This window comes from Cololabis saira, unplaced genomic scaffold (genome assembly GCF_033807715.1).
Source record: "Cololabis saira isolate AMF1-May2022 unplaced genomic scaffold, fColSai1.1 scf038, whole genome shotgun sequence".
Lineage (NCBI taxonomy): Eukaryota > Metazoa > Chordata > Actinopteri > Beloniformes > Belonidae > Cololabis > Cololabis saira.
In genome coordinates this window covers 169479-241567 of record NW_026906202.1, presented here as the reverse complement: position 1 = coordinate 241567, position 72089 = coordinate 169479, and positions in this window count along the sequence as shown.

The window sequence follows — 72089 nt, the reverse complement described above, 5'->3', positions numbered from 1 at the left end:
TCCTTTCTCCAATTTTCTAACGTTTTCAATAGCTTGCCTTAAAAAATCAGAAGTTAAATCAATGTTATGACAGAAATCCGCTTTTTGGCATTTTCTCAGCGAGAAACAATCATTTTGTACCTGAAACACTGTAAGTGGTATGGTGAGTCCAATAATGAAACGAGTCTCTCAAATCAACTACATAGTCTCCTTTCTCCAATGTTCTGACATTTTCAATAGCTTGCCTTGAAAAATCAGAAGGTAAATCAATGTTATGACAGAAATCCGCTTTTTGGCAGTTTCTCAGCGAGAAACAGTCATTTTGTACCTGAAACACTGTAAGTGGTTTGGTGAGTCCAATAATGAAATGAGTCTCTCATATCAACTACATAGACTCCTTTCTCCAATTTTCTAACGTTTTCAATAGCTTGCCTTAAAAAATCAGAAGTTAAATCAATGTTATGACAGAAATCCGCTTTTTGGCATTTTCTCAGCGAGAAACAGTCATTTTGTACCTGAAACACTGTAAGTGGTTTGGTGAGTCCAATAATGAAATGAGTCTCTCAAATCAACTACATAGACTCCTTTCTCCAATTTTCTGACGTTTTCAATAGCTTGCCTTAAAAAATCACAAGGTAAAACAATGTTATTACAGAAATCCGCTTTTTGGCATTTTCTCAGCGAGAAACAGTCATTTTGTACCTGAAACACTGTAAGTGGTTTGGTGAGTCCAATAATGAAATGAGTCTCTCAAATCAACTACATAGACACCTTTCTCCAATTTTCTAACGTTTTCAATAGCTTGCCTTAAAAAATCAGAAGGTAAATCAATGTTATGACAGAAATCCGCTTTTTGGCATTTTCTCAGCGAGAAACAGTCATTTTGTACCTGAAACACTGTAAGTGGTATGGTGAGTCCAATAATGAAATGAGTCCCTCAAATCAACTACATAGACACCTTTCTCCAATTTTCTGACGTTTTCAATAGGTTGCCTTAAAAATTCAGAAGGTAAAACAATGTTATTACAGAAATCGGCTTTTTGGCATTTTCTAGGCGAGAAACAGTCATTTTGTACCTGAAACACTGTAAGTAAGTGGTTTGGTGAGTCCAATAATGAAATGAGTCTCTCAAATCAACTACTTAGACTCCTTTCTCCAATTTTCTGACGTTTTCAATAGCTTGCCTTGAAAAATCAGAAGGTAAATCAATGTTATGACAGAAATCCGCTTTTTGGCATTTTCTCAGCGAGAAACAGTCATTTTGTACCTGAAACACTGTAAGTGGTTTGGTGAGTCCAATAATGAAATGAATCTCTCAAATCAACTACATAGACTAGTTTTTCCAATTTTCTAACGTTTTCAATAGCTTGCCTTGAAAAATCAGAAGGTAAATCAATGTTATGACAGAAATCCGCTTTTTGGCATTTTCTCAGCGAGAAACAGTCATTTTGTACCTGAAACACTGTAAGTGGTTTGGTGCGTCCAATAATGAAATGAGTCACTCAAATCAACTACATAGACTCCTTTCTCCAATTTTCTGACGTTTTCAATAGCTTGCCTTAAAAAATCACAAGGTAAATCAATGTTATGACAGAAATCCGCTTTTTGGCAGTTTCTCAGCGAGAAACAGTCATTTTGTACCTGAAACACTGTAAGTGGCTTGGTGAGTCAAATAATGAAATGAGTCTCTCATATCAACTACATAGACTCCTTTCTCCAATTTTCTAACGTTGTCAATAGCTTGCCTTGAAAAATCAGAAGGTAAATCAATGTTATGACAGAAATCCGCTTTTTGGCATTTTCTCAGCGAGAAACAGTCATTTTGTACCTGAAACACTGTAAGTGGTTTGGTGAGTCCAATAATGAAATGAGTCCCTCAAATCAACTACATAGACTCCTTTCTCCAATTTTCTGACGTTTTCAATAGGTTGCCTTAAAAATTCAGAAGGTAAAACAATGTTATTACAGAAATCCGCTTTTTGGCATTTTCTCAGCGAGAAACGGTCATTTTGTACCTGAAACACTGTAAGTGGTTTGGTGAGTCCAATAATGAAATGAGTCTCTCAAATCAACTACATAGACTCCTTTCTCCAATTTTCTGACGTTTTCAATAGCTTGCCTTGAAAAATCAGAAGGTAAATCAATGTTATGACAGAAATCCGCTTTTTGGCATTTTCTCAGCGAGAAACAATCATTTTGTACCTGAAACACTGTAAGTGGTATGGTGAGTCCAATAATGAAACGAGTCTCTCAAATCAACTACATAGTCTCCTTTCTCCAATGTTCTGACATTTTCAATAGCTTGCCTTGAAAAATCAGAAGGTAAATCAATGTTATGACAGAAATCCGCTTTTTGGCAGTTTCTCAGCGAGAAACAGTCATTTTGTACCTGAAACACTGTAAGTGGTTTGGTGAGTCCAATAATGAAATGAGTCTCTCATATCAACTACATAGACTCCTTTCTCCAATTTTCTAACGTTTTCAATAGCTTGCCTTAAAAAATCAGAAGTTAAATCAATGTTATGACAGAAATCCGCTTTTTGGCATTTTCTCAGCGAGAAACAGTCATTTTGTACCTGAAACACTGTAAGTGGTTTGGTGAGTCCAATAATGAAATGAGTCTCTCAAATCAACTACATAGACTCCTTTCTCCAATTTTCTGACGTTTTCAATAGCTTGCCTTAAAAAATCACAAGCTAAAACAATGTTATTACAGAAATCCGCTTTTTGGCATTTTCTCAGCGAGAAACAGTCATTTTGTACCTGAAACACTGTAAGTGGTTTGGTGAGTCCAATAATGAAATGAGTCTCTCAAATCAACTACATAGACACCTTTCTCCAATTTTCTAACGTTTTCAATAGCTTGCCTTAAAAAATCAGAAGGTAAATCAATGTTATGACAGAAATCCGCTTTTTGGCATTTTCTCAGCGAGAAACAGTCATTTTGTACCTGAAACACTGTAAGTGGTATGGTGAGTCCAATAATGAAATGAGTCCCTCAAATCAACTACATAGACACCTTTCTCCAATTTTCTGACGTTTTCAATAGGTTGCCTTAAAAATTCAGAAGGTAAAACAATGTTATTACAGAAATCGGCTTTTTGGCATTTTCTAGGCGAGAAACAGTCATTTTGTACCTGAAACACTGTAAGTAAGTGGTTTGGTGAGTCCAATAATGAAATGAGTCTCTCAAATCAACTACTTAGACTCCTTTCTCCAATTTTCTGACGTTTTCAATAGCTTGCCTTGAAAAATCAGAAGGTAAATCAATGTTATGACAGAAATCCGCTTTTTGGCATTTTCTCAGCGAGAAACAGTCATTTTGTACCTGAAACACTGTAAGTGGTTTGGTGAGTCCAATAATGAAATGAATCTCTCAAATCAACTACATAGACTAGTTTTTCCAATTTTCTAACGTTTTCAATAGCTTGCCTTGAAAAATCAGAAGGTAAATCAATGTTATGACAGAAATCCGCTTTTTGGCATTTTCTCAGCGAGAAACAGTCATTTTGTACCTGAAACACTGTAAGTGGTTTGGTGCGTCCAATAATGAAATGAGTCACTCAAATCAACTACATAGACTCCTTTCTCCAATTTTCTGACGTTTTCAATAGCTTGCCTTAAAAAATCACAAGGTAAATCAATGTTATGACAGAAATCCGCTTTTTGGCAGTTTCTCAGCGAGAAACAGTCATTTTGTACCTGAAACACTGTAAGTGGTTTGGTGAGTCAAATAATGAAATGAGTCTCTCATATCAACTACATAGACTCCTTTCTCCAATTTTCTAACGTTGTCAATAGCTTGCCTTGAAAAATCAGAAGGTAAATCAATGTTATGACAGAAATCCGCTTTTTGGCATTTTCTCAGCGAGAAACAGTCATTTTGTACCTGAAACACTGTAAGTGGTTTGGTGCGTCCAATAATGAAATGAGTCTCTCAAATCAACTACATAGACTCCTTTCTCCAATTTTCTGACGTTTTCAATAGCTTGCCTTAAAAAATCAGAAGGTAAATCAATGTTATGACAGAAATCCGCTTTTTGGCATTTTCTCAGCGAGAAACAGTCATTTTGTACCTGAAACACTGTAAGTGGTTTGGTGAGTCCAATAATGAAATGAGTCTCTCAAATCAACTACATAGACACCTTTCTCCAATTTTCTAACGTTTTCAATAGCTTGCCTTAAAAAATCAGAAGGTAAATCAATGTTATGACAGAAATCCGCTTTTTGGCATTTTCTCAGCGAGAAACAGTCATTTTGTACCTGAAACACTGTAAGTGGTATGGTGAGTCCAATAATGAAATGAGTCCCTCAAATCAACTACATAGACACCTTTCTCCAATTTTCTGACGTTTTCAATAGGTTGCCTTAAAAATTCAGAAGGTAAAACAATGTTATTACAGAAATCGGCTTTTTGGCATTTTCTAGGCGAGAAACAGTCATTTTGTACCTGAAACACTGTAAGTAAGTGGTTTGGTGAGTCCAATAATGAAATGAGTCTCTCAAATCAACTACTTAGACTCCTTTCTCCAATTTTCTGACGTTTTCAATAGCTTGCCGTGAAAAATCAGAAGGTAAATCAATGTTATGACAGAAATCCGCTTTTTGGCATTTTCTCAGCGAGAAACAGTCATTTTGTACCTGAAACACTGTAAGTGGTTTGGTGAGTCCAATAATGAAATGAATCTCTCAAATCAACTACATAGACTAGTTTTTCCAATTTTCTAACGTTTTCAATAGCTTGCCTTGAAAAATCAGAAGGTAAATCAATGTTATGACAGAAATCCGCTTTTTGGCATTTTCTCAGCGAGAAACAGTCATTTTGTACCTGAAACACTGTAAGTGGTTTGGTGCGTCCAATAATGAAATGAGTCTCTCAAATCAACTACATAGACTCCTTTCTCCAATTTTCTGACGTTTTCAATAGCTTGCCTTAAAAAATCACAAGGTAAATCAATGTTATGACAGAAATCCGCTTTTTGGCAGTTTCTCAGCGAGAAACAGTCATTTTGTACCTGAAACACTGTAAGTGGTTTGGTGAGTCAAATAATGAAATGAGTCTCTCATATCAACTACATAGACTCCTTTCTCCAATTTTCTAACGTTGTCAATAGCTTGCCTTGAAAAATCAGATGGTAAATCAATGTTATGACAGAAATCCGCTTTTTGGCATTTTCTCAGCGAGAAACAGTCATTTTGTACCTGAAACACTGTAAGTGGTTTGGTGCGTCCAATAATGAAATGAGTCTCTCAAATCAACTACATAGACTCATTTCTCCAATTTTCTGACGTTTTCAATAGCTTGCCTTAAAAAATCACAAGGTAAATCATTGTTATGACAGAAATCCGCTTTTTGGCAGTTTCTCAGCCAGAAACAGTCATTTTGTACCTGAAACACTGTAAGTGGTTTGGTGAGTCCAATAATGAAATGAGTCTCTCAAATCAACTACATAGACTCCTTTCTCCAATTTTCTGACGTTTTCAATAGCTTGCCTTAAAAAATCAGAAGGTAAAACAATGTTATTACAGAAATCCGCTTTTTGGCATTTTCTCAGCGAGAAACAGTCATTTTGTACCTGAAACACTGTAAGTGGTTTGGTGAGTCCAATAATGAAATGAGTCTCTCAAATCAACTACATAGACACCTTTCTCCAATTTTCTAACGTTTTCAATAGCTTGCCTTAAAAAATCAGAAGGTAAATCAATGTTATGACAGAAATCCGCTTTTTGGCATTTTCTCAGCGAGAAACAGTCATTTTGTACCTGAAACACTGTAAGTGGTATGGTGAGTCCAATAATGAAATGAGTCCCTCAAATCAACTACATAGACACCTTTCTCCAATTTTCTGACGTTTTCAATAGGTTGCCTTAAAAATTCAGAAGGTAAAACAATGTTATTACAGAAATCCGCTTTTTGGCATTTTCTAGGCGAGAAACAGTCATTTTGTACCTGAAACACTGTAAGTAAGTGGTTTGGTGAGTCCAATAATGAAACGAGTCTCTCAAATCAACTACTTAGACTCCTTTCTCCAATTTCCTGACGTTTTCAATAGCTTGCCTTGAAAAATCAGAAGGTAAATCAATGTTATTACAGAAATCCGCTTTTTGGCATTTTCTCAGCGAGAAACAGTCATTTTGTACCTGAAACACTGTAAGCGGTTTGGTGAGTCCAATAATGAAATGAGTCCCTCAAATCAACTACATAGACTCCTTTCTCCAATTTTCGGACGTTTTCAATAGCTTGCCTTAAAAAATCAGAAGGTAAAACAATGTTATTACAGAAATCCGCTTTTTGGCATTTTCTCAGCGAGAAACGGTCATTTTGTACCTGAAACACTGTAAGTGGTTTGGTGAGTCCAATAATGAAATGAGTCTCTCAAATCAACTACATGGACTCCTTTCTCCAATTTTCTGACGTTTTCCATAGCTTGCCTTAAAAAATCAGAAGGTAAATCAATGTTATGACAGAAATCCGCTTTTTGGCAGTTTCTCAGCGAGAAACAGTCATTTTGTACCTGAAACACTGTAAGTGGTTTGGTGAGTCGAATAATGAAATGAGTCTCTCAAATCAACTACATAGACTCCTTTCTCCAATTTTCTGACGTTTTCAATAGCTTGCCTTAAAAAATCAGAAGGTAGGATTCTTAATAGGACTAGCTGTTAATATCCCTAAAATATATCAGCACGATAACTCCTATCGGACATGACTGTTGGGTGGAGTTTGGACAGGATCGCGGGGCACCACCAAATCTACACGTCATCAGTTGTGTGCCTTGTCTTCATCAGGTGTTTCGGCCTCTTAACACAATACACCCTCTTCCAAGGTTGGCCTGCCACAGGCTGATCAGACCTGGGTGTGTGTCATATGGTGGCACCCCGTGGTCATCAAACAGCCCATGTTGCATCGCTCCGTTTCAGCCACAGCCAGTGACTGCTCCGTTCGGCTGCTTTGGCAAGTTATTTTATTGCCTTCCGCTGGGCCTGTCCTCTGATCCCAACTTCCTTCAGGAGCCGTGTGGTGGACCTGGCTACAAAGCCTCGGCAGCCAACCTCCACTGGCCACACCTTTACGTTCCATCCCCGCGCCTCAGCATCAGCTGCTCGGTTAGCATAACACAGCCTTTTTCTTTCGAATGCTTCGTCGATGTTATCCTCCCACGGGACAGTCAGCTCCACAATGAAGACACGCCGGCAGGACTTGGACCAGAGGACCAAATCTGGGCGCAGGTTGGTTGCTGCGATTTCTGGCGGGAAAGTGAGCCTCTGGCTGAGGTCCCAATCCCGGGCTGTGTCCAGTGGGCCTTAGTTTGGAGGTGATGGCTTGGTTCTCCGTTTCTCCCCTTGTCGGACGAATGTTGTCTTCCGTGGGAGGGTGGTCTGGGTTTTGAAAGGCATGGCGTTGATGGTGACCCTCTTGTCCTCAAGTTCGGCAGCCAAGCCCTTCAACACTTGGTTATGGCGCCAGGTGTATCTTCCTTGAGTCAGGCTGGTCTTGCAACCCACCAGGATGTGTTTGAGGGTTGCTGGGGCTGCACACTGCAGGCAGGCTGGGTCCTCTCCATACCAGAGATGTAGGTTGGTTGGAGAGGGCAGGACATCATAAGTGGCTCTGATGATGAAGCTGAGCCTATTAGCCTCCATGCTCCACATCTCATTCCACGTGATTTTCCTCCTCTCCACACCCTCCCACCTCATCCAGCGTCCTTGCTGGGCTTGGGAGACTGCCTTGGCACACCTGGCTGCCTCCTCCTGGTTGCGCACCTCCTCAACCACCATGTGTCGCCGTTCAGACGGAGTAGCCTTTTGCCAAGCGGGTGTTGTTGCTTCCAGGCCAAGACCCCCTCTGCCATGTTGGACTCGTCCCACTATATCCCGGTGTCTGAGGGTGGTCTTTGCCACTGCTACTGCTGCAGATGGTTTCCATTTCCTCCCTGTTGCCAGGTTTGGAGCCGCATCTCTGACGCATGGGTCCCGGGATTCTGTAAGAGTCATTTCCACCCTTGTTTTGGCACATTTGTACTCCTCCACCAGGCTTGAGATTGGAAGGGAGAGCGCTCCATTGCCATACAGGCCTATGCTGGAAAGGCATCTCGGCAGTCCAAGCCACTCCCTCACTTGGGCATTCACCAGTCTCTCAAGCCGATTGACATGAGATAAGGTGACCTCATAGATGGAAATTGGCCACATGAGGCGAGGTAGCAGCCCAAACTTAAAGCACCATAGCTTCAATTTTCCAGGGAGAGCAGTGTTGTTAATCTGCTTGAGGCCGCTGATTGTATCCTTCCTGAGTTGTTCCACCTGCTCAGAGTCTTTAAGTTCTGCGCTATACCATCGGCCAAGGCTTTTGATAGGCTTCTCCAGAACTTGTTGGGATTGGCTGGTCGTCCACATGGAACCTTGCATTGGTGAGCTTACCTTTGACAATGGAGATGCTCCATTCGTGCCCATTTGATGTTTCCCCGGAGTTTCTCCAGCAGACGTTTGGTACATGCGACCGTTGTTGTTATTGTCGTCATGTCGTCCATGTACGCCCTGATTGGGGGAAGACGGAGCCCGCTCTCAATCGTTCTCCTCCAACCACCCATCGTGATGCACGAATAAGTAGCTCCATTGCCATTGTAAACACCAGTGGCGAGATGGTGCAGCCCGCCATAATGCCTATCTCAAGGTGCTGCCAGGCAGTTGTACTATCCTGTGCTGTAACACAGAATTGGAGATCCTGGAAGTAGGCTTTGACTAGACTTGTGATGCCCTCTGGCACTTGAAAGAAGTTGAACGCTGTCCACAAGATCTCATGAGGCACTGACCCGAAGGCATTGGCAAGATCTAAAAACACCACATTGCAGGTCTTTCTTCTCCTTCTTGGCCGTCTGTACTTGGTGCCAGATGACATTTGTGTGTTCCAAGCAACCTGAGAACCCAATTATCCCTGCCTTTTGCACTGAGGTGTCAACAAAGTTGTTCGCCAGCAGGAATGCTGAGAGCCTACGGGCCATGACACTGAAGAAAATCTTTCCTTCCACATTGAGAAGGCTGATCTGGCGAAACTGCTCGATGGTTTAGGAATTCTTCTCTTTGGGAATCAGGATCCCTCCTGCCCGTCGCCATGCCTTTGGTATCATTCCTTTTTCCCATGCCACTTTCATAAGCTTCCAGAGGTATTTCAAGACGCCTGGCGTGTTCTTATACACCCTGTATGGAATACCGTTGGGCCCCGGGGCTGAAGCTGTTCTTGCCCGTTTTACTGTGCTCTCAACTTCGCTCCATGTGGGGGGCCTTGTTTCCATCTGGTGCTCAGGTGGTTGGATGGGTGGCATATCCTCCGGAATGCTGGCTGGCACATGCCTCTGTTTGTCGGAGTAGGTCTTCCGAAGATGTTCTTCCAGTTCTCTTATGGGTACTTTGAGGGTCCCAGATTTCTCCCTGACAAAGAGGTCCTTACCAAATTTATAGGGATCTCTGTAGAAGGCAGTCCTCGTTCGCTCTCTCTTCTTATGTTGCCTTCTCAGGCATTCTGCTCTTCGCAGTGCTGCCAGACGCTGCTTGATGTCGCCCTGTAGTGCCCCAAGGCCTTTCTTTTCCACTTCCGTGGCCTTCTTCCATTGTTTCCTCAGGCACCTCCTTTCTTTCACGAGTCTCTGAATCTCTTGTTGTCTCCTAGACTTGAGATGAGCAGATGGTTCCTTCTGTGTCTGCAAGTTCTCACGTTTCACACCAAATCTCTCTGCTCCATAGCTATAAATGGTATCTCCGATCTTGTCCAGTTTTTTCTCCACACCCCCTTTCAGACCTTCTAAAAGGTGGACGAGGTCTGTGTCTGTGGTTTCCCACTCCTTTTTCTGACAGGATTTAGGCCACAAGATTTGAGGTTTTCGTCCAGTCAGCCTCCGCTCTACTGCTGTCTGTGGCTGGATGGGCTCTGGGCTGATGTTCATAAATGGATCTGTGCTTGATTGAGCTTCGTCTGGGGTTCTGATACCCTGTGGACTGTGGTGAATATCCTGCCACTGGGCTTCACTCGACTGATTTGCCCTACCTCTAAGGAAGTAATGGTCAATGCGAGGCCCCTTGCTAAGCTCTCTCAGATACTTGAAACAATGTTATTACAGAAATCCGCTTTTTGGCATTTTCTCAGCGAGAAACGGTCATTTTGTACCTGAAACACTGTAAGTGGTTTGGTGAGTCCAATAATGAAATGAGTCGCTCAAATCAACTACATAGACTCCTTTCTCCAATTTTCTGACGTTTTCAATAGCTTGCCTTAAAAAATCAGAAGGTAAATCAATGTTATGACAGAAATCCGCTTTTTGGCATTTTCTCAGCGAGAAACAGTAATTTTGTACCTGAAACACTGTAAGTGGTTTGGTGAGTCCAATAATGAAATGAGTCCCTCAAATCAACTACATAGACTCCTTTCTCCAATTTTCTGACGTTTTCAATAGCTTGCCTTAAAAAATCAGAAGGTAAAACAATGTTATTACAGAAATCCGCTTTTTGGCATTTTCTCAGCGAGAAACGGTCATTTTGTACCTGAAACACTGTAAGTGGTTTGGTGAGTCCAATAATGAAATGAGTCGCTCAAATCAACTACATAGACTCCTTTCTCCAATTTTCTGACGTTTTCAATAGCTTGCCTTAAAAAATCAGAAGGTAAATCAATGTTATGACAGAAATCCGCTTTTTGGCATTTTCTCAGCGAGAAACAGTAATTTTGTACCTGAAACACTGTAAGTGGTTTGGTGAGTCCAATAATGAAATGAGTCCCTCAAATCAACTACATAGACTCCTTTCTCCAATTTTCTGACGTTTTCAATAGCTTGCCTTAAAAAATCAGAAGGTAAAACAATGTTATTACAGAAATCCGCTTTTTGGCATTTTCTCAGCGAGAAACGGTCATTTTGTACCTGAAACACTGTAAGTGGTTTGGTGAGTCCAATAATGAAATGAGTCTCTCAAATCAACTACATAGACTCCTTTCTCCAATTTTCTGACGTTTTCAATAGCTTGCCTTGAAAAATCAGAAGGTAAATCAATGTTATGACACAAATCCGCTTTTTGGCATTTTCTCAGCGAGAAACAGTCATTTTGTACCTGAAACACTGTAAGTGGTTTGGTGAGTCCAATAATGAAACGAGTCTCTCAAATCAACTACATAGTCTCCTTTCTCCAATGTTCTGACATTTTCAATAGCTTGCCTTGAAAAATCAGAAGGTAAATCAATGTTATGACAGAAATCCGCTTTTTGGCATTTTCTCAGCGAGAAACAGTCATTTTGTACCTGAAACACTGTAAGTGGTTTGGTGAGTCCAATAATGAAATGAGTCTCTCAAATCAACTACATAGACTAGTTTCTCCAATTTTCTGACGTTTTCAATAGCTTGCCTTGAAAAATCAGAAGGTAAATCAATGTTATGACAGAAATCCGCTTTTTGGCATTTTCTCAGCGAGAAACAGTCATTTTGTACCTGAAACACTGTAAGTGGTTTGGTGAGTCCAATAATGAAATGAGTCTCTCAAATCAACTACATAGACACCTTTCTCCAATTTTCTAACGCTTTCAATAGCTTGCCTTAAAAAATCAGAAGGTAAAACAATGTTATGACAGAAATCCGCTTTTTGGCATTTTCTCAGCGAGAAACAGTCATTTTGTACCTGAAACACTGTAAGTGGTTTGGTGAGTCCAATAATGAAATGAGTCGCTCAAATCAACTACATAGACACCTTTATCCAATTTTCTAACGTTTTCAATAGCTTGTCTTAAAAAATCAGAAGGTAAATCAATGTTATGACAGAAATCCGCTTTTTGGCAGTTTCTCAGCGAGAAACAGTCATTTTGTACCTGAAACACTGTAAGCGGTTTGGTGAGTCCAATAATGAAATGAGTCCCTCAAATCAACTACATAGACTCCTTTCTCCAATTTTCTGACGTTTTCAATAGCTTGCCTTGAAAAATCAGAAGGTAAATCAATGTTATGACAGAAATCCGCTTTTTGGCATTTTCTAGGCGAGAAACAGTCATTTTGTACCTGAAACACTGTAAGTGGTTTGGTGAGTCCAATAATGAAATGAGTCTCTCAAATCAACTACATAGACACCTTTCTCCAATTTTCTAACGTTTTCAATAGCTTGCCTTGAAAAATCAGAAGGTAAATCAATGTTATGACAGAAATCCGCTTTTTGGCATTTTCTCAGCGAGAAACAGTCATTTTGTACCTGAAACACTGTAAGTGGTTTGGTGAGTGCAATAATGAAATGAGTCCCTCAAATCAACTACATAGACTCCTTTCTCCAATTTTCTGACGTTTTCAATAGCTTGCCTTAAAAAATCAGAAGGTAAAACAATGTTATTACAGAAATCCGCTTTTTGGCATTTTCTCAGCGAGAAACGGTCATTTTGTACCTGAAACACTGTAAGTGGTTTGGTGTGTCCAATAATGAAATGAGTCTCTCAAATCAACTACATAGACTCCTTTCTCCAATTTTCTGATGTTTTCAATAGCTTGCCTTGAAAAATCAGAAGGTAAATCAATGTTATGACAGAAATCCGCTTTTTGGCATTTTCTCAGCGAGAAACAGTCATTTTGTACCTGAAACACTGTAAGTGGTTTGGTGACTCCAATAATGAAATGAGTCTCTCAAATCAACTACATAGACTAGTTTTTCCAATTTTCTAACGTTTTCAATAGCTTGCCTTAAAAAATAAGAAGGTAAAACAATGTTATTACAGAAATCCGCTTTTTGGCATTTTCTCAGCGAGAAACGGTCATTTTGTACCTGAAACACTGTAAGTGGTTTGGTGAGTCCAATAATGAAATGAGTCGCTCAAATCAACTACATAGACACCTTTATCCAATTTTCTAACGTTTTCAATAGCTTGTCTTAAAAAATCAGAAGGTAAATCAATGTTATGACAGAAATCCGCTTTTTGGCAGTTTCTCAGCGAGAAACAGTCATTTTGTACCTGAAACACTGTAAGCGGTTTGGTGAGTCCAATAATGAAATGAGTCCCTCAAATCAACTACATAGACTCCTTTCTCCAATTTTCTGACGTTTTCAATAGCTTGCCTTGAAAAATCAGAAGGTAAATCAATGTTATGACAGAAATCCGCTTTTTGGCATTTTCTAGGCGAGAAACAGTCATTTTGTACCTGAAACACTGTAAGTGGTTTGGTGAGTCCAATAATGAAATGAGTCTCTCAAATCAACTACATAGACACCTTTCTCCAATTTTCTAACGTTTTCAATAGCTTGCCTTGAAAAATCAGAAGGTAAATCAATGTTATGACAGAAATCCGCTTTTTGGCATTTTCTCAGCGAGAAACAGTCATTTTGTACCTGAAACACTGTAAGTGGTTTGGTGAGTGCAATAATGAAATGAGTCCCTCAAATCAACTACATAGACTCCTTTCTCCAATTTTCTGACGTTTTCAATAGCTTGCCTTAAAAAATCAGAAGGTAAAACAATGTTATTACAGAAATCCGCTTTTTGGCATTTTCTCAGCGAGAAACGGTCATTTTGTACCTGAAACACTGTAAGTGGTTTGGTGTGTCCAATAATGAAATGAGTCTCTCAAATCAACTACATAGACTCCTTTCTCCAATTTTCTGATGTTTTCAATAGCTTGCCTTGAAAAATCAGAAGGTAAATCAATGTTATGACAGAAATCCGCTTTTTGGCATTTTCTCAGCGAGAAACAGTCATTTTGTACCTGAAACACTGTAAGTGGTTTGGTGACTCCAATAATGAAATGAGTCTCTCAAATCAACTACATAGACTAGTTTTTCCAATTTTCTAACGTTTTCAATAGCTTGCCTTAAAAAATAAGAAGGTAAAACAATGTTATTACAGAAATCCGCTTTTTGGCATTTTCTCAGCGAGAAACGGTCATTTTGTACCTGAAACACTGTAAGTGGTTTGGTGAGTCCAATAATGAAATGAGTCTCTCAAATCAACTACATAGACTCCTTTCTCCAATTTTCTGACGTTTTCAATAGCTTGCCTTGAAAAATCAGAAGGTAAATCAATGTTATGACAGAAATCCGCTTTTTGGCATTTTCTCAGCGAGAAACAGTCATTTTGTACCTGAAACACTGTAAGTGGTTTGGTGAGTCCAATAATGAAACGAGTCTCTCAAATCAACTACATAGTCTCCTTTCTCCAATGTTCTGACATTTTCAATAGCTTGCCTTGAAAAATCAGAAGGTAAATCAATGTTATGACAGAAATCCGCTTTTTGGCATTTTCTCAGCGAGAAACAGTCATTTTGTACCTGAAACACTGTAAGTGGTTTGGTGAGTCCAATAATGAAATGAGTCTCTCAAATCAACTACTTAGACTCCTTTCTCCAATTTTCTGACGTTTTCAATAGCTTGCCTTGAAAAATCAGAAGGTAAATCAATGTTATGACAGAAATCCGCTTTTTGGCATTTTCTCAGCGAGAAACAGTCATTTTGTACCTGAAACACTGTAAGTGGTTTGGTGAGTCCAATAATGAAATGAGTCTCTCAAATCAACTACATAGACTCCTTTCTCCAATTTTATGACGTTTTCAATAGCTTGCCTTGAAAAATCAGAAGGTAAATCAATGTTATGACAGAAATCCGCTTTTTGGCATTTTCTCAGCGAGAAACAGTCATTTTGTACCTGAAACACTGTAAGTGGTTTGGTGAGTCCAATAATGAAATGAGTCGCTCAAATCAACTACATAGACACCTTTCTCCAATTTTCTAACGTTTTCAATAGCTTGCCTTAAAAAATCAGAAGGTAAATCAATGTTATGACAGAAATCCGCTTTTTGGCAGTTTCTCAGCGAGAAACAATCATTTTGTACCTGAAACACTGTAAGTGGTTTGGTGAGTCCAATAATGAAATGAGTCCCTCAAATCAACTACATAGACTTCTTTCTCCAATTTTCTGACGTTTTCAATAGGTTGCCTTAAAAATTCAGAAGGTAAAACAATGTTATTACAGAAATCCGCTTTTTGGCATTTTCTAGGCGAGAAACAGTCATTTTGTACCTGAAACACTGTAAGTGGTTTGGTGAGTCCAATAATGAAATGAGTCTCTCAAATCAACTACTTAGACTCCTTTCTCCAATTTTCTGACGTTTTCAATAGCTTGCCTTGAAAAATCAGAAGGTAAATCAATGTTATGACAGAAATCCGCTTTTTGGCATTTTCTCAGCGAGAAACAGTCATTTTGTACCTGAAACACTGTAAGTGGTTTGGTGAGTCCAATACTGAAATGAGTCTCTCAAATCAACTACATAGACTCCTTTCTCCAATTTTCTGACGTTTTCCATAGCTTGCCTTAAAAAATCAGAAGGTAAATCAATGTTATGACAGAAATCCGCTTTTTGGCAGTTTCTCAGCGAGAAACAGTCATTTTGTACCTGAAACACTGTAAGTGGTTTGGTGAGTCCAATAATGAAATGAGTCGCTCAAATCAACTACATAGACTCCTTTCTCCAATTTTCTGACGTTTTCAATAGCTTGCCTTAAAAAATCAGAAGGTAGGATTCTTAATAGGACTAGCTGTTAATATCCCTAAAATATATCAGCACGATAACTCCTATCGGACATGACTGTGGGGTGGAGTTTGGACAAGATCGCGGGGCACCACCAAATCTACACGTCATCAGTTGTGTGCCTTGTCTTCATCAGGTGTTTCGGCCTCTTAACACAATACACCCTCTTCCAAGGTTGGCCTGCCACAGGCTGATCAGACCTGGGTGTGTGTCATATGGTGGCACCCCGTGGTCATCAAACAGCCCATGTTGCATCCCTCCGTTTCAGCCACAGCCAGTGACTGCTCCGTTCGGCTGCTTTGGCAAGTTCTTTTATTGCCTTCCGCTGGGCCTGTCCTCTGATCCCAACTTCCTTCAGGAGCCGTGTGGTGGACCTGGCTACAAAGCCTCGGCAGCCAACCTCCACTGGCCACACCTTTACGTTTCATCCCCGCGCCTCAGCATCAGCTGCTAGGTTAGCATAACGCAGCCTTTTTCTTTCGAATGCTTCGTCGATGTTATCCTCCCACGGGACAGTCAGCTCCACAATGAAGACACGCCGGCATGACTTGGACCAGAGGACCAAATCTGGGCGCAGGTTGGTTGCTGCGATTTCTGGCGGGAAAGTGAGCCTCTGGCTGAGGTCTACCCGCATTTCCCAATCCCGGGCTGTGTCCAGTGGGCCTGAGTTTGGAGGTGATGGCTTGGTTCTCCGTTTCTCCCCTTGTCGGACGAATGTTGTCTTCCGTGGGAGGGTGGTCTGGGTTTTGAAAGGCATGGCGTTGATGGTGACCCTCTTGTCCTCAAGTTCGGCAGCCAAGCACTTCAACACTTGGTTATGGCGCCAGGTGTATCTTCCTTGAGTCAGGCTGGTCTTGCAACCCACCAGGATGTGTTTGAGGGTTGCTGGGGCTGCACACTGCAGGCAGGCTGGGTCCTCTCCATACCAGAGATGTAGGTTGGTTGGAGAGGGCAGGACATCATAAGTGGCTCTGATGATGAAGCTGAGCCTATTAGCCTCCATGCTCCACATCTCATTCCACGTGATTTTCCTCCTCTCCACACCCTCCCACCTCATCCAGCGTCCTTGCTGGGCTTGGGAGACTGCCTTGGCACACCTGGCTGCCTCCTCCTGGTTGCGCACCTCCTCAACCACCATGTGTCGCCGTTCAGACGGAGTAGCCTTTTGCCAAGCGGGTGTTGTTGCTTCCAGGCCAAGACCCCCTCTGCCATGTTGGACTCGTCCCACTATATCCCGGTGTCTGAGGGTGGTCTTTGCCACTGCTACTGCTGCAGATGGTTTCCATTTCCTCCCTGTTGCCAGGTTTGGAGCCGCATCTCTGACGCATGGGTCCCGGGATTCTGTAAGAGTCATTTCCACCCTTGTTTTGGCACATTTGTACTCCTCCACCAGGCTTGAGATTGGAAGGGAGAGCGCTCCATTGCCATACAGGCCTATGCTGGAAAGGCATCTCGGCAGTCCAAGCCACTTCCTCACTTGGGCATTCACCAGTCTCTCAAGCCGATTGACATGAGATAAGGTGACCTCATAGATGGAAATTGGCCACATGAGGCGAGGTAGCAGCCCAAACTGAAAGCACCATAGCTTCAATTTTCCAGGGAGAGCAGTGTTGTTCATCTGCTTGAGGCCGCTGATTGTATCCTGCCTGAGTTGTTCCACCTGCTCAGAGTCTTTAAGTTCTGCGCTATACCATCGGCCAAGGCTTTTGATAGGCTTCTCCAGAACTGTTGGGATTGGCTGGTCGTCCACATAGAACCTTGCATTGGTGAGCTTACCTTTGACAATGGAGATGCTACGGGATTTGCTGGGTTTAATCTCCATTCGTGCCCATTTGATGTTTCCCCGGAGTTTCTCCAGCAGACGTTTGGTACATGCGACCGTTGTTGTTATTGTCGTCATGTCGTCCATGTACGCCCTGATTGGGGGAAGACGGAGCCGGCTCTTCAATCGTTCTCCTCCAACCACCCATCGTGATGCACGAATAAGTAGCTCCATTGCCATTGTAAACACCAGTGGCGAGATGGTGCAGCCCGCCATAATGCCTATCTCAAGGTGCTGCCAGGCAGTTGTACTATCCTGTGCTGTAACACAGAATTGGAGATCCTGGTAGTAGGCTTTGACTAGACTTGCGATTCCCTCTGGCACTTGAAAGAAGTTGAACGCTGTCCACAAGATCTCATGAGGCACTGACCCGAAGGCATTGGCAAGATCTAAAAACACCACATGCAGGTCTTTCTTCTCCTTCTTGGCCGTCTGTACTTGGTGCCAGATGACATTTGTGTGTTCCAAGCAACCTGAGAACCCACTTATCCCTGCCTTTTGCACTGAGGTGTCAACAAAGTTGTTCGCCAGCAGGAATGCTGAGAGCCTACGGGCCACGACACTGAAGAAAATCTTTCCTTCCACATTGAGAAGGCTGATCTGGCGAAACTGCTCGATGGTTGAGGAATTCTTCTCTTTGGGAATCAGGATCCCTCCTGCCCGTCGCCATGCCTTTGGTATCATTCCTTTTTCCCATGCCACTTTCATAAGCTTCCAGAGGTATTTCAAGACGCCTGGCGTGTTCTTATACACCCTGTATGGAATGCCGTTGGGCCCCGGGGCTGAAGCTGTTCTTGCCCGTTTTACTGTGCTCTCAACTTCGCTCCATGTGGGGGGCCTTGTTTCCATCTGGTGCTCAGGTGGTTGGATGGGTGGCATATCCTCCGGAATGCTGGTTGGCACATGCCTCTGTTTGTCGGAGTAGGTCTTCCGAAGATGTTCTTCCAGTTCTCTTATGGGTACTTTGAGGGTCCCAGATTTCTCCCTGACCCTCAAAGTACCCATAAGAGAACTGGAAGAACTCTTATGGGTACTTTAAGAGTACCCATAAGACGTTTTCTGGGACCATTTGTTTGGTCCTTAACAAACTTATAGGGATCTCTGTAGAAGGCAGTCCTCGTTCGCTCTCTCTTCTTATGTTGCCTTCTCAGGCATTCTGCTCTTCGCAGTGCTGCCAGACGCTGCTTGATGTCGCCCTGTAGTGCCCCAAGGCATTTCCTTTCCACTTCCGTGGCCTTCTTCCATTGTTTCCTCAGGCACCTCCTTTCTTTCACGAGTCTCTGAATCTCTTGTTGTCTCCTGGAATTGAGATGAGCAGATGGTTCCTTCTGGGTCTGCAAGTTCTCACGTTTCACACCAAATCTCTCTGCTCCATAGCTATAAATGGTCTCTCCGATCTTGTCCAGTTTTTTCTCCACACCCCCTTTCAGACCTTCTAAAAGGTGGACGAGGTCTGTGTGTGTGGTTTCCCACTCCTTTTTCTGACAGGATTTAGGCCACAAGATTTGAGGTTTTCGTCCAGTCAGCCTCCGCTCTACTGCTGTCTGTGGCTGGATGGGCTCTGGGCTGATGTTCATAAATGGATCTGTGCTTGATTGAGCTTCGTCTGGGGTTCTGATACCCTGTGGACTGTGGTGAATATCCTGCCACTGGGCTTCACTCGACTGATTTGCCCTACCTCTAAGGAAGTAATGGTCAATGCGAGGCCCCTTGCTAAGCTCTCTCAGACACTTGAAACAATGTTATTACAGAAATCCGCTTTTTGGCAGTTTCTCAGCGAGAAACAGTCATTTTGAACCTGAAACACTGTAAGTGGTTTGGTGAGTCCAATAATGAAATGAGTCTCTCAAATCAACTACATAGACTCCTTTCTCCAATTTTCTAACGTTTTCAATAGCTTGCCTTAAAAAATCAGAAGGTAAAACAATGTTATGACAGAAATCCGCTTTTTGGCATTTTCTCAGCGAGAAACAGTCATTTTGTACCTGAAACACTGTAAGTGGTTTGGTGAGTCCAATAATGAAATGAGTCTCTCAAATCAACTACATAGACACCTTTCTCCAATTTTCTTACGTTTTCAATAGCTTGCCTTAAAAAATCAGAAGGTAAAACAATGTTATTACAGAAATCGGCTTTTTGGCATTTTCTCAGCGAGAAACAGTCATTTTGTACCTGAAACACTGTAAGTTGTTTGGTGAGTCCAATAATGAAATGAGTCTCTCAAATCAACTACATAGACACCTTTCTCCAATTTTCTAACGTTTTCAATAGCTTGCCTTAAAAAATCAGAAGGTAAATCAATGTTATGACAGAAATCCGCTTTTTGGCATTTTCTCAGCGAGAAACAGTCATTTTGTACCTGAAACACTGTAAGTGGTTTGGTGAGTCCACTAATGAAATGAGTCTCTCAAATCAACTACATAGACTCCTTTCTCCAATTTTCTGACGTTTTCAATAGCTTGCCTTAAAAATTCAGAAGGTAAAACAATGTTATTACAGAAATCCGCTTTTTGGCATTTTCTCAGCGAGAAACAGTCATTTTGTACCTGAAACACTGTAAGTGGTTTGGTGAGTCCAATAATGAAATGAGTCCCTCAAATCAACTACATAGACTCCTTTCTCCAATTTTCTGACGTTTTCAATAGCTTGCCTTAAAAAATCAGAAGGTAAAACAATGTTATTACAGAAATCCGCTTTTTGGCATTTTCTCAGCGAGAAACGGTCATTTTGTACCTGAAACACTGTAAGTGGTTTGGTGAGTCCAATAATGAAATGAGTCTCTCAAATCAACTACATAGACTCCTTTCTCCAATTTTCTGACGTTTTCAATAGCTTGCCTTAAAAAATCAGAAGGTAAAACAATGTTATTACAGAAATCCGCTTTTTGGCATTTTCTCAGCGAGAAACAGTCATTTTGTACCTGAAACACTGTAAGTGGTTTGGTGAGTCCAATAATGAAATGAGTCTCTCAAATCAACTACATAGACTCCTTTCTCCAATTTTCCAACGTTTTCAATAGCTTGCCTTAAAAAATCAGAAGGTAAAACAATGTTATTACAAAAATCCGCTTTTTGGCATTTTCTCAGCGAGAAACGGTCATTTTGTACCTGAAACACTGTAAGTGGTTTGGTGAGTCCAATAATGACATGAGTCTCTCAAATCAACTACATACACTCCTTTCTCCAATTTTCTGACGTTTTCAATAGCTTGCCTTAAAAAAATCAGAAGGTAAATCAATGTTATGACAGAAATCCGCTTTTTGGCATTTTCTCAGCGAGAAACAGTCATTTTGAACCCGAAACACTGTAAGTGGTTTGGTGAGTCCAATAATGAAATGAGTCTCTCAAATCAAACTACATAGACTCTTTTCTCCAATTTTCTGACGTTTTCAATAGCTTGCCTTAAAAAATCAGAAGGTAAATCAATGTTATGACAGAAATCCGCTTTTTGGCAGTTTCTCAGCGAGAAACAGTCATTTTGTACCTGAAACACTGTAAGTGGTTTGGTGAGTCCAATAATGAAATGAGTCTCTCAAATCAACTACATAGACACCTTTCTCCAATTTTCTAACGTTTTCAATAGCTTGCCTTAAAAAATCAGAAGGTAAATCAATGTTATGACAGAAATCCGCTTTTTGCCATTTTCTCAGCGAGAAACAGTCATTTTGTACCTGAAACACTGTAAGTGGTTTGGTGAGTCCAATAATGAAATGAGTCTCTCAAATCAACTACATAGACTCCTTTCTCCAATTTTCTGACGTTTTCCATAGCTTGCCTTAAAAAATCAGAAGGTAAATCAATGTTATGACAGAAATCCGCTTTTTGGCAGTTTCTCAGCGAGAAACAGTCATTTTGTACCTGAAACACTGTAAGTGGTTTGGTGAGTCCAATAATGAAATGAGTCGCTCAAATCAACTACATAGACTCCTTTCTCCAATTTTCTGACGTTTTCAATAGCTTGCCTTAAAAAATCAGAAGGTAAAACAATGTTATTACAGAAATCCGCTTTTTGGCATTTTCTCAGCGAGAAACGGTCATTTTGTACCTGAAACACTGTAAGTGGTTTGGTGGGTCCAATAATGAAATGAGTCCCTCAAATCAACTACATAGACTCCTTTCTCCAATTTTCCAACGTTTTCAATAGCTTGCCTTAAAAAATCAGAAGGTAAAACAATGTTATTACAGAAATCCGCTTTTTGGCATTTTCTCAGCGAGAAACAGCCATTTTGTACCTGAAACACTGTAAGTGGTTTGGTGAGTCCAATAATGAAATGAGTCTCTCAAATCAACTACATAGACTCCTTTCTCCAATTTTCTGACGTTTTCAATAGCTTGCCTTAAAAAATAAGAAGGTAAATCAATGTTATGACAGAAATCCGCTTTTTGGCAGTTTCTCAGCGAGAAACAGTCATTTTGTACCTGAAACACTGTAAGTGGTTTGGTGAGTCCAATAATGAAATGAGTCTCTCAAATCAACTACATAGACTCCTTTCTCCAATTTTCTGACGTTTTCACCTTGCCTTGCCTTAAAAAATCATAAGGTAAAACAATGTTATTACAGAAATCCGCTTTTTGGCATTTTCTCAGCGAGAAACAGTCATTTTGTACCTGAAACACTGTAAGTGGTTTGGTGAGTCCAATAATAAAATGAGTCCCTCAAATCAACGACATAGACTCCTTTCTCCAATTTTCTGACGTTTTCAATAGCTTGCCTTAAAAAATCAGAAGGTAAAACAATGTTATGACAGAAATCCGCTTTTTGGCATTTTCTCAGCGAGAAACAGTCATTTTGTACCTGAAACACTGTAAGTGGTTTGGTGAGTCCAATAATGAAATGAGTCTCTCAAATCAACTACATAGACACCTTTCTCCAATTTTCTAACGTTTTCAATAGCTTGCCTTAAAAAATCAGAAGGTAAATCAATGTTATGACAGAAATCCGCTTTTTGGCATTTTCTCAGCGAGAAACAGTCATTTTGTACCTGAAACACTGTAAGTGGTTTGGTGAGTCCAATAATGAAATGAGTCTCTCAAATCAACTACATAGACTCCTTTCTCCAATTTTCTGACGTTTTCAATAGCTTGCCTTAAAAAATCAGAAGGTAAATCAATGTTATGACAGAAATCCGCTTTTTGGCAGTTTCTCAGCGAGAAAGAGTCATTTTGTACCTGAAACACTGTAAGTGGTTTGGTGAGTCCAATAATGAAATGAGTCTCTCAAATCAACTACATAGACACCTTTCTCCAATTTTCTAACGTTTTCAATAGCTTGCCTTAAAAAATCAGAAGGTAAATCAATGTTATGACAGAAATCCGCTTTTTGGCAGTTTCTCAGCGAGAAAGAGTCATTTTGTACCTGAAACACTGTAAGTGGTTTGGTGAGTCCAATAATGAAATGAGTCTCTCAAATCAACTACATAGACTCCTTTCTCCAATTTTCTGACGTTTTCAATAGCTTGCCTTAAAAAATCAGAAGGTAAAACAATGTTATTACAGAAATCCGCTTTTTGGCATTTTCTCAGCGAGAAACAGTCATTTTGTACCTGAAACACTGTAAGTGGTTTGGTGAGTCCAATAATGAAATGAGTCCCTCAAATCAACTACATAGACTCCTTTCTCCAATTTTCTGACGTTTTCAATAGCTTGCCTTAAAAAATCAGAAGGTAAAACAATGTTATTACAGAAATCCGCTTTTTGGCATTTTCTCAGCGAGAAACGGTCATTTTGTACCTGAAACACTGTAAGTGGTTTGGTGGGTCCAATAATGAAATGAGTCCCTCAAATCAACTACATAGACTCCTTTCTCCAATTTTCCAACGTTTTCAATAGCTTGCCTTAAAAAATCAGAAGGTAAAACAATGTTATTACAGAAATCCGCTTTTTGGCATTTTCTCAGCGAGAAACAGCCATTTTGTACCTGAAACACTGTAAGTGGTTTGGTGAGTCCAATAATGAAATGAGTCTCTCAAATCAACTACATAGACTCCTTTCTCCAATTTTCTGACGTTTTCAATAGCTTGCCTTAAAAAATAAGAAGGTAAATCAATGTTATGACAGAAATCCGCTTTTTGGCAGTTTCTCAGCGAGAAACAGTCATTTTGTACCTGAAACACTGTAAGTGGTTTGGTGAGTCCAATAATGAAATGAGTCTCTCAAATCAACTACATAGACTCCTTTCTCCAATTTTCTGACGTTTTCACCTTGCCTTGCCTTAAAAAATCAGAAGGTAAAACAATGTTATTACAGAAATCCGCTTTTTGGCATTTTCTCAGCGAGAAACAGTCATTTTGTACCTGAAACACTGTAAGTGGTTTGGTGAGTCCAATAATGAAATGAGTCCCTCAAATCATCTACATAGACTCCTTTCTCCAATTTTCTGACGTTTTCAATAGCTTGCCTTAAAAAATCAGAAGGTAAAACAATGTTATTACAGAAATCCGCTTTTTGGCATTTTCTCAGCGAGAAACAGTCATTTTGTACCTGAAACACTGTAAGTGGTTTGGTGAGTCCAATAATGAAATGAGTCCCTCAAATCAACTACATAGACTCCTTTCTCCAATTTTCTGACGTTTTCAATAGCTTGCCTTAAAAAATCAGAAGGTAAAACAATGTTATTACAGAAATCCGCTTTTTGGCATTTTCTCAGCGAGAAACGGTCATTTTGTACCTGAAACACTGTAAGTGGTTTGGTGAGTCCAATAATGAAATGAGTCGCTCAAATCAACTACGTAGACTCCTTTCTCCAATTTTCTGACGTTTTCAATAGCTTGCCTTAAAAATTCAGAAGGTAAAACAATGTTATTACAGAAATCCGCTTTTTGGCATTTTCTCAGCGAGAAACAGTCATTTTGTACCTGAAACACTGTAAGTGGTTTGGTGAGTCCAATAATGAAATGAGTCCCTCAAATCAACTACATAGACTCCTTTCTCCAATTTTCTGACGTTTTCAATAGCTTGCCTTAAAAAATCAGAAGGTAAAACAATGTTATTACAGAAATCCGCTTTTTGGCATTTTCTCAGCGAGAAACGGTCATTTTGTACCTGAAACACTGTAAGTGGTTTGGTGAGTCCAATAATGAAATGAGTCTCTCAAATCAACTACATAGACTCCTTTCTCCAATTTTCTGACGTTTTCAATAGCTTGCCTTAAAAATTCAGAAGGTAAAACAATGTTATTACAGAAATCCGCTTTTTGGCATTTTCTCAGCGAGAAACAGTCATTTTGTACCTGAAATACTGTAAGTGGTTTGGTGAGTCCAATAATGAAATGAGTCTCTCAAATCAACTACATAGACTCCTTTCTCCAATTTTCCAACGTTTTCAATAGCTTGCCTTAAAAAATCAGAAGGTAAAACAATGTTATTAAAGAAATCCGCTTTTTGGCATTTTCTCAGCGAGAAACGGTCATTTTGTACCTGAAACACTGTAAGTGGTTTGGTGAGTCCAATAATGAAATGAGTCTCTCAAATCAACTACATAGACTCCTTTCCCCAATTTTATGACGTTTTCAATAGCTTGCCTTGAAAAATCAGAAGGTAAATCAATGTTATGATAGAAATCAACTTTTTGGCATTTTCTCAGCGAGAAACAGTCATTTTGTACCTGAAACACTGTAAGTGGTTTGGTGAGTCCAATAATGAAATGAGTCTCTCAAATCAACTACATAGACACCTTTCTCCAATTTTCTAACGTTTTCAATAGCTTGCCTTAAAAAATCAGAAGGTAAATCAATGTTATGACAGAAATCCGCTTTTTGGCATTTTCTCAGCGAGAAACAGTCATTTTGTACCTGAAACACTGTAAGTGGTTTGGTGAGTCCAATAATGAAATGAGTCTCTCAAATCAACTACATAGACACCTTTCTCCAATTTTCTAACGTTTTCAATAGCTTGCCTTAAAAAATCAGAAGGTAAATCAATGTTATGACAGAAATCCGCTTTTTGGCATTTTCTCAGCGAGAAACAATCATTTTGTACCTGAAACACTGTAAGTGGTTTGGTGAGTCCAATAATGAAATGAGTCTCTCAAATCAAACTACATAGACTCTTTTCTCCAATTTTCTGACGTTTTCAATAGCTTGCCTTAAAAAATCAGAAGGTAAATCAATGTTATGACAGAAATCCGCTTTTTGGCATTTTCTCAGCGAGAAACAGTCATTTTGTACCTGAAACACTGTAAGTGGTTTGGTGAGTCCAATAATGAAATGAGTCTCTCAAATCAACTACATAGACTCCTTTCTCCAATTTTATGACATTTTCAATAGCTTGCCTTGAAAAATCAGAAGGTAAATCAATGTTATGACAGAAATCCGCTTTTTGGCATTTTCTCAGCGAGAAACAGTCATTTTGTACCTGAAACACTGTAAGTGGTTTGGTGAGTCCAATAATGAAATGAGTCTCTCAAATCAACTACATAGACACCTTTCTCCAATTTTCTAACGTTTTCAATAGCTTGCCTTAAAAAATAAGAAGGTAAATCAATGTTATGACAGAAATCCGCTTTTTGGCATTTTCTCAGCGAGAAACAGTCATTTTGTACCTGAAACACTGTAAGCGGTTTGGAGAGTCCAATAATGAAATGAGTCTCTCAAATCAACTACATAGACACCTTTCTCCAATTTTCTAACGTTTTCAATAGCTTGCCTTAAAAAAATCAGAAGGTAAATCAATGTTATGACAGAAATCCGCTTTTTGGCATTTTCTCAGCGAGAAACAGTCATTTTGTACCTGAAACACTGTAAGTGGTTTGGTGAGTCCAATAATGAAATGAGTCTCTCAAATCAACTACATAGACTCCTTTCTCCAATTTTCCGACATTTTCAATAGCTTGCCTTGAAAAATCAGAAGGTAAATCAATGTTATGACAGAAATCCGCTTTTTGGCATTTTCTCAGCGAGAAACAGTCATTTTGTACCTGAAACACTGTAAGTGGTTTGGTGAGTCCAATAATGAAATGAGTCGCTCAGATCAACTACATAGACACCTTTCTCCAATTTTCTAACGTTTTCAATAGCTTGCCTTAAAAAATCAGAAGGTAAATCAATGTTATGACAGAAATCCGCTTTTTGGCATTTTCTCAGCGAGAAACAGTCATTTTGTACCTGAAACACTGTTATTGGTTTGGTGAGTCCAATAATGAAATGAGTCTCTCAAATCAACTACATAGACTCCTTTCTCCAATTTTATGACGTTTTCAATAGCTTGCCTTGAAAAATCAGAAAGTAAATCAATGTTATGACAGAAATCCGCTTTTTGGCATTTTCTCAGCGAGAAACACTCATTTTGTACCTGAAACACTGTAAGTGGTTTGGTGAATCCAATAATGAAATGAGTCTCTCAAATCAACTACATAGACACCTTTCTCCAATTTTCTAACGTTTTCAATAGCTTGCCTTGAAAAATCAGATGGTAAATCAATGTTATGACAGAAATCCGCTTTTTGGCATTTTCTCAGCGAGAAACAGTCATTTTGTACCTGAAACACTGTAAGTGGTTTGGTGAGTCCAATAATGAAATGAGTCCCTCAAATCAACTACATAGACACCTTTCTCCAATTTTCCAACGTTTTCAATAGCTTGCCTTAAAAAATCAGAATGTAAATCAATGTTATGACAGAAATCCGCTTTTTGGCCTTTTCTCAGCGAGAAACAGTCATTTTGTACCTGAAACACTGTAAGTGGTTTGGTGAGTCCAATAATGAAACGAGTCTCTCAAATCAAACTACATAGACTCTTTTCTCCAATCTTCTGACGTTTTCAATAGCTTGCCTTGAAAAATCAGAAGGTAAATCAATGTTATTACAGAAATCCGCTTTTTGGCATTTTCTCAGCGAGAAACGGTCATTTTGTACCTGAAACACTGTAAGTGGTTTGGTGGGTCCAATAATGAAATGAGTCCCTCAAATCAACTACATAGACTCCTTTCTCCAATTTTCCAACGTTTTCAATAGCTTGCCTTAAAAAATCAGAAGGTAAAACAATGTTATTACAGAAATCCGCTTTTTGGCATTTTCTCAGCGAGAAACAGCCATTTTGTACCTGAAACACTGTAAGTGGTTTGGTGAGTCCAATAATGAAATGAGTCTCTCAAATCAACTACATAGACTCCTTTCTCCAATTTTCTGACGTTTTCAATAGCTTGCCTTAAAAAATAAGAAGGTAAATCAATGTTATGACAGAAATCCGCTTTTTGGCAGTTTCTCAGCGAGAAACAGTCATTTTGTACCTGAAACACTGTAAGTGGTTTGGTGAGTCCAATAATGAAATGAGTCTCTCAAATCAACTACATAGACTCCTTTCTCCAATTTTCTGACGTTTTCACCTTGCCTTGCCTTAAAAAATCAGAAGGTAAAACAATGTTATTACAGAAATCCGCTTTTTGGCATTTTCTCAGCGAGAAACAGTCATTTTGTACCTGAAACACTGTAAGTGGTTTGGTGAGTCCAATAATGAAATGAGTCCCTCAAATCAACTACATAGACTCCTTTCTCCAATTTTCTGACGTTTTCAATAGCTTGCCTTAAAAAATCAGAAGGTAAAACAATGTTATTACAGAAATCCGCTTTTTGGCATTTTCTCAGCGAGAAACAGTCATTTTGTACCTGAAACACTGTAAGTGGTTTGGTGAGTCCAATAATGAAATGAGTCCCTCAAATCAACTACATAGACTCCTTTCTCCAATTTTCTGACGTTTTCAATAGCTTGCCTTAAAAAATCAGAAGGTAAAACAATGTTATTACAGAAATCCGCTTTTTGGCATTTTCTCAGCGAGAAACGGTCATTTTGTACCTGAAACACTGTAAGTGGTTTGGTGAGTCCAATAATGAAATGAGTCTCTCAAATCAACTACATAGACTCCTTTCTCCAATTTTCCGACATTTTCAATAGCTTGCCTTGAAAAATCAGATGGTAAATCAATGTTATGACAGAAATCCGCTTTTTGGCATTTTCTCAGCGAGAAACAGTCATTTTGTACCTGAAACACTGTAAGTGGTTTGGTGAGTCCAATAATGAAATGAGTCCCTCAAATCAACTACATAGACACCTTTCTCCAATTTTCCAACGTTTTCAATAGCTTGCCTTAAAAAATCAGAATGTAAATCAATGTTATGACAGAAATCCGCTTTTTGGCCTTTTCTCAGCGAGAAACAGTCATTTTGTACCTGAAACACTGTAAGTGGTTTGGTGAGTCCAATAATGAAATGAGTCTCTCAAATCAAACTACATAGACTCTTTTCTCCAATCTTCTGACGTTTTCAATAGCTTGCCTTGAAAAATCAGAAGGTAAATCAATGTTATTACAGAAATCCGCTTTTTGGCATTTTCTCAGCGAGAAACGGTCATTTTGTACCTGAAACACTGTAAGTGGTTTGGTGGGTCCAATAATGAAATGAGTCCCTCAAATCAACTACATAGACTCCTTTCTCCAATTTTCCAACGTTTTCAATAGCTTGCCTTAAAAAATCAGAAGGTAAAACAATGTTATTACAGAAATCCGCTTTTTGGCATTTTCTCAGCGAGAAACAGCCATTTTGTACCTGAAACACTGTAAGTGGTTTGGTGAGTCCAATAATGAAATGAGTCTCTCAAATCAACTACATAGACTCCTTTCTCCAATTTTCTGACGTTTTCAATAGCTTGCCTTAAAAAATAAGAAGGTAAATCAATGTTATGACAGAAATCCGCTTTTTGGCAGTTTCTCAGCGAGAAACAGTCATTTTGTACCTGAAACACTGTAAGTGGTTTGGTGAGTCCAATAATGAAATGAGTCCCTCAAATCAACTACATAGACTCCTTTCTCCAATTTTCTGACGTTTTCAATAGCTTGCCTTAAAAAATCAGAAGGTAAAACAATGTTATTACAGAAATCCGCTTTTTGGCATTTTCTCAGCGAGAAACGGTCATTTTGTACCTGAAACACTGTAAGTGGTTTGGTGAGTCCAATAATGAAATGAGTCTCTCAAATCAACTACATAGACTCCTTTCTCCAATTTTCCGACATTTTCAATAGCTTGCCTTGAAAAATCAGATGGTAAATCAATGTTATGACAGAAATCCGCTTTTTGGCATTTTCTCAGCGAGAAACAGTCATTTTGTACCTGAAACACTGTAAGTGGTTTGGTGAGTCCAATAATGAAATGAGTCCCTCAAATCAACTACATAGACACCTTTCTCCAATTTTCCAACGTTTTCAATAGCTTGCCTTAAAAAATCAGAATGTAAATCAATGTTATGACAGAAATCCGCTTTTTGGCCTTTTCTCAGCGAGAAACAGTCATTTTGTACCTGAAACACTGTAAGTGGTTTGGTGAGTCCAATAATGAAATGAGTCTCTCAAATCAAACTACATAGACTCTTTTCTCCAATCTTCTGACGTTTTCAATAGCTTGCCTTGAAAAATCAGAAGGTAAATCAATGTTATTACAGAAATCCGCTTTTTGGCATTTTCTCAGCGAGAAACGGTCATTTTGTACCTGAAACACTGTAAGTGGTTTGGTGGGTCCAATAATGAAATGAGTCCCTCAAATCAACTACATAGACTCCTTTCTCCAATTTTCCAACGTTTTCAATAGCTTGCCTTAAAAAATCAGAAGGTAAAACAATGTTATTACAGAAATCCGCTTTTTGGCATTTTCTCAGCGAGAAACAGCCATTTTGTACCTGAAACACTGTAAGTGGTTTGGTGAGTCCAATAATGAAATGAGTCTCTCAAATCAACTACATAGACTCCTTTCTCCAATTTTCTGACGTTTTCAATAGCTTGCCTTAAAAAATAAGAAGGTAAATCAATGTTATGACAGAAATCCGCTTTTTGGCAGTTTCTCAGCGAGAAACAGTCATTTTGTACCTGAAACACTGTAAGTGGTTTGGTGAGTCCAATAATGAAATGAGTCTCTCAAATCAACTACATAGACTCCTTTCTCCAATTTTCTGACGTTATCACCTTGCCTTGCCTTAAAAAATCAGAAGGTAAAACAATGTTATTACAGAAATCCGCTTTTTGGCATTTTCTCAGCGAGAAACAGTCATTTTGTACCTGAAACACTGTAAGTGGTTTGGTGAGTCCAATAATGAAATGAGTCCCTCAAATCAACTACATAGACTCCTTTCTCCAATTTTCTGACGTTTTCAATAGCTTGCCTTAAAAAATCAGAAGGTAAAACAATGTTATTACAGAAATCCGCTTTTTGGCATTTTCTCAGCGAGAAACAGTCATTTTGTACCTGAAACACTGTAAGTGGTTTGGTGAGTCCAATAATGAAATGAGTCCCTCAAATCAACTACATAGACTCCTTTCTCCAATTTTCTGACGTTTTCAATAGCTTGCCTTAAAAAATCAGAAGGTAAAACAATGTTATTACAGAAATCCGCTTTTTGGCATTTTCTCAGCGAGAAACGGTCATTTTGTACCTGAAACACTGTAAGTGGTTTGGTGAGTCCAATAATGAAATGAGTCGCTCAAATCAACTACGTAGACTCCTTTCTCCAATTTTCTGACGTTTTCAATAGCTTGCCTTAAAAATTCAGAAGGTAAAACAATGTTATTACAGAAATCCGCTTTTTGGCATTTTCTCAGCGAGAAACAGTCATTTTGTACCTGAAACACTGTAAGTGGTTTGGTGAGTCCAATAATGAAATGAGTCCCTCAAATCAACTACATAGACTCCTTTCTCCAATTTTCTGACGTTTTCAATAGCTTGCCTTAAAAAATCAGAAGGTAAAACAATGTTATTACAGAAATCCGCTTTTTGGCATTTTCTCAGCGAGAAACGGTTATTTTGTACCTGAAACACTGTAAGTGGTTTGGTGAGTCCAATAATGAAATGAGTCTCTCAAATCAACTACATAGACACCTTTCTCCAATTTTCTAACGTTTTCAATAGCTTGCCTTAAAAAATAAGAAGGTAAATCAATGTTATGACAGAAATCCGCTTTTTGGCATTTTCTCAGCGAGAAACAGTCATTTTGTACCTGAAACACTGTAAGTGGTTTGGTGAGTCCAATAATGAAATGAGTCTCTCAAATCAACTACATAGACTCCTTTCTCCAATTTTCCGACATTTTCAATAGCTTGCCTTGAAAAATCAGATGGTAAATCAATGTTATGACAGAAATCCGCTTTTTGGCATTTTCTCAGCGAGAAACAGTCATTTTGTACCTGAAACACTGTAAGTGGTTTGGTGAGTCCAATAATGAAATGAGTCCCTCAAATCAACTACATAGACACCTTTCTCCAATTTTCCAACGTTTTCAATAGCTTGCCTTAAAAAATCAGAATGTAAATCAATGTTATGACAGAAATCCGCTTTTTGGCCTTTTCTCAGCGAGAAACAGTCATTTTGTACCTGAAACACTGTAAGTGGTTTGGTGAGTCCAATAATGAAATGAGTCTCTCAAATCAAACTACATAGACTCTTTTCTCCAATCTTCTGACGTTTTCAATAGCTTGCCTTGAAAAATCAGAAGGTAAATCAATGTTATTACAGAAATCCGCTTTTTGGCATTTTCTCAGCGAGAAACGGTCATTTTGTACCTGAAACACTGTAAGTGGTTTGGTGGGTCCAATAATGAAATGAGTCCCTCAAATCAACTACATAGACTCCTTTCTCCAATTTTCCAACGTTTTCAATAGCTTGCCTTAAAAAATCAGAAGGTAAAACAATGTTATTACAGAAATCCGCTTTTTGGCATTTTCTCAGCGAGAAACAGCCATTTTGTACCTGAAACACTGTAAGTGGTTTGGTGAGTCCAATAATGAAATGAGTCTCTCAAATCAACTACATAGACTCCTTTCTCCAATTTTCTGACGTTTTCAATAGCTTGCCTTAAAAAATAAGAAGGTAAATCAATGTTATGACAGAAATCCGCTTTTTGGCAGTTTCTCAGCGAGAAACAGTCATTTTGTACCTGAAACACTGTAAGTGGTTTGGTGAGTCCAATAATGAAATGAGTCTCTCAAATCAACTACATAGACTCCTTTCTCCAATTTTCTGACGTTTTCACCTTGCCTTGCCTTAAAAAATCAGAAGGTAAAACAATGTTATTACAGAAATCCGCTTTTTGGCATTTTCTCAGCGAGAAACAGTCATTTTGTACCTGAAACACTGTAAGTGGTTTGGTGAGTCCAATAATGAAATGAGTCCCTCAAATCAACTACATAGACTCCTTTCTCCAATTTTCTGACGTTTTCAATAGCTTGCCTTAAAAAATCAGAAGGTAAAACAATGTTATTACAGAAATCCGCTTTTTGGCATTTTCTCAGCGAGAAACAGTCATTTTGTACCTGAAACACTGTAAGTGGTTTGGTGAGTCCAATAATGAAATGAGTCCCTCAAATCAACTACATAGACTCCTTTCTCCAATTTTCTGACGTTTTCAATAGCTTGCCTTAAAAAATCAGAAGGTAAAACAATGTTATTACAGAAATCCGCTTTTTGGCATTTTCTCAGCGAGAAACGGTCATTTTGTACCTGAAACACTGTAAGTGGTTTGGTGAGTCCAATAATGAAATGAGTCGCTCAAATCAACTACGTAGACTCCTTTCTCCAATTTTCTGACGTTTTCAATAGCTTGCCTTAAAAATTCAGAAGGTAAAACAATGTTATTACAGAAATCCGCTTTTTGGCATTTTCTCAGCGAGAAACAGTCATTTTGTACCTGAAACACTGTAAGTGGTTTGGTGAGTCCAATAATGAAATGAGTCCCTCAAATCAACTACATAGACTCCTTTCTCCAATTTTCTGACGTTTTCAATAGCTTGCCTTAAAAAATCAGAAGGTAAAACAATGTTATTACAGAAATCCGCTTTTTGGCATTTTCTCAGCGAGAAACGGTTATTTTGTACCTGAAACACTGTAAGTGGTTTGGTGAGTCCAATAATGAAATGAGTCTCTCAAATCAACTACATAGACTCCTTTCTCCAATTTTCTGACGTTTTCAATAGCTTGCCTTAAAAATTCAGAAGGTAAAACAATGTTATTACAGAAATCCGCTTTTTGGCATTTTCTCAGCGAGAAACAGTCATTTTGTACCTGAAACACTGTAAGTGGTTTGGTGAGTCCAATAATGAAATGAGTCTCTCAAATCAACTACATAGACTCCTTTCTCCAATTTTCCAACGTTTTCAATAGCTTGCCTTAAAAAATCAGAAGGTAAAACAATGTTATTAAAGAAATCCGCTTTTTGGCATTTTCTCAGCGAGAAACGGTCATTTTGTACCTGAAACACTGTAAGTGGTTTGGTGAGTCCAATAATGACATGAGTCTCTCAAATCAACTACATAGACTCCTTTCTCCAATTTTCCGACATTTTCAATAGCTTGCCTTGAAAAATCAGATGGTAAATCAATGTTATGACAGAAATCCGCTTTTTGGCATTTTCTCAGCGAGAAACAGTCATTTTGTACCTGAAACACTGTAAGTGGTTTGGTGAGTCCAATAATGAAATGAGTCTCTCAAATCAACTACATAGACTCCTTTCTCCAATTTTATGACGTTTTCAATAGCTTGCCTTGAAAAATCAGAAGGTAAATCAATGTTATGACAGAAATCCGCTTTTTGGCATTTTCTCAGCGAGAAACAGTCATTTTGTACCTGAAACACTGTAAGTGGTTTGGTGAGTCCAATAATGAAATGAGTCTCTCAAATCAACTACATAGACTCCTTTCTCCAATTTTCTAACGTTTTCAATAGCTTGCCTTAAAAAATCAGAAGGTAAATCAATGTTATGACAGAAATCCGCTTTTTGGCATTTTCTCAGCGAGAAACAGTCATTTTGTACCTGAAACACTGTAACTGGTTTGGTGAGTCCAATAATGAAATGAGTCTCTCAAATCAACTACATAGACTCCTTTCTCCAATTTTATGACGTTTTCAATAGCTTGCCTTGAAAAATCAGAAGGTAAATCAATGTTATGACAGAAATCCGCTTTTTGGCATTTTCTCAGCGAGAAACAGTCATTTTGTACCTGAAACACTGTAAGTGGTTTGGTGAGTCCAATAATGAAATGAGTCTCTCAAATCAACTACATAGACACCTTTCTCCAATTTTCTAACGTTTTCAATAGCTTGCCTTAAAAAATAAGAAGGTAAATCAATGTTATGACAGAAATCCGCTTTTTGGCATTTTCTCAGCGAGAAACAGTCATTTTGTACCTGAAACACTGTAAGTGGTTTGATGAGTCCAATAATGAAATGAGTCCCTCAAATCAACTACATAGACACCTTTCTCCAATTTTCTAACGTTTTCAATAGCTTGCCTTAAAAAATAAGAAGGTAAATCAATGTTATGACAGAAATCCGCTTTTTGGCCTTTTCTCAGCGAGAAACAGTCATTTTGTACCTGAAACACTGTAAGTGGTTTGGTGAGTCCAATAATGAAACGAGTCTCTCAAATCAACTACATAGACTCCTTTCTCCAATTTTCCGACATTTTCAATAGCGTGCCTTGAAAAATCAGAAGGTAAATCAATGTTATGACAGAAATCCGCTTTTTGGCATTTTCTCAGCGAGAAACAGTCATTTTGTACCTGAAACACTGTAAGTGGTTTGGTGAGTCCAATAATGAAATGAGTCGCTCAAATCAACTACATAGACACCTTTCTCCAATTTTCTAAAGTTTTCAATAGCTTGCCTTAAAAAATAAGAAGGTAAATCAATGTTATGACAGAAATCCGCTTTTTGGCATTTTCTCAGCGAGAAACAGTCATTTTGTACCTGAAACACTGTAAGTGGTTTGGTGAGTCCAATAATGAAATGAGTCCCTCAAATCAACTACATAGACACCTTTCTCCAATTTTCCAACGTTTTCAATAGCTTGCCTTAAAAAATCAGAAGGTAAATCAATGTTATGACAGAAATCCGCTTTTTGGCATTTTCTCAGCGAGAAACAGTCATTTTGTACCTGAAACACTGTAAGTGGTTTGGTGAGTCCAATAATGAAATGAGTCTCTCAAATCAACTACATAGACTCCTTTCTCCAATTTTCTAACGTTTTCAATAGCTTGCCTTAAAAAATCAGAAGGTAAATCAATGTTATGACAGAAATCCGCTTTTTGGCATTTTCTCAGCGAGAAACAGTCATTTTGTACCTGAAACACTGTAAGTGGTTTGGTGAGTCCAATAATGAAATGAGTCTCTCAAATCAACTACATAGACTCCTTTCTCCAATTTTATGACGTTTTCAATAGCTTGCCTTGAAAAATCAGAAGGTAAATCAATGTTATGACAGAAATCCGCTTTTTGGCATTTTCTCAGCGAGAAACAGTCATTTTGTACCTGAAACACTGTAAGTGGTTTGGTGAGTACAATAATGAAATGAGTCTCTCAAATCAACTACATAGACTCCTTTCTCCAATTTTCCGACATTTTCAATAGCTTGCCTTGAAAAATCAGAAGGTAAATCAATGTTATGGCAGAAATCCGCTTTTTGGGATTTTCTCAGCGAGAAACAGTCATTTTGTACCTGAAACACTGTAAGTGGTTTGGTGAGTCCAATAATGAAATGAGTCGCTCAAATCAACTACATAGACACCTTTCTCCAATTTTCTAACGTTTTCAATAGCTTGCCTTAAAAAATCAGAAGGTAAATCAATGTTATGACAGAAACCCGCTTTTTGGCATTTTCTCAGCGAGAAACAGTCATTTTGTACCTGAAACACTGTAAGTGGTTTGGTGAGTCCAATAATGAAATGAGTCTCTCAAATCAACTACATAGACTCCTTTCTCCAATTTTCCGACATTTTCAATAGCTTGCCTTGAAAAATCAGAAGGTAAATCAATGTTATGACAGAAATCCGCTTTTTGGCATTTTCTCAGCGAGAAACAGTCATTTTGTACCTGAAACACTGTAAGTGGTTTGGTGAGTCCAATAATGAAATGAGTTGCTCAAATCAACTACATAGACACCTTTCTCCAATTTTCTAAAGTTTTCAATAGCTTGCCTTGAAAAATCAGAAGGTAAATCAATGTTATGACAGAAATCCGCTTTTTGGCATTTTCTCAGCGAGAAACAGTCATTTTGTACCTGAAACACTGTAAGTGGTTTGGTGAGTCCAATAATGAAATGAGTCTCTCAAATCAACTACATAGACTAGTTTCTCCAATTTTCTGACGTTTTCAATAGCTTGCCTTGAAAAATCAGAAGGTAAATCAATGTTGTGACAGAAATCCGCTTTTTGGCATTTTCTCAGCGAGAAATAGTCATTTTGTACCTGAAACACTGTAAGTGGTTTGGTGAGTCCAATAATGAAATGAGTCTCTCAAATCAACTACATAGACTCCTTTCTCCAATTTTCCGACATTTTCAATAGCTTGCCTTGAAAAATCAGAAGGTAAATCAATGTTATGGCAGAAATCCGCTTTTTGGGATTTTCTCAGCGAGAAACAGTCATTTTGTACCTGAAACACTGTAAGTGGTTTGGTGAGTCCAATAATGAAATGAGTCGCTCAAATCAACTACATAGACACCTTTCTCCAATTTTCTAACGTTTTCAATAGCTTGCCTTAAAAAATCAGAAGGTAAATCAATGTTATGACAGAAATCCGCTTTTTGGCATTTTCTCAGCGAGAAACAGTCATTTTGTACCTGAAACACTGTAAGTGGTTTGGTGAGTCCAATAATGAAATGAGTCTCTCAAATCAACTACATAGACTCCTTTCTCCAATTTCCTAACGTTTTCAATAGCTTGCCTTAAAAAATCAGAAGGTAAATCAATGTTATGACAGAAATCCGCTTTTTGGCATTTTCTCAGCGAGAAACAGTCATTTTGTACCTGAAACACTGTAAGTGGTTTGGTGAGTCCAATAATGAAATGAGTCTCTCAAATCAACTACATAGACTCCTTTCTCCAATTTTATGACGTTTTCAATAGCTTGCCTTGAAAAATCAGAAGGTAAATCAATGTTATGACAGAAATCCGCTTTTTGGCAGTTTCTCAGCGAGAAACAGTCATTTTGTACCTGAAACACTGTAAGTGGTTTGGTGAGTCCAATAATGAAATGAGTCTCTCAAATCAACTACATAGACTCCTTTCTCCAATTTTCCGACATTTTCAATAGCTTGCCTTAAAAAATCAGAAGGTAAATCAATGTTATGACAGAAATCCGCTTTTTGGCATTTTCTCAGCGAGAAACAGTCATTTTGTACCTGAAACACTGTAAGTGGTTTGGTGAGTCCAATAATGAAATGAGTCTCTCAAATCAACTACATAGACTCCTTTCTCCAATTTTATGACGTTTTCAATAGCTTGCCTTAAAAAATCAGAAGGTAAATCAATGTTATGACAGAAATCCGCTTTTTGGCATTTTCTCAGCGAGAAACAGTCATTTTGTACCTGAAACACTGTAAGTGGTTTGGTGAGTCCAATAATGAAATGAGTCTCTCAAATCAACTACATAGACTCCTTTCTCCAATTTTATGACGTTTTCAATAGCTTGCCTTGAAAAATCGGAAGGTAAATCAATGTTATGACAGAAATCCGGTTTTTGGCATTTTCTCACCGAGAAACAGTCATTTTGTACCTGAAACACTGTAAGTGGTTTGGTGAGTCCAATAATGAAATGAGTCTCTCAAATCAACTACATAGACACCTTTCTCCAATTTTCTAACGTTTTCAATAGCTTGCCTTAAAAAATAAGAAGGTAAATCAATGTTATGACAGAAATCCGCTTTTTGGCATTTTCTCAGCGAGAAACAGTCATTTTGTACCTGAAACACTGTAAGTGGTTTGATGAGTCCAATAATGAAATGAGTCCCTCAAATCAACTACATAGACACCTTTCTCCAATTTTCTAACGTTTTCAATAGCTTGCCTTAAAAAATAAGAAGGTAAATCAATGTTATGACAGAAATCCGCTTTTTGGCCTTTTCTCAGCGAGAAACAGTCATTTTGTACCTGAAACACTGTAAGTGGTTTGGTGAGTCCAATAATGAAACGAGTCTCTCAAATCAACTACATAGACTCCTTTCTCCAATTTTCCGACATTTTCAATAGCGTGCCTTGAAAAATCAGAAGGTAAATCAATGTTATGACAGAAATCCGCTTTTTGGCATTTTCTCAGCGAGAAACAGTCATTTTGTACCTGAAACACTGTAAGTGGTTTGGTGAGTCCAATAATGAAATGAGTCGCTCAAATCAACTACATAGACACCTTTCTCCAATTTTCTAAAGTTTTCAATAGCTTGCCTTAAAAAATAAGAAGGTAAATCAATGTTATGACAGAAATCCGCTTTTTGGCATTTTCTCAGCGAGAAACAGTCATTTTGTACCTGAAACACTGTAAGTGGTTTGGTGAGTCCAATAATGAAATGAGTCCCTCAAATCAACTACATAGACACCTTTCTCCAATTTTCCAACGTTTTCAATAGCTTGCCTTAAAAAATCAGAAGGTAAATCAATGTTATGACAGAAATCCGCTTTTTGGCATTTTCTCAGCGAGAAACAGTCATTTTGTACCTGAAACACTGTAAGTGGTTTGGTGAGTCCAATAATGAAATGAGTCTCTCAAATCAACTACATAGACTCCTTTCTCCAATTTTCTAACGTTTTCAATAGCTTGCCTTAAAAAATCAGAAGGTAAATCAATGTTATGACAGAAATCCGCTTTTTGGCATTTTCTCAGCGAGAAACAGTCATTTTGTACCTGAAACACTGTAAGTGGTTTGGTGAGTCCAATAATGAAATGAGTCTCTCAAATCAACTACATAGACTCCTTTCTCCAATTTTATGACGTTTTCAATAGCTTGCCTTGAAAAATCAGAAGGTAAATCAATGTTATGACAGAAATCCGCTTTTTGGCATTTTCTCAGCGAGAAACAGTCATTTTGTACCTGAAACACTGTAAGTGGTTTGGTGAGTACAATAATGAAATGAGTCTCTCAAATCAACTACATAGACTCCTTTCTCCAATTTTCCGACATTTTCAATAGCTTGCCTTGAAAAATCAGAAGGTAAATCAATGTTATGGCAGAAATCCGCTTTTTGGGATTTTCTCAGCGAGAAACAGTCATTTTGTACCTGAAACACTGTAAGTGGTTTGGTGAGTCCAATAATGAAATGAGTCGCTCAAATCAACTACATAGACACCTTTCTCCAATTTTCTAACGTTTTCAATAGCTTGCCTTAAAAAATCAGAAGGTAAATCAATGTTATGACAGAAACCCGCTTTTTGGCATTTTCTCAGCGAGAAACAGTCATTTTGTACCTGAAACACTGTAAGTGGTTTGGTGAGTCCAATAATGAAATGAGTCTCTCAAATCAACTACATAGACTCCTTTCTCCAATTTTCCGACATTTTCAATAGCTTGCCTTGAAAAATCAGAAGGTAAATCAATGTTATGACAGAAATCCGCTTTTTGGCATTTTCTCAGCGAGAAACAGTCATTTTGTACCTGAAACACTGTAAGTGGTTTGGTGAGTCCAATAATGAAATGAGTTGCTCAAATCAACTACATAGACACCTTTCTCCAATTTTCTAAAGTTTTCAATAGCTTGCCTTGAAAAATCAGAAGGTAAATCAATGTTATGACAGAAATCCGCTTTTTGGCATTTTCTCAGCGAGAAACAGTCATTTTGTACCTGAAACACTGTAAGTGGTTTGGTGAGTCCAATAATGAAATGAGTCTCTCAAATCAACTACATAGACTAGTTTCTCCAATTTTCTGACGTTTTCAATAGCTTGCCTTGAAAAATCAGAAGGTAAATCAATGTTGTGACAGAAATCCGCTTTTTGGCATTTTCTCAGCGAGAAATAGTCATTTTGTACCTGAAACACTGTAAGTGGTTTGGTGAGTCCAATAATGAAATGAGTCTCTCAAATCAACTACATAGACTCCTTTCTCCAATTTTCCGACATTTTCAATAGCTTGCCTTGAAAAATCAGAAGGTAAATCAATGTTATGGCAGAAATCCGCTTTTTGGGATTTTCTCAGCGAGAAACAGTCATTTTGTACCTGAAACACTGTAAGTGGTTTGGTGAGTCCAATAATGAAATGAGTCGCTCAAATCAACTACATAGACACCTTTCTCCAATTTTCTAACGTTTTCAATAGCTTGCCTTAAAAAATCAGAAGGTAAATCAATGTTATGACAGAAATCCGCTTTTTGGCATTTTCTCAGCGAGAAACAGTCATTTTGTACCTGAAACACTGTAAGTGGTTTGGTGAGTCCAATAATGAAATGAGTCTCTCAAATCAACTACATAGACTCCTTTCTCCAATTTCCTAACGTTTTCAATAGCTTGCCTTAAAAAATCAGAAGGTAAATCAATGTTATGACAGAAATCCGCTTTTTGGCATTTTCTCAGCGAGAAACAGTCATTTTGTACCTGAAACACTGTAAGTGGTTTGGTGAGTCCAATAATGAAATGAGTCTCTCAAATCAACTACATAGACTCCTTTCTCCAATTTTATGACGTTTTCAATAGCTTGCCTTGAAAAATCAGAAGGTAAATCAATGTTATGACAGAAATCCGCTTTTTGGCAGTTTCTCAGCGAGAAACAGTCATTTTGTACCTGAAACACTGTAAGTGGTTTGGTGAGTCCAATAATGAAATGAGTCTCTCAAATCAACTACATAGACTCCTTTCTCCAATTTTCCGACATTTTCAATAGCTTGCCTTAAAAAATCAGAAGGTAAATCAATGTTATGACAGAAATCCGCTTTTTGGCATTTTCTCAGCGAGAAACAGTCATTTTGTACCTGAAACACTGTAAGTGGTTTGGTGAGTCCAATAATGAAATGAGTCTCTCAAATCAACTACATAGACTCCTTTCTCCAATTTTATGACGTTTTCAATAGCTTGCCTTAAAAAATCAGAAGGTAAATCAATGTTATGACAGAAATCCGCTTTTTGGCATTTTCTCAGCGAGAAACAGTCATTTTGTACCTGAAACACTGTAAGTGGTTTGGTGAGTCCAATAATGAAATGAGTCTCTCAAATCAACTACATAGACTCCTTTCTCCAATTTTATGACGTTTTCAATAGCTTGCCTTGAAAAATCGGAAGGTAAATCAATGTTATGACAGAAATCCGGTTTTTGGCATTTTCTCACCGAGAAACAGTCATTTTGTACCTGAAACACTGTAAGTGGTTTGGTGAGTCCAATAATGAAATGAGTCTCTCAAATCAACTACATAGACACCTTTCTCCAATTTTCTAACGTTTTCAATAGCTTGCCTTTGAGGGTCCCAGATTTCTCCCTGACAAAGAGGTCCTTAACAAATTTATAGGGATCTCTGTAGAAGGCAGTCCTCGTTCGCTCTCTCTTCTTATGTTGCCTTCTCAGGCATTCTGCTCTTCGCAGTGCTGCCAGAACTCCGTTTATCCCTGTTGAATCGTTCTGTTCAATGTTATGACAGAAATCCGCTTTTTGGCATTTTCTCAGCGAGAAACAGTCATTTTGTACCTGAAACACTGTAAGAGGTTTGGTGAGTCCAATAATGAAATGAGTCTCTCAAATCAACTTCATAGACTCCTTTCTCCAATTTTCCGACATTTTCAATAGCTTGCCTTGAAAAATCAGAAGGTAAATCAATGTTATGACAGAAATCCGCTTTTTGGCATTTTCTCAGCGAGAAACAGTCATTTTGTACCTGAAACACTGTAAGTGGTTTGGTGAGTCCAATAATGAAATGAGTCCCTCAAATCAACTACATAGACACCTTTCTCCAATTTTCCAACGTTTTCAATAGCTTGCCTTAAAAAATCAGAAGGTAAATCAATGTTATGACAGAAATCCGCTTTTTGGCATTTTCTCAGCGAGAAACAGTCATTTTGTACCTGAAACACTGTAAGTGGTTTGGTGAGTCCAATAATGAAATGAGTCTCTCAAATCAACTACATAGACTCCTTTCTCCAATTTTCTGACGTTTTCAATAGCTTGCCTTAAAAAATCAGAAGGTAAATCAATGTTATGACAGAAATCCGCTTTTTGGTATTTTCTCAGCGAGAAACAGTCATTTTGTACCTGAAACACTGTAAGCGGTTTGGAGAGTCCAATAATGAAATGAGTCTCTCAAATCAACTACATAGACACCTTTCTCCAATTTTCTAACGTTTTCAATAGCTTGCCTTAAAAAATCAGAAGGTAAATCAATGTTATGACAGAAATCCGCTTTTTGGCATTTTCTCAGCGAGAAACAGTCATTTTGTACCTGAAACACTGTAAGTGGTTTGGTGAGTCCAATAATGAAATGAGTCTCTCAAATCAACTACATAGACTCCTTTCTCCAATTTTATGACGTTTTCAATAGCTTGCCTTGAAAAATCAGAAGGTAAATCAATGTTATGACAGAAATCCGCTTTTTGGCATTTTCTCAGCGAGAAACAGTCATTTTGGACCTGAAACACTGTAAGTGGTTTGGTGAGTCCAATAATGAAATGAGTCTCTCAAATCAACTACATAGACTCCTTTCTCCAATTTTCCGACATTTTCAATAGCTTGCCTTGAAAAATCAGAAGGTAAATCAATGTTATGACACAAATCCGCTTTTTGGCATTTTCTCAGCGAGAAACAGTCATTTTGTACCTGAAACACTGTAAGTGGTTTGGTGAGTCCAATAATGAAATGAGTCTCTCAAATCAACTACATAGACTCCTTTCTCCAATTTTCCGACATTTTCAATAGCTTGCCTTGAAAAATCAGAAGGTAAATCAATGTTATGACACAAATCCGCTTTTTGGCATTTTCTCAGCGAGAAACAGTCATTTTGTACCTGAAACACTGTAAGTGGTTTGGTGAGTCCAATAATGAAATGAGTCTCTCAAATCAACTACATAGACTCCTTTCTCCAATTTTCTAACGTTTTCAATAGCTTGCCTTAAAAAATCAGAAGGTAAATCAATGTTATGACAGAAATCCGCTTTTTGGCATTTTCTCAGCGAGAAACAGTCATTTTGTACCTGAAACACTGTAAGTGGTTTGGTGAGTCCAATAATGAAATGAGTCTCTCAAATCAACTACATAGACTCCTTTCTCCAATTTTATGACGTTTTCAATAGCTTGCCTTGAAAAATCAGAAGGTAAATCAATGTTATGACAGAAATCCGCTTTTTGGCATTTTCTCAGCGAGAAACAGTCATTTTGTACCTGAAACACTGTAAGTGGTTTGGTGAGTCCAATAATGAAATGAGTCTCTCAAATCAACTACATAGACTCCTTTCTCCAATTTTATGACGTTTTCAATAGCTTGCCTTGAAAAATCAGAAGGTAAATCAATGTTATGACAGAAATCCGCTTTTTGGCATTTTCTCAGCGAGAAACAGTCATTTTGTACCTGAAACACTGTAAGTGGTTTGGTGAGTCCAATAATGAAATGAGTCTCTCAAATCAACTACATAGACACCTTTCTCCAATGTTCTAACGTTTTCAATAGCTTGCCTTAAAAAATCAGAAGGTAAATCAATGTTATGACAGAAATCCGCTTTTTGGCATTTTCTCAGCGAGAAACAGTCATTTTGTACCTGAAACACTGTAAGTGGTTTGGTGAGTCCAATAATGAAATGAGTCTCTCAAATCAACTACATAGACTCCTTTCTCCAATTTTATGACGTTTTCAATAGCTTGCCTTGAAAAATCAGAAGGTAAATCAATGTTATGACAGAAATCCGCTTTTTGGCATTTTCTCAGCGAGAAACAGTCATTTTGTACCTGAAACACTGTAAGTGGTTTGGTGAGTCCAATAATGAAATGAGTCTCTCAAATCAACTACATAGACTCCTTTCTCCAATTTTCCGACATTTTCAATAGCTTGCCTTGAAAAATCAGAAGGTAAATCAATGTTATGACAGAAATCCGCTTTTTGGCATTTTCTCAGCGAGAAACAGTCATTTTGTACCTGAAACACTGTAAGTGGTTTGGTGAGTCCAATAATGAAATGAGTCCCTCAAATCAACTACATAGACACCTTTCTCCAATTTTCCAACGTTTTCAATAGCTTTCCTTAAAAAATCAGAAGGTAAATCAATGTTATGACAGAAATCCGCTTTTTGGCATTTTCTCAGCAAGAAACAGTCATTTTGTACCTGAAACACTGTAAGTGGTTTGGTGAGTCCAATAATGAAATGAGTCTCTCAAATCAACTACATAGACTCCTTTCTCCAATTTTCTAACGTTTTCAATAGCTTGCCTTAAAAAATCAGAAGGTAAATCAATGTTATGACAGAAATCCGCTTTTTGGCATTTTCTCAGCGAGAAACAGTCATTTTGTACCTGAAACACTGTAAGTGGTTTGGTGAGTCCAATAATGAAATGAGTCTCTCAAATCAACTACATCGACTCCTTTCTCCAATTTTATGACGTTTTCAATAGCTTGCCTTGAAAAATCAGAAGGTAAATCAATGTTATGACAGAAATCCGCTTTTTGGCATTTTCTCAGCGAGAAACAGTCATTTTGTACCTGAAACACTGTAAGTGGTTTGGTGAGTCCAATAATGAAATGAGTCTCTCAAATCAACTACATAGACTCCTTTCTCCAATTTTATGACGTTTTCAATAGCTTGCCTTGAAAAATCAGAAGGTAAATCAATGTCATGACAGAAATCCGCTTTTTGGCATTTTCTCAGCGAGAAACAGTCATTTTGTACCTGAAACACTGTAAGTGGTTTGGTGAGTCCAATAATGAAATGAGTCTCTCAAATCAACTACATAGACACCTTTCTCCAATTTTCTAACGTTTTCAATAGCTTGCCTTAAAAAATCAGAAGGTAAATCAATGTTATGACAGAAATCCGCTTTTTGGCATTTTCTCAGCGAGAAACAGTCATTTTGTACCTGAAACACTGTAAGTGGTTTGGTGAGTCCAATAATGAAATGAGTCTCTCAAATCAACTACATAGACACCTTTCTCCAATTTTCTAACGTTTTCAATAGCTTGCCTTGAAAAATCACAAGGTAAATCAATGTTATGACAGAAATCCGCTTTTTGGCCTTTTCTCAGCGAGAAACAGTCATTTTGTACCTGAAACACTGTAAGTGGTTTGGTGAGTCCAATAATGAAATGAGTCTCTCAAATCAACTACATAGACTCCTTTCTCCAATTTTCCGACATTTTCAATAGCTTGCCTTGAAAAATCAGAAGGTAAATCAATGTTATGACAGAAATCCGCTTTTTGGCATTTTCTCAGCGAGAAACAGTCATTTTGTACCTGAAACACTGTAAGTGGTTTGGTGAGTCCAATAATGAAATGAGTCTCTCAAATCAACTACATAGACTCCTTTCTCCAATTTTATGACGTTTTCAATAGCTTGCCTTGAAAAATCAGAAGGTAAATCAATGTTATGACAGAAATCCGCTTTTTGGCATTTTCTCAGCGAGAAACAGTCATTTTGTACCTGAAACACTGTAAGTGGTTTGGTGAGTCCAATAATGAAATGAGTCTCTCAAATCAACTACATAGACTCCTTTCTCCAATTTTATGACGTTTTCAATAGCTTGCCTTGAAAAATCAGAAGGTAAATCAATGTTATGACAGAAATCCGCTTTTTGGCATTTTCTCAGCGAGAAACAGTCATTTTGTACCTGAAACACTGTAAGTGGTTTGGTGAGTCCAATAATGAAACGAGTCTCTCAAATCAACTACATAGACACCTTTCTCCAATTTTCTAACGTTTTCAATAGCTTGCCTTAAAAAATCAGAAGGTAAATCAATGTTATGACAGAAATCCGCTTTTTGGCATTTTCTCAGCGAGAAACAGTCATTTTGTACCTGAAACACTGTAAGTTGTTTGGTGAGTCCAATAATGAAATGAGTCCCTCAAATCAACTACATAGACACCTTTCTCCAATTTTCCAACGTTTTCAATAGCTTGCCTTAAAAAATCAGAAGGTAAATCAATGTTATGACAGAAATCCGCTTTTTGGCATTTTCTCAGCGAGAAACAGTCATTTTGTACCTGAAACACTGTAAGTGGTTTGGTGAGTCCAATAATGAAATGAGTCTCTCAAATCAACTACATAGACACCTTTCTCCAATTTTCTAACGTTTTCAATAGCTTGCCTTAAAAAATCAGAAGGTAAATCAATGTTATGACAGAAATCCGCTTTTTGGCCTTTTCTCAGCGAGAAACAGTCATTTTGTACCTGAAACACTGTAAGTGGTTTGGTGAGTCCAATAATGAAATGAGTCTCTCAAATCAACTACATAGACTCCTTTCTCCAATTTTCCGACATTTTCAATAGCTTGCCTTGAAAAATCAGAAGGTAAATCAATGTTATGACAGAAATCCGCTTTTTGGCATTTTCTCAGCGAGAAACAGTCATTTTGTACCTGAAACACTGTAAGTGGTTTGGTGAGTCCAATAATGAAATGAGTCTCTCAAATCAACTACATAGACTCCTTTCTCCAATTTTATGACGTTTTCAAAAGCTTGCCTTGAAAAATCAGAAGGTAAATCAATGTTATGACAGAAATCCGCTTTTTGGCATTTTCTCAGCGAGAAACAGTCATTTTGTACCTGAAACACTGTAAGTGGTTTGGTGAGTCCAATAATGAAATTAGTCTCTCAGATCAACTACATAGACACCTTTCTCCAATTTTCTAACGTTTTCAATAGCTTGCCTTAAAAAATAAGAAGGTAAATCAATGTTATGACAGAAATCCGCTTTTTGGCATTTTCTCAGCGAGAAACAGTCATTTTGTACCTGAAACACTGTAAGCGGTTTGGAGAGTCCAATAATGAAATGAGTCTCTCAAATCAACTACATAGACACCTTTCTCCAATTTTCTAACGTTTTCAATAGCTTGCCTTGAAAAATCAGAAGGTAAATCAATGTTATGACAGAAATCCGCTTTTTGGCATTTTCTCAGCGAGAAACAGTCATTTTGTACCTGAAACACTGTAAGTGGTTTGGTGAGTCCAATAATGAAATGAGTCTCTCAAATCAACTACATAGACTCCTTTCTCCAATTTTATGACGTTTTCAATAGCTTGCCTTGAAAAATCAGAAGGTAAATCAATGTTATGACAGAAATCCGCTTTTTGGCATTTTCTCAGCGAGAAACAGTCATTTTGTACCTGAAACACTGTAAGTGGTTTGGTGAGTCCAATAATGAAATGAGTCTCTCAAATCAACTACATAGACACCTTTCTCCAATGTTCTAACGTTTTCAATAGCTTGCCTTAAAAAATCAGAAGGTAAATCAATGTTATGACAGAAATCCGCTTTTTGGCATTTTCTCAGCGAGAAACAGTCATTTTGTACCTGAAACACTGTAAGTGGTTTGGTGAGTCCAATAATGAAATGAGTCTCTCAAATCAACTACATAGACTCCTTTCTCCAATTTTATGACGTTTTCAATAGCTTGCCTTGAAAAATCAGAAGGTAAATCAATGTTATGACAGAAATCCGCTTTTTGGCATTTTCTCAGCGAGAAACAGTCATTTTGTACCTGAAACACTGTAAGTGGTTTGGTGAGTCCAATAATGAAATGAGTCTCTCAAATCAACTACATAGACTCCTTTCTCCAATTTTCCGACATTTTCAATAGCTTGCCTTGAAAAATCAGAAGGTAAATCAATGTTATGACAGAAATCCGCTTTTTGGCATTTTCTCAGCGAGAAACAGTCATTTTGTACCTGAAACACTGTAAGTGGTTTGGTGAGTCCAATAATGAAATGAGTCTCTCAAATCAACTACATCGACTCCTTTCTCCAATTTTCTAACGTTTTCAATAGCTTGCCTTGAAAAATCAGAAGGTAAATCAATGTTATGACAGAAATCCGCTTTTTGGCATTTTCTCAGCGAGAAACAGTCATTTTGTACCTGAAACACTGTAAGTGGTTTGGTGAGTCCAATAATGAAATGAGTCTCTCAAATCAACTACATAGACACCTTTCTCCAATTTTCTAACGTTTTCAATAGCTTGCCTTAAAAAATCAGAAGGTAAATCAATGTTATGACAGAAATCCGCTTTTTGGCATTTTCTCAGCGAGAAACAGTCATTTTGTACCTGAAACACTGTAAGTGGTTTGGTGAGTCCAATAATGAAATGAGTCCCTCAAAACAACTACATAGACACCTTTCTCCAATTTTCCAACGTTTTCAATAGCTTGCCTTAAAAAATCAGAAGGTAAATCAATGTTATGACAGAAATCCGCTTTTTGGCATTTTCTCAGCGAGAAACAGTCATTTTGTACCTGAAACACTGTAAGTGGTTTGGTGAGTCCAATAATGAAATGAGTCTCTCAAATCAACTACATAGACTCCTTTCTCCAATTTTCTAACGTTTTCAATAGCTTGCCTTGAAAAATCAGAAGGTAAATCAATGTCATGACAGAAATCCGCTTTTTGGCATTTTCTCAGCGAGAAACAGTCATTTTGTACCTGAAACACTGTAAGTGGTTTGGTGAGTCCAATAATGAAATGAGTCTCTCAAATCAACTACATAGACTCCTTTCTCCAATTTTCTAACGTTTTCAATAGCTTGCCTTGAAAAATCAGAAGGTAAATCAATGTTATGACAGAAATCCGCTTTTTGGCATTTTCTCAGCGAGAAACAGTCATTTTGTACCTGAAACACTGTAAGTGGTTTGGTGAGTCCAATAATGAAATGAGTCTCTCAAATCAACTACATAGACACCTTTCTCCAATTTTCTAACGTTTTCAATAGCTTGCCTTAAAAAATCAGAAGGTAAATCAATGTTATGACAGAAATCCGCTTTTTGGCCTTTTCTCAGCGAGAAACAGTCATTTTGTACCTGAAACACTGTAAGTGGTTTGGTGAGTCCAATAATGAAATGAGTCTCTCAAATCAACTACATAGACTCCTTTCTCCAATTTTCCGACATTTTCAATAGCTTGCCTTGAAAAATCAGAAGGTAAATCAATGTTATGACAGAAATCCGCTTTTTGGCATTTTCTCAGCGAGAAACAGTCATTTTGTACCTGAAACACTGTAAGTGGTTTGGTGAGTCCAATAATGAAATGAGTCTCTCAAATCAACTACATAGACTCCTTTCTCCAATTTTATGACGTTTTCAAAAGCTTGCCTTGAAAAATCAGAAGGTAAATCAATGTTATGACAGAAATCCGCTTTTTGGCATTTTCTCAGCGAGAAACAGTCATTTTGTACCTGAAACACTGTAAGTGGTTTGGTGAGTCCAATAATGAAATTAGTCTCTCAGATCAACTACATAGACACCTTTCTCCAATTTTCTAACGTTTTCAATAGCTTGCCTTAAAAAATAAGAAGGTAAATCAATGTTATGACAGAAATCCGCTTTTTGGCATTTTCTCAGCGAGAAACAGTCATTTTGTACCTGAAACACTGTAAGCGGTTTGGAGAGTCCAATAATGAAATTAGTCTCTCAAATCAACTACATAGACACCTTTCTCCAATTTTCTAACGTTTTCAATAGCTTGCCTTGAAAAATCAGAAGGTAAATCAATGTTATGACAGAAATCCGCTTTTTGGCATTTTCTCAGCGAGAAACAGTCATTTTGTACCTGAAACACTGTAAGTGGTTTGGTGAGTCCAATAATGAAATGAGTCTCTCAAATCAACTACATAGACTCCTTTCTCCAATTTTATGACGTTTTCAATAGCTTGCCTTGAAAAATCAGAAGGTAAATCAATGTTATGACAGAAATCCGCTTTTTGGCATTTTCTCAGCGAGAAACAGTCATTTTGTACCTGAAACACTGTAAGTGGTTTGGTGAGTCCAATAATGAAATGAGTCTCTCAAATCAACTACATAGACACCTTTCTCCAATGTTCTAACGTTTTCAATAGCTTGCCTTAAAAAATCAGAAGGTAAATCAATGTTATGACAGAAATCCGCTTTTTGGCATTTTCTCAGCGAGAAACAGTCATTTTGTACCTGAAACACTGTAAGTGGTTTGGTGAGTCCAATAATGAAATGAGTCTCTCAAATCAACTACATAGACTCCTTTCTCCAATTTTATGACGTTTTCAATAGCTTGCCTTGAAAAATCAGAAGGTAAATCAATGTTATGACAGAAATCCGCTTTTTGGCATTTTCTCAGCGAGAAACAGTCATTTTGTACCTGAAACACTGTAAGTGGTTTGGTGAGTCCAATAATGAAATGAGTCTCTCAAATCAACTACATAGACTCCTTTCTCCAATTTTCCGACATTTTCAATAGCTTGCCTTGAAAAATCAGAAGGTAAATCAATGTTATGACAGATATCCGCTTTTTGGCATTTTCTCAGCGAGAAACAGTAATTTTGTACCTGAAACACTGTAAGTGGTTTGGTGAGTCCAATAATGAAATGAGTCCCTCAAATCAACTACATAGACACCTTTCTCCAATTTTCCAACGTTTTCAATAGCTTGCCTTAAAAAATCAGAAGGTAAATCAATGTTATGACAGAAATCCGCTTTTTGGCATTTTCTCAGCAAGAAACAGTCATTTTGTACCTGAAACACTGTAAGTGGTTTGGTGAGTCCAATAATGAAATGAGTCTCTCAAATCAACTACATAGACTCCTTTCTCCAATTTTCTAACGTTTTCAATAGCTTGCCTTAAAAAATCAGAAGGTAAATCAATGTTATGACAGAAATCCGCTTTTTGGCATTTTCTCAGCGAGAAACAGTCATTTTGTACCTGAAACACTGTAAGTGGTTTGGTGAGTCCAATAATGAAATGAGTCTCTCAAATCAACTACATCGACTCCTTTCTCCAATTTTCTAACGTTTTCAATAGCTTGCCTTGAAAAATCAGAAGGTAAATCAATGTTATGACAGAAATCCGCTTTTTGGCATTTTCTCAGCGAGAAACAGTCATTTTGTACCTGAAACACTGTAAGTGGTTTGGTGAGTCCAATAATGAAATGAGTCTCTCAAATCAACTACATAGACACCTTTCTCCAATTTTCTAACGTTTTCAATAGCTTGCCTTAAAAAATCAGAAGGTAAATCAATGTTATGACAGAAATCCGCTTTTTGGCATTTTCTCAGCGAGAAACAGTCATTTTGTACCTGAAACACTGTAAGTGGTTTGGTGAGTCCAATAATGAAATGAGTCCCTCAAAACAACTACATAGACACCTTTCTCCAATTTTCCAACGTTTTCAATAGCTTGCCTTAAAAAATCAGAAGGTAAATCAATGTTATGACAGAAATCCGCTTTTTGGCATTTTCTCAGCGAGAAACAGTCATTTTGTACCTGAAACACTGTAAGTGGTTTGGTGAGTCCAATAATGAAATGAGTCTCTCAAATCAACTACATAGACTCCTTTCTCCAATTTTCTAACGTTTTCAATAGCTTGCCTTGAAAAATCAGAAGGTAAATCAATGTCATGACAGAAATCCGCTTTTTGGCATTTTCTCAGCGAGAAACAGTCATTTTGTACCTGAAACACTGTAAGTGGTTTGGTGAGTCCAATAATGAAATGAGTCTCTCAAATCAACTACATAGACACCTTTCTCCAATTTTCTAACGTTTTCAATAGCTTGCCTTAAAAAATCAGAAGGTAAATCAATGTTATGACAGAAATCCGCTTTTTGGCATTTTCTCAGCGAGAAACAGTCATTTTGTACCTGAAACACTGTAAGTGGTTTGGTGAGTCCAATAATGAAATGAGTCTCTCAAATCAACTACATAGACTCCTTTCTCCAATTTTCTAACGTTTTCAATAGCTTGCCTTGAAAAATCACAAGGTAAATCAATGTTATGACAGAAATCCGCTTTTTGGCATTTTCTCAGCGAGAAACAGTCATTTTGTACCTGAAACACTGTAAGTGGTTTGGTGAGTCCAATAATGAAATGAGTCTCTCAAATCAACTACATAGACACCTTTCTCCAATTTTCTAACGTTTTCAATAGCTTGCCTTAAAAAATCAGAAGGTAAATCAATGTTATGACAGAAATCCGCTTTTTGGCCTTTTCTCAGCGAGAAACAGTCATTTTGTACCTGAAACACTGTAAGTGGTTTGGTGAGTCCAATAATGAAATGAGTCTCTCAAATCAACTACATAGACTCCTTTCTCCAATTTTCCGACATTTTCAATAGCTTGCCTTGAAAAATCAGAAGGTAAATCAATGTTATGACAGAAATCCGCTTTTTGGCATTTTCTCAGCGAGAAACAGTCATTTTGTACCTGAAACACTGTAAGTGGTTTGGTGAGTCCAATAATGAAATGAGTCTCTCAAATCAACTACATAGACTCCTTTCTCCAATTTTATGACGTTTTCAATAGCTTGCCTTGAAAAATCAGAAGGTAAATCAATGTTATGACAGAAATCCGCTTTTTGGCATTTTCTCAGCGAGAAACAGTCATTTTGTACCTGAAACACTGTAAGTGGTTTGGTGAGTCCAATAATGAAATGAGTCTCTCAGATCAACTACATAGACACCTTTCTCCAATTTTCTAACGTTTTCAATAGCTTGCCTTAAAAAATAAGAAGGTAAATCAATGTTATGACAGAAATCCGCTTTTTGGCATTTTCTCAGCGAGAAACAGTCATTTTGTACCTGAAACACTGTAAGCGGTTTGGAGAGTCCAATAATGAAATGAGTCTCTCAAATCAACTACATAGACACCTTTCTCCAATTTTCTAACGTTTTCAATAGTTAGCCTTAAAAAATCAGAAGGTAAATCAATGTTATGACAGAAATCCGCTTTTTGGCATTTTCTCAGCGAGAAACAGTCATTTTGTACCTGAAACACTGTAAGTGGTTTGGTGAGTCCAATAATGAAATGAGTCTCTCAAATCAACTACATAGACACCTTTCTCCAATTTTCTAACGTTTTCAATAGCTTGCCTTAAAAAATCAGAAGGTAAATCAATGTTATGACAGAAATCCGCTTTTTGGCATTTTCTCAGCGAGAAACAGTCATTTTGTACCTGAAACACTGTAAGTGGTTTGGTGAGTCCAATAATGAAATGAGTCTCTCAAATCAACTACATAGACTCCTTTCTCCAATTTTATGACGTTTTCAATAGCTTGCCTTGAAAAATCAGAAGGTAAATCAATGTTATGACAGAAATCCGCTTTTTGGCATTTTCTCAGCGAGAAACAGTCATTTTGTACCTGAAACACTGTAAGTGGTTTGGTGAGTCCAATAATGAAATGAGTCTCTCAAATCAACTACATAGACACCTTTCTCCAATTTTCTAACGTTTTCAATAGCTTGCCTTAAAAAATCAGAAGGTAAATCAATGTTATGACAGAAATCCGCTTTTTGGCCTTTTCTCAGCGAGAAACAGTCATTTTGTACCTGAAACACTGTAAGTGGTTTGGTGAGTCCAATAATGAAATGAGTCTCTCAAATCAACTACATAGACTCCTTTCTCCAATTTTCCGACATTTTCAATAGCTTGCCTTGAAAAATCAGAAGGTAAATCAATGTTATGACAGAAATCCGCTTTTTGGCCTTTTCTCAGCGAGAAACAGTCATTTTGTACCTGAAACACTGTAAGTGGTTTGGTGAGTCCAATAATGAAATGAGTCTCTCAAATCAACTACATAGACTCCTTTCTCCAATTTTCCGACATTTTCAATAGCTTGCCTTGAAAAATCAGAAGGTAAATCAATGTTATGACAGAAATCCGCTTTTTGGCATTTTCTCAGCGAGAAACAGTCATTTTGTACCTGAAACACTGTAAGCGGTTTGGAGAGTCCAATAATGAAATGAGTCTCTCAAATCAACTACATAGACACCTTTCTCCAATTTTCTAACGTTTTCAATAGCTTGCCTTAAAAAATCAGAAGGTAAATCAATGTTATGACAGAAATCCGCTTTTTGGCATTTTCTCAGCGAGAAACAGTCATTTTGTACCTGAAACACTGTAAGTGGTTTGGTGAGTCCAATAATGAAATGAGTCTCTCAAATCAACTACATAGACTCCTTTCTCCAATTTTATGACGTTTTCAATAGCTTGCCTTGAAAAATCAGAAGGTAAATCAATGTTATGACAGAAATCCGCTTTTTGGCATTTTCTCAGCGAGAAACAGTCATTTTGTACCTGAAACACTGTAAGTGGTTTGGTGAGTCCAATAATGAAATGAGTCTCTCAAATCAACTACATAGACACCTTTCTCCAATTTTCTAACGTTTTCAATAGCTTGCCTTAAAAAATCAGAAGGTAAATCAATGTTATGACAGAAATCCGCTTTTTGGCATTTTCTCAGCGAGAAACAGTCATTTTGTACCTGAAACACTGTAAGCGGTTTGGAGAGTCCAATAATGAAATGAGTCTCTCAAATCAACTACATAGACACCTTTCTCCAATTTTCTAACGTTTTCAATAGCTTGCCTTAAAAAATCAGAAGGTAAATCAATGTTATGACAGAAATCCGCTTTTTGGCATTTTCTCAGCGAGAAACAGTCATTTTGTACCTGAAACACTGTAAGTGGTTTGGTGAGTCCAATAATGAAATGAGTCTCTCAAATCAACTACATAGACTCCTTTCTCCAATTTTATGACGTTTTCAATAGCTTGCCTTGAAAAATCAGAAGGTAAATCAATGTTATGACAGAAATCCGCTTTTTGGCATTTTCTCAGCGAGAAACAGTCATTTTGTACCTGAAACACTGTAAGTGGTTTGGTGAGTCCAATAATGAAATGAGTCTCTCAAATCAACTACATAGACACCTTTCTCCAATTTTCTAACGTTTTCAATAGCTTGCCTTAAAAAATCAGAAGGTAAATCAATGTTATGACAGAAATCCGCTTTTTGGCCTTTTCTCAGCGAGAAACAGTCATTTTGTACCTGAAACACTGTAAGTGGTTTGGTGAGTCCAATAATGAAATGAGTCTCTCAAATCAACTACATAGACTCCTTTCTCCAATTTTCCGACATTTTCAATAGCTTGCCTTGAAAAATCAGAAGGTAAATCAATGTTATGACAGAAATCCGCTTTTTGGCATTTTCTCAGCGAGAAACAGTCATTTTGTACCTGAAACACTGTAAGCGGTTTGGAGAGTCCAATAATGAAATGAGTCTCTCAAATCAACTACATAGACACCTTTCTCCAATTTTCTAACGTTTTCAATAGTTAGCCTTAAAAAATCAGAAGGTAAATCAATGTTATGACAGAAATCCGCTTTTTGGCATTTTCTCAGCGAGAAACAGTCATTTTGTACCTGAAACACTGTAAGTGGTTTGGTGAGTCCAATAATGAAATGAGTCTCTCAAATCAACTACATAGACACCTTTCTCCAATTTTCTAACGTTTTCAATAGCTTGCCTTAAAAAATCAGAAGGTAAATCAATGTTATGACAGAAATCCGCTTTTTGGCATTTTCTCAGCGAGAAACAGTCATTTTGTACCTGAAACACTGTAAGTGGTTTGGTGAGTCCAATAATGAAATGAGTCTCTCAAATCAACTACATCGACTCCTTTCTCCAATTTTATGACGTTTTCAATAGCTTGCCTTGAAAAATCAGAAGGTAAATCAATGTTATGACAGAAATCCGCTTTTTGGCATTTTCTCAGCGAGAAACAGTCATTTTGTACCTGAAACACTGTAAGTGGTTTGGTGAGTCCAATAATGAAATGAGTCTCTCAAATCAACTACATAGACTCCTTTCTCCAATTTTCCGACATTTTCAATAGCTTGCCTTGAAAAATCAGAAGGTAAATCAATGTTATGACAGAAATCCGCTTTTTGGCATTTTCTCAGCGAGAAACAGTCATTTTGTACCTGAAACACTGTAAGCGGTTTGGAGAGTCCAATAATGAAATGAGTCTCTCAAATCAACTACATAGACACCTTTCTCCAATTTTCTAACGTTTTCAATAGCTTGCCTTAAAAAATCAGAAGGTAAATCAATGTTATGACAGAAATCCGCTTTTTGGCATTTTCTCAGCGAGAAACAGTCATTTTGTACCTGAAACACTGTAAGTGGTTTGGTGAGTCCAATAATGAAATGAGTCTCTCAAATCAACTACATAGACTCCTTTCTCCAATTTTATGACGTTTTCAATAGCTTGCCTTGAAAAATCAGAAGGTAAATCAATGTTATGACAGAAATCCGCTTTTTGGCATTTTCTCAGCGAGAAACAGTCATTTTGTACCTGAAACACTGTAAGTGGTTTGGTGAGTCCAATAATGAAATGAGTCTCTCAAATCAACTACATAGACACCTTTCTCCAATTTTCTAACGTTTTCAATAGCTTGCCTTAAAAAATCAGAAGGTAAATCAATGTTATGACAGAAATCCGCTTTTTGGCCTTTTCTCAGCGAGAAACAGTCATTTTGTACCTGAAACACTGTAAGTGGTTTGGTGAGTCCAATAATGAAATGAGTCTCTCAAATCAACTACATAGACTCCTTTCTCCAATTTTCCGACATTTTCAATAGCTTGCCTTGAAAAATCAGAAGGTAAATCAATGTTATGACAGAAATCCGCTTTTTGGCATTTTCTCAGCGAGAAACAGTCATTTTGTACCTGAAACACTGTAAGCGGTTTGGAGAGTCCAATAATGAAATGAGTCTCTCAAATCAACTACATAGACACCTTTCTCCAATTTTCTAACGTTTTCAATAGCTTGCCTTAAAAAATAAGAAGGTAAATCAATGTCATGACAGAAATCCGCTTTTTGGCATTTTCTCAGCGAGAAACAGTCATTTTGGACCTGAAACACTGTAAGTGGTTTGGTGAGTCCAATAATGAAATGAGTCTCTCAAATCAACTACATAGACACCTTTCTCCAATTTTCTAACGTTTTCAATAGCTTGCCTTAAAAAATCAGAAGGTAAATCAATGTTATGACAGAAATCCGCTTTTTGGCATTTTCTCAGCGAGAAACAGTCATTTTGTACCTGAAACACTGTAAGTGGTTTGGTGAGTCCAATAATGAAATGAGTCTCTCAAATCAACTACATAGACTCCTTTCTCCAATTTTCCGACATTTTCAATAGCTTGCCTTGAAAAATCAGAAGGTAAATCAATGTTATGACAGAAATCCGCTTTTTGGCATTTTCTCAGCGAGAAACAGTCATTTTGTACCTGAAACACTGTAAGTGGTTTGGTGAGTCCAATAATGAAATGAGTCCCTCAAATCAACTACATAGACACCTTTCTCCAATTTTCCAACGTTTTCAATAGCTTGCCTTAAAAAATCAGAAGGTAAATCAATGTTATGACAGAAATCCGCCTTTTGGCATTTTCTCAGCGAGAAACAGTCATTTTGTACCTGAAACACTGTAAGTGGTTTGGTGAGTCCAATAATGAAATGAGTCTCTCAAATCAACTACATAGACTCCTTTCTCCAATTTTCTGACGTTTTCAATAGCTTGCCTTAAAAAATCAGAAGGTAGGATTCTTAATAGGACTAGCTGTTAATATCCCTAAAATATATCAGCACGATAACTCCTATCGGACATGACTGTGGGGTGGAGTTTGGACAGGATCGCGGGGCACCACCAAATCTACACGTCATCAGTTGTGTGCCTTGTCTTCATCAGGTGTTTCGGCCTCTTAACACAATACACCCTCTTCCAAGGTTGGCCTGCCACAGGCTGATCAGACCTGGGTGTGTGTCATATGGTGGCACCCCGTGGTCATCAAACAGCCCATGTTGCATCCCTCCGTTTCAGCCACAGCCAGTGACTGCTCCGTTCGGCTGCTTTGGCAAGTTCTTTTATTGCCTTCCGCTGGGCCTGTCCTCTGATCCCAACTTCCTTCAGGAGCCGTGTGGTGGACCTGGCTACAAAGCCTCGGCAGCCAACCTCCACTGGCCACACCTTTACGTTCCATCCCCGCGCCTCAGCATCAGCTGCTAGGTTAGCATAACGCAGCGTTTTTCTTTCGAATGCTTCGTCGATGTTATCCTCCCACGGGACAGTCAGCTCCACAATGAAGACACGCCGGCAGGACTTGGACCAGAGGACCAAATCTGGGCGCAGGTTGGTTGCTGCGATTTCTGGCGGGAAAGTGAGCCTCTGGCTGAGGTCTACCCGCATTTCCCAATCCCGGGCTGTGTCCAGTGGGCCTGAGTTTGGAGGTGATGGCTTGGTTCTCCGTTTCTCCCCTTGTCGGATGAATGTTGTCTTCCGTGGGAGGGTGGTCTGGGTTTTGAAAGGCATGGCGTTGATGGTGACCCTCTTGTCCTCAAGTTCGGCAGCCAAGCCCTTCAACCCTTGGTTATGGCGCCAGGTGTATCTTCCTTGAGTCAGGCTGGTCTTGCAACCCACCAGGATGTGTTTGAGGGTTGCTGGGGCTGCACACTGCAGGCAGGCTGGGTCCTCTCCATACCAGAGATGTAGGTTGGTTGGAGAGGGCAGGACATCATAAGTGGCTCTGATGATGAAGCTGAGCCTATTAGCCTCCATGCTCCACATCTCATTCCACGTGATTTTCCTCCTCTCCACACCCTCCCACCTCATCCAGCGTCCTTGCTGGGCTTGGGAGACTGCCTTGGCACACCTGGCTGCCTCCCCCTGGTTGCGCACCTCCTCAACCACCATGTGTCGCCGTTCAGACGGAGTAGCCTTTTGCCAAGCGGGTGTTGTTGCTTCCAGGCCAAGACCCCCTCTGCCATGTTGGACTCGTCCCACTATATCCCGGTGTCTGAGGGTGGTCTTTGCCACTGCTACTGCTGCAGATGGTTTCCATTTCCTCCCTGTTGCCAGGTTTGGAGCCGCATCTCTGACGCATGGGTCCCGGGATTCTGTAAGAGTCATTTCCACCCTTGTTTTGGCACATTTGTACTCCTCCACCAGGCTTGAGATTGGAAGGGAGAGCGCTCCATTGCCATACAGGCCTATGCTGGAAAGGCATCTCGGCAGTCCAAGCCACTTCCTCACTTGGGCATTCACCAGTCTCTCAAGCCGATTGACATAAGATAAGGTGACCTCATAGATGGAAATTGGCCACATGAGGCGAGGTAGCAGCCCAAACTTAAAGCACCATAGCTTCAATTTTCCAGGGAGAGCAGTGTTGTTAATCTGCTTGAGGCCGCTGATTGTATCCTGCCTGAGTTGTTCCACCTGCTCAGAGTCTTTAAGTTCTGCGCTATACCATCGGCCAAGGCTTTTGATAGGCTTCTCCAGAACTGTTGGGATTGGCTGGTCGTCCACATAGAACCTTGCATTGGTGAGCTTACCTTTGACAATGGAGATGCTACGGGATTTGCTGGGTTTAATCTCCATTCGTGCCCATTTGATGTTTCCCCGGAGTTTCTCCAGCAGACGTTTGGTACATGCGACCGTTGTTGTTATTGTCGTCATGTCGTCCATGTACGCCCTGATTGGGGGAAGACGGAGCCCGCTCTTCAATCGTTCTCCTCCAACCACCCATCGTGATGCACGAATAAGTAGCTCCATTGCCATTGTAAACACCAGTGGCGAGATGGTGCAGCCCGCCATAATGCCTATCTCAAGGTGCTGCCAGGCAGTTGTACTATCCTGTGCTGTAACACAGAATTGGAGATCCTGGAAGTAGGCTTTGACTAGACTTGTGATGCCCTCTGGCACTTGAAAGAAGTTGAACGCTGTCCACAAGATCTCATGAGGCACTGACCCGAAGGCATTGGCAAGATCTAAAAACACCACATGCAGGTCTTTCTTCTCCTTCTTGGCCGTCTGTACTTGGTGCCCGATGACATTTGTGTGTTCCAAGTAACCTGAGAACCCACTTATCCCTGCCTTTTGCACTGAGGTGTCAACAAAGTTGTTCGCCAGCAGGAATGCTGAGAGCCTACGGGCCACGACACTGAAGAAAATCTTTCCTTCCACATTGAGAAGGCTGATCTGGCGAAACTGCTCGATGGTTGAGGAATTCTTCTCTTTGGGAATCAGGATCCCTCCTGCCCGTCGCCATGCCTTTGGTATCATTCCTTTTTCCCATGCCACTTTCATAAGCTTCCAGAGGTATTTCAAGATGCCTGGCGTGTTCTTATACACCCTGTATGGAATGCCGTTGGGCCCCGGGGCTGAAGCTGTTCTTGCCCGTTTTACTGTGCTCTCAACTTCGCTCCATGTGGGGGGCCTTGTTTCCATCTGGTGCTCAGGTGGTTGGATGGGTGGCATATCCTCCGGAATGCTGGCTGGCACATGCCTCTGTTTGTCGGAGTAGGTCTTCCGAAGATGTTCTTCCAGTTCTCTTATGGGTACTTTGAGGGTCCCAGATTTCTCCCTGACAAAGAGGTCCTTAACAAATTTATAGGGATCTCTGTAGAAGGCAGTCCTCGTTCGCTCTCTCTTCTTATGTTGCCTTCTCAGGCATTCTGCTCTTCGCAGTGCTGCCAGACGCTGCTTGATGTCGCCCTGTAGTGCCCCAAGGCCTTTCCTTTCCACTTCCGTGGCCTTCTTCCATTGTTTCCTCAGGCACCTCCTTTCTTTCACGAGTCTCTGAATCTCTTGTTGTCTCCTGGACTTGAGATGAGCAGATGGTTCCTTCTGTGTCTGCAAGTTCTCACGTTTCACACCAAATCTCTCTGCTCCATAGCTATAAATGGTCTCTCCGATCTTGTCCAGTTTTTTCTCCACACCCCCTTTCAGACCTTCTAAAAGGTGGACGAGGTCTGTGTCTGTGGTTTCCCACTCCTTTTTCTGACAGGATTTAGGCCACAAGATTTGAGGTTTTCGTCCAGTCAGCCTCCGCTCTACTGCTGTCTGTGGCTGGATGGGCTCTGGGCTGATGTTCATAAATGGATCTGTGCTTGATTGAGCTTCGTCTGGGGTTCTGATACCCTGTGGACTGTGGTGAATATCCTGCCATTGGGCTTCACTCGACTGATTTGCCCTACCTCTAAGGAAGTAATGGTCAATGCGAGGCCCCTTGCTAAGCTCTCTCAGACACTTGAAACAATGTTATTACAGAAATCCGCTTTTTGGCAGTTTCTCAGCGAGAAACAGTCATTTTGAACCTGAAACACTGTAAGTGGTTTGGTGAGTCCAATAATGAAATGAGTCTCTCAAATCAACTACATAGACACCTTTCTCCAATTTTCTAACGTTTTCAATAGCTTGCCTTAAAAAATCTGAAGGTAAATCAATGTTATGACAGAAATCCGCTTTTTGGCATTTTCTCAGCGAGAAACAGTCATTTTGTACCTGAAACACTGTAAGTGGTTTGGTGAGTCCAATAATGAAATGAGTCTCTCAAATCAACTACATAGACTCCTTTCTCCAATTTTCCGACATTTTCAATAGCTTGCCTTGAAAAGTCAGAAGGTAAATCAATGTTATGACAGAAATCCGCTTTTTGGCATTTTCTCAGCGAGAAACAGTCATTTTGTACCTGAAACACTGTAAGTGGTTTGGTGAGTCCAATAATGAAATGAGTCCCTCAAATCAACTACATAGACACCTTTCTCCAATTTTCCAACGTTTTCAATAGCTTGCCTTAAAAAATCAGAAGGTAAATCAATGTTATGACAGAAATCCGCTTTTTGGCATTTTCTCAGCGAGAAACAGTCATTTTGTACCTGAAACACTGTAAGTGGTTTGGTGAGTCCAATAATGAAATGAGTGTCTCAAATCAACTACATAGACTCCTTTCTCCAATTTTATGACGTTTTCAATAGCTTGCCTTGAAAAATCAGAAGGTAAATCAATGTTATGACAGAAATCCGCTTTTTGGCATTTTCTCAGCGAGAAACAGTCATTTTGTACCTGAAACACTGTAAGTGGTTTGGTGAGTCCAATAATGAAATTAGTCTCTCAAATCAACTACATAGACACCTTTCTCCAATTTTCTAACGTTTTCAATAGCTTGCCTTAAAAAATCAGAAGGTAAATCAATGTTATGACAGAAATCCGCTTTTTGGCATTTTCTCAGCGAGAAACAGTCATTTTGTACCTGAAACACTGTAAGCGGTTTGGAGAGTCCAATAATGAAATGAGTCTCTCAAATCAACTACATAGACACCTTTCTCCAATTTTCTAACGTTTTCAATAGCTTGCCTTAAAAAATCAGAAGGTAAATCAATGTTATGACAGAAATCCGCTTTTTGGCATTTTCTCAGCGAGAAACAGTCATTTTGTACCTGAAACACTGTAAGTGGTTTGGTGAGTCCAATAATGAAATGAGTGTCTCAAATCAACTACATAGACTCCTTTCTCCAATTTTCCGACATTTTCAATAGCTTGCCTTGAAAAGTCAGAAGGTAAATCAATGTTATGACAGAAATCCGCTTTTTGGCATTTTCTCAGCGAGAAACAGTCATTTTGTACCTGAAACACTGTAAGTGGTTTGGTGAGTCCAATAATGAAATGAGTCCCTCAAATCAACTACATAGACACCTTTCTCCAATTTTCCAACGTTTTCAATAGCTTGCCTTAAAAAATCAGAAGGTAAATCAATGTTATGACAGAAATCCGCTTTTTGGCATTTTCTCAGCGAGAAACAGTCATTTTGTACCTGAAACACTGTAAGTGGTTTGGTGAGTCCAATAATGAAATGAGTGTCTCAAATCAACTACATAGACTCCTTTCTCCAATTTTATGACGTTTTCAATAGCTTGCCTTGAAAAATCAGAAGGTAAATCAATGTTATGACAGAAATCCGCTTTTTGGCATTTTCTCAGCGAGAAACAGTCATTTTGTACCTGAAACACTGTAAGTGGTTTGGTGAGTCCAATAATGAAATGAGTCTCTCAAATCAACTACATAGACACCTTTCTCCAATTTTCTAACGTTTTCAATAGCTTGCCTTAAAAAATCAGAAGGTAAATCAATGTTATGACAGAAATCCGCTTTTTGGCATTTTCTCAGCGAGAAACAGTCATTTTGTACCTGAAACACTGTAAGCGGTTTGGAGAGTCCAATAATGAAATGAGTCTCTCAAATCAACTACATAGACACCTTTCTCCAATTTTCTAACGTTTTCAATAGCTTGCCTTAAAAAATCAGAAGGTAAATCAATGTTATGACAGAAATCCGCTTTTTGGCATTTTCTCAGCGAGAAACAGTCATTTTGTACCTGAAACACTGTAAGTGGTTTGGTGAGTCCAATAATGAAATGAGTGTCTCAAATCAACTACATAGACTCCTTTCTCCAATTTTATGACGTTTTCAATAGCTTGCCTTGAAAAATCAGAAGGTAAATCAATGTTATGACAGAAATCCGCTTTTTGGCATTTTCTCAGCGAGAAACAGTCATTTTGTACCTGAAACACTGTAAGTGGTTTGGTGAGTCCAATAATGAAATGAGTCTCTCAAATCAACTACATAGACACCTTTCTCCAATTTTCTAACGTTTTCAATAGCTTGCCTTAAAAAATCAGAAGGTAAATCAATGTTATGACAGAAATCCGCTTTTTGGCATTTTCTCAGCGAGAAACAGTCATTTTGTACCTGAAACACTGTAAGTGGTTTGGTGAGTCCAATAATGAAATGAGTGTCTCAAATCAACTACATAGACTCCTTTCTCCAATTTTATGACGTTTTCAATAGCTTGCCTTGAAAAATCAGAAGGTAAATCAATGTTATGACAGAAATCCGCTTTTTGGCATTTTCTCAGCGAGAAACAGTCATTTTGTACCTGAAACACTGTAAGTGGTTTGGTGAGTCCAATAATGAAATGAGTCTCTCAAATCAACTACATAGACACCTTTCTCCAATTTTCTAACGTTTTCAATAGCTTGCCTTAAAAAATCAGAAGGTAAATCAATGTTATGACAGAAATCCGCTTTTTGGCATTTTCTCAGCGAGAAACAGTCATTTTGTACCTGAAACACTGTAAGTGGTTTGGTGAGTCCAATAATGAAATGAGTCTCTCAAATCAACTACATAGACTCCTTTCTCCAATTTTCCGACATTTTCAATAGCTTGCCTTGAAAAATCAGAAGGTAAATCAATGTTATGACAGAAATCCGCTTTTTGGCATTTTCTCAGCGAGAAACAGTCATTTTGTACCTGAAACACTGTAAGTGGTTTGGTGAGTCCAATAATGAAATGAGTCGCTCAAATCAACTACATAGACACCTTTCTCCGATTTTCTAACGTTTTCAATAGCTTGCCTTGAAAAATCAGAAGGTAAATCAATGTTATGACAGAAATCCGCTTTTTGGCCTTTTCTCAGCGAGAAACAGTCATTTTGTACCTGAAACACTGTAAGTGGTTTGGTGAGTCCAATAATGAAATGAGTCTCTCAAATCAACTACATAGACACCTTTCTCCAATTTTCTAACGTTTTCAATAGCTTGCCTTAAAAAATCAGAAGGTAAATCAATGTTATGACAGAAATCCGCTTTTTGGCATTTTCTCAGCGAGAAACAGTCATTTTGTACCTGAAACACTGTAAGAGGTTTGGTGAGTCCAATAATGAAATGAGTCTCTCAAATCAACTACATAGACTCCTTTCTCCAATTTTCCGACATTTTCAATAGCTTGCCTTGAAAAATCAGAAGGTAAATCAATGTTATGACAGAAATCCGCTTTTTGGCATTTTCTCAGCGAGAAACAGTCATTTTGTACCTGAAACACTGTAAGTGGTTTGGTGAGTCCAATAATGAAATGAGTCCCTCAAATCAACTACATAGACACCTTTCTCCAATTTTCCAACGCTTTCAATAGCTTGCCTTAAAAAATCAGAAGGTAAATCAATGTTATGACAGAAATCCGCTTTTTGGCATTTTCTCAGCGAGAAACAGTCATTTTGTACCTGAAACACTGTAAGTGGTTTGGTGAGTCCAATAATGAAATGAGTCTCTCAAATCAACTACATAGACTCCTTTCTCCAATTTTCTGACGTTTTCAATAGCTTGCCTTAAAAAATCAGAAGGTAGGATTCTTAATAGGACTAGCTGTTAATATCCCTAAAATATATCAGCACGATAACTCCTATCGGACATGACTGTGGGGTGGAGTTTGGACAGGATCGCGGGGCACCACCAAATCTACACGTCATCAGTTGTGTGCCTTGTCTTCATCAGGTGTTTCGGCCTCTTAACACAATACACCCTCTTCCAAGGTTGGCCTGCCACAGGCTGATCAGACCTGGGTGTGTGTCATATGGTGGCACCCCGTGGTCATCAAACAGCCCATGTTGCATCCCTCCGTTTCAGCCACAGCCAGTGACTGCTCCGTTCGGCTGCTTTGGCAAGTTCTTTTATTGCCTTCCGCTGGGCCTGTCCTCTGATCCCAACTTCCTTCAGGAGCCGTGTGGTGGACCTGGCTACAAAGCCTCGGCAGCCAACCTCCACTGGCCACACCTTTACGTTCCATCCCCGCGCCTCAGCATCAGCTGCTAGGTTAGCATAACGCAGCGTTTTTCTTTCGAATGCTTCGTCGATGTTATCCTCCCACGGGACAGTCAGCTCCACAATGAAGACACGCCGGCAGGACTTGGACCAGAGGACCAAATCTGGGCGCAGGTTGGTTGCTGCGATTTCTGGCGGGAAAGTGAGCCTCTGGCTGAGGTCTACCCGCATTTCCCAATCCCGGGCTGTGTCCAGTGGGCCTGAGTTTGGAGGTGATGGCTTGGTTCTCCGTTTCTCCCCTTGTCGGACGAATGTTGTCTTCCGTGGGAGGGTGGTCTGGGTTTTGAAAGGCATGGCGTTGATGGTGACCCTCTTGTCCTCAAGTTCGGCAGCCAAGCCCTTCAACCCTTGGTTATGGCGCCAGGTGTATCTTCCTTGAGTCAGGCTGGTCTTGCAACCCACCAGGATGTGTTTGAGGGTTGCTGGGGCTGCACACTGCAGGCAGGCTGGGTCCTCTCCATACCAGAGATGTAGGTTGGTTGGAGAGGGCAGGACATCATAAGTGGCTCTGATGATGAAGCTGAGCCTATTAGCCTCCATGCTCCACATCTCATTCCACGTGATTTTCCTCCTCTCCACACCCTCCCACCTCATCCAGCATCCTTGCTGGGCTTGGGAGACTGCCTTGGCACACCTGGCTGCCTCCCCCTGGTTGCGCACCTCCTCAACCACCATGTGTCGCCGTTCAGACGGAGTAGCCTTTTGCCAAGCGGGTGTTGTTGCTTCCAGGCCAAGACCCCCTCTGCCATGTTGGACTCGTCCCACTATATCCCGGTGTCTGAGGGTGGTCTTTGCCACTGCTACTGCTGCAGATGGTTTCCATTTCCTCCCTGTTGCCAGGTTTGGAGCCGCATCTCTGACGCATGGGTCCCGGGATTCTGTAAGAGTCATTTCCACCCTTGTTTTGGCACATTTGTACTCCTCCACCAGGCTTGAGATTGGAAGGGAGAGCGCTCCATTGCCATACAGGCCTATGCTGGAAAGGCATCTCGGCAGTCCAAGCCACTTCCTCACTTGGGCATTCACCAGTCTCTCAAGCCGATTGACATAAGATAAGGTGACCTCATAGATGGAAATTGGCCACATGAGGCGAGGTAGCAGCCCAAACTTAAAGCACCATAGCTTCAATTTTCCAGGGAGAGCAGTGTTGTTAATCTGCTTGAGGCCGCTGATTGTATCCTGCCTGAGTTGTTCCACCTGCTCAGAGTCTTTAAGTTCTGCGCTATACCATCGGCCAAGGCTTTTGATAGGCTTCTCCAGAACTGTTGGGATTGGCTGGTCGTCCACATAGAACCTTGCATTGGTGAGCTTACCTTTGACAATGGAGATGCTACGGGATTTGCTGGGTTTAATCTCCATTCGTGCCCATTTGATGTTTCCCCGGAGTTTCTCCAGCAGACGTTTGGTACATGCGACCGTTGTTGTTATTGTCGTCATGTCGTCCATGTACGCCCTGATTGGGGGAAGACGGAGCCCGCTCTTCAATCGTTCTCCTCCAACCACCCATCGTGATGCACGAATAAGTAGCTCCATTGCCATTGTAAACACCAGTGGCGAGATGGTGCAGCCCGCCATAATGCCTATCTCAAGGTGCTGCCAGGCAGTTGTACTATCCTGTGCTGTAACACAGAATTGGAGATCCTGGAAGTAGGCTTTGACTAGACTTGTGATGCCCTCTGGCACTTGAAAGAAGTTGAACGCTGTCCACAAGATCTCATGAGGCACTGACCCGAAGGCATTGGCAAGATCTAAAAACACCACATGCAGGTCTTTCTTCTCCTTCTTGGCCGTCTGTACTTGGTGCCCGATGACATTTGTGTGTTCCAAGTAACCTGAGAACCCACTTATCCCTGCCTTTTGCACTGAGGTGTCAACAAAGTTGTTCGCCAGCAGGAATGCTGAGAGCCTACGGGCCACGACACTGAAGAAAATCTTTCCTTCCACATTGAGAAGGCTGATCTGGCGAAACTGCTCGATGGTTGAGGAATTCTTCTCTTTGGGAATCAGGATCCCTCCTGCCCGTCGCCATGCCTTTGGTATCATTCCTTTTTCCCATGCCACTTTCATAAGCTTCCAGAGGTATTTCAAGATGCCTGGCGTGTTCTTATACACCCTGTATGGAATGCCGTTGGGCCCCGGGGCTGAAGCTGTTCTTGCCCGTTTTACTGTGCTCTCAACTTCGCTCCATGTGGGGGGCCTTGTTTCCATCTGGTGCTCAGGTGGTTGGATGGGTGGCATATCCTCCGGAATGCTGGCTGGCACATGCCTCTGTTTGTCGGAGTAGGTCTTCCGAAGATGTTCTTCCAGTTCTCTTATGGGTACTTTGAGGGTCCCAGATTTCTCCCTGACAAAGAGGTCCTTAACAAATTTATAGGGATCTCTGTAGAAGGCAGTCCTCGTTCGCTCTCTCTTCTTATGTTGCCTTCTCAGGCATTCTGCTCTTCGCAGTGCTGCCAGACGCTGCTTGATGTCGCCCTGTAGTGCCCCAAGGCCTTTCCTTTCCACTTCCGTGGCCTTCTTCCATTGTTTCCTCAGGCACCTCCTTTCTTTCACGAGTCTCTGAATCTCTTGTTGTCTCCTGGACTTGAGATGAGCAGATGGTTCCTTCTGTGTCTGCAAGTTCTCACGTTTCACACCAAATCTCTCTGCTCCATAGCTATAAATGGTCTCTCCGATCTTGTCCAGTTTTTTCTCCACACCCCCTTTCAGACCTTCTAAAAGGTGGACGAGGTCTGTGTCTGTGGTTTCCCACTCCTTTTTATGACAGGATTTAGGCCACAAGATTTGAGGTTTTCGTCCAGTCAGCCTCCGCTCTACTGCTGTCTGTGGCTGGATGGGCTCTGGGCTGATGTTCATAAATGGATCTGTGCTTGATTGAGCTTCGTCTGGGGTTCTGATACCCTGTGGACTGTGGTGAATATCCTGCCATTGGGCTTCACTCGACTGATTTGCCCTACCTCTAAGGAAGTAATGGTCAATGCGAGGCCCCTTGCTAAGCTCTCTCAGACACTTGAAACAATGTTATTACAGAAATCCGCTTTTTGGCAGTTTCTCAGCGAGAAACAGTCATTTTGAACCTGAAACACTGTAAGTGGTTTGGTGAGTCCAATAATGAAATGAGTCTCTCAAATCAACTACATAGACTCCTTTCTCCAATTTTCTAACGTTTTCAATAGCTTGCCTTAAAAAATCAGAAGGTAAATCAATGTTATGACAGAAATCCGCTTTTTGGCATTTCCTCAGCGAGAAACAGTCATTTTGTACCTGAAACACTGTAAGTGGTTTGGTGAGTCCAATAATGAAATGAGTCTCTCAAATCAACTACATAGACACCTTTCTCCAATTTTCTAACGTTTTCAATAGCTTGCCTTAAAAAATCTGAAGGTAAATCAATGTTATGACAGAAATCCGCTTTTTGGCATTTTCTCAGCGAGAAACAGTCATTTTGTACCTGAAACACTGTAAGTGGTTTGGTGAGTCCAATAATGAAATGAGTCTCTCAAATCAACTACATAGACTCCTTTCTCCAATTTTCCGACATTTTCAATAGCTTGCCTTGAAAAGTCAGAAGGTAAATCAATGTTATGACAGAAATCCGCTTTTTGGCATTTTCTCAGCGAGAAACAGTCATTTTGTACCTGAAACACTGTAAGTGGTTTGGTGAGTCCAATAATGAAATGAGTCCCTCAAATCAACTACATAGACACCTTTCTCCAATTTTCCAACGTTTTCAATAGCTTGCCTTAAAAAATCAGAAGGTAAATCAATGTTATGACAGAAATCCGCTTTTTGGCATTTTCTCAGTGAGAAACAGTCATTTTGTACCTGAAACACTGTAAGCGGTTTGGAGAGTCCAATAATGAAATGAGTCTCTCAAATCAACTACATAGACACCTTTCTCCAATTTTCTAACGTTTTCAATAGCTTGCCTTAAAAAATCAGAAGGTAAATCAATGTTATGACAGAAATCCGCTTTTTGGCATTTTCTCAGCGAGAAACAGTCATTTTGTACCTGAAACACTGTAAGTGGTTTGGTGAGTCCAATAATGAAATGAGTGTCTCAAATCAACTACATAGACTCCTTTCTCCAATTTTATGACGTTTTCAATAGCTTGCCTTGAAAAATCAGAAGGTAAATCAATGTTATGACAGAAATCCGCTTTTTGGCATTTTCTCAGCGAGAAACAGTCATTTTGTACCTGAAACACTGTAAGTGGTTTGGTGAGTCCAATAATGAAATGAGTCTCTCAAATCAACTACATAGACACCTTTCTCCAATTTTCTAACGTTTTCAATAGCTTGCCTTAAAAAATCAGAAGGTAAATCAATGTTATGACAGAAATCCGCTTTTTGGCATTTTCTCAGCGAGAAACAGTCATTTTGTACCTGAAACACTGTAAGCGGTTTGGAGAGTCCAATAATGAAATGAGTCTCTCAAATCAACTACATAGACACCTTTCTCCAATTTTCTAACGTTTTCAATAGCTTGCCTTAAAAAATCAGAAGGTAAATCAATGTTATGACAGAAATCCGCTTTTTGGCATTTTCTCAGCGAGAAACAGTCATTTTGTACCTGAAACACTGTAAGTGGTTTGGTGAGTCCAATAATGAAATGAGTGTCTCAAATCAACTACATAGACTCCTTTCTCCAATTTTATGACGTTTTCAATAGCTTGCCTTGAAAAATCAGAAGGTAAATCAATGTTATGACAGAAATCCGCTTTTTGGCATTTTCTCAGCGAGAAACAGTCATTTTGTACCTGAAACACTGTAAGTGGTTTGGTGAGTCCAATAATGAAATGAGTCTCTCAAATCAACTACATAGACACCTTTCTCCAATTTTCTAACGTTTTCAATAGCTTGCCTTAAAAAATCAGAAGGTAAATCAATGTTATGACAGAAATCCGCTTTTTGGCATTTTCTCAGCGAGAAACAGTCATTTTGTACCTGAAACACTGTAAGTGGTTTGGTGAGTCCAATAATGAAATGAGTGTCTCAAATCAACTACATAGACTCCTTTCTCCAATTTTATGACGTTTTCAATAGCTTGCCTTGAAAAATCAGAAGGTAAATCAATGTTATGACAGAAATCCGCTTTTTGGCATTTTCTCAGCGAGAAACAGTCATTTTGTACCTGAAACACTGTAAGTGGTTTGGTGAGTCCAATAATGAAATGAGTCTCTCAAATCAACTACATAGACACCTTTCTCCAATTTTCTAACGTTTTCAATAGCTTGCCTTAAAAAATCAGAAGGTAAATCAATGTTATGACAGAAATCCGCTTTTTGGCATTTTCTCAGCGAGAAACAGTCATTTTGTACCTGAAACACTGTAAGTGGTTTGGTGAGTCCAATAATGAAATGAGTCTCTCAAATCAACTACATAGACTCCTTTCTCCAATTTTCCGACATTTTCAATAGCTTGCCTTGAAAAATCAGAAGGTAAATCAATGTTATGACAGAAATCCGCTTTTTGGCATTTTCTCAGCGAGAAACAGTCATTTTGTACCTGAAACACTGTAAGTGGTTTGGTGAGTCCAATAATGAAATGAGTCGCTCAAATCAACTACATAGACACCTTTCTCCGATTTTCTAACGTTTTCAATAGCTTGCCTTGAAAAATCAGAAGGTAAATCAATGTTATGACAGAAATCCGCTTTTTGGCCTTTTCTCAGCGAGAAACAGTCATTTTGTACCTGAAACACTGTAAGTGGTTTGGTGAGTCCAATAATGAAATGAGTCTCTCAAATCAACTACATAGACACCTTTCTCCAATTTTCTAACGTTTTCAATAGCTTGCCTTAAAAAATCAGAAGGTAAATCAATGTTATGACAGAAATCCGCTTTTTGGCATTTTCTCAGCGAGAAACAGTCATTTTGTACCTGAAACACTGTAAGAGGTTTGGTGAGTCCAATAATGAAATGAGTCTCTCAAATCAACTACATAGACTCCTTTCTCCAATTTTCCGACATTTTCAATAGCTTGCCTTGAAAAATCAGAAGGTAAATCAATGTTATGACAGAAATCCGCTTTTTGGCATTTTCTCAGCGAGAAACAGTCATTTTGTACCTGAAACACTGTAAGTGGTTTGGTGAGTCCAATAATGAAATGAGTCCCTCAAATCAACTACATAGACACCTTTCTCCAATTTTCCAACGCTTTCAATAGCTTGCCTTAAAAAATCAGAAGGTAAATCAATGTTATGACAGAAATCCGCTTTTTGGCATTTTCTCAGCGAGAAACAGTCATTTTGTACCTGAAACACTGTAAGTGGTTTGGTGAGTCCAATAATGAAATGAGTCTCTCAAATCAACTACATAGACTCCTTTCTCCAATTTTCTGACGTTTTCAATAGCTTGCCTTAAAAAATCAGAAGGTAGGATTCTTAATAGGACTAGCTGTTAATATCCCTAAAATATATCAGCACGATAACTCCTATCGGACATGACTGTGGGGTGGAGTTTGGACAGGATCGCGGGGCACCACCAAATCTACACGTCATCAGTTGTGTGCCTTGTCTTCATCAGGTGTTTCGGCCTCTTAACACAATACACCCTCTTCCAAGGTTGGCCTGCCACAGGCTGATCAGACCTGGGTGTGTGTCATATGGTGGCACCCCGTGGTCATCAAACAGCCCA